This window comes from Porites lutea, chromosome 10 (genome assembly GCF_958299795.1).
Source record: "Porites lutea chromosome 10, jaPorLute2.1, whole genome shotgun sequence".
Taxonomy (NCBI): Eukaryota; Metazoa; Cnidaria; class Anthozoa; order Scleractinia; family Poritidae; genus Porites; species Porites lutea.
In genome coordinates, this window is record NC_133210.1 from 29,444,524 (window position 1) to 29,516,012 (window position 71,489).

The 71,489-nt window shown below is 37.2% G+C and overlaps 3 protein-coding genes across 5 annotated transcripts in view; 1 reads left to right on the forward strand and 2 right to left on the reverse strand.

Annotated features, from left to right (window-relative positions):
• Nucleotides 1-28,585: 28,585 nt before the first annotated feature.
• On the reverse strand, nucleotides 28,586-53,965 carry LOC140950902 (protein sel-1 homolog 3-like). Its single transcript, XM_073400119.1, has 24 exons — nucleotides 53,104-53,965; nucleotides 52,854-52,914; nucleotides 51,619-51,684; nucleotides 50,448-50,563; nucleotides 45,653-45,836; nucleotides 44,797-44,932; nucleotides 44,194-44,233; nucleotides 43,782-43,874; nucleotides 43,140-43,333; nucleotides 42,421-42,555; nucleotides 41,867-41,984; nucleotides 41,246-41,307; nucleotides 40,303-40,422; nucleotides 38,687-38,824; nucleotides 37,700-37,762; nucleotides 37,145-37,318; nucleotides 35,972-36,093; nucleotides 35,614-35,697; nucleotides 34,453-34,543; nucleotides 32,629-32,707; nucleotides 32,019-32,128; nucleotides 31,253-31,377; nucleotides 29,605-29,713; nucleotides 28,586-29,202 (listed from the first exon to the last, which is right to left on the reverse strand). The coding sequence occupies exons 1-24, from the start codon at nucleotides 53,708-53,710 to the stop codon at nucleotides 29,140-29,142; spliced, it is 3,090 nt and encodes a 1,029-aa protein (XP_073256220.1). The 5' UTR covers nucleotides 53,711-53,965; the 3' UTR covers nucleotides 28,586-29,139.
• Nucleotides 53,966-58,866: 4,901 nt separating this feature from the next.
• On the forward strand, nucleotides 58,867-65,050 carry LOC140950522 (beta-2 adrenergic receptor-like). Of its 3 annotated transcripts, none has more exons than XM_073399763.1 (3): nucleotides 58,867-58,982; nucleotides 61,240-61,743; nucleotides 64,150-65,050. In XM_073399763.1, the coding sequence occupies exons 2-3, from the start codon at nucleotides 61,346-61,348 to the stop codon at nucleotides 64,829-64,831; spliced, it is 1,080 nt and encodes a 359-aa protein (XP_073255864.1). In that variant the 5' UTR covers nucleotides 58,867-58,982; nucleotides 61,240-61,345; the 3' UTR covers nucleotides 64,832-65,050. The 3 variants fall into 3 exon arrangements, with proteins under 3 accessions (XP_073255864.1, XP_073255865.1, XP_073255866.1); XM_073399764.1 differs by lacking the exon at nucleotides 58,867-58,982 and adding an exon at nucleotides 60,848-61,055; XM_073399765.1 differs by lacking the exon at nucleotides 58,867-58,982 and adding an exon at nucleotides 61,054-61,139.
• A 1,223-nt stretch (nucleotides 65,051-66,273) lies between these two features.
• The window catches only part of LOC140950461 (hemicentin-2-like), a 15,363-nt gene continuing 10,147 nt past the window's right edge, over nucleotides 66,274-71,489 (reverse strand). Inside the window, exons 12-16 of the mRNA XM_073399692.1 lie at nucleotides 70,713-71,030; nucleotides 70,005-70,075; nucleotides 69,446-69,659; nucleotides 68,441-68,587; nucleotides 66,274-67,898 (exon numbers count right to left, since the gene is read on the reverse strand). Of these exons, the coding sequence (XP_073255793.1) occupies nucleotides 66,865-67,898; nucleotides 68,441-68,587; nucleotides 69,446-69,659; nucleotides 70,005-70,075; nucleotides 70,713-71,030 (1,784 nt within the window). The 3' untranslated portion in view covers nucleotides 66,274-66,864. The remainder of the gene's footprint in view (nucleotides 67,899-68,440; nucleotides 68,588-69,445; nucleotides 69,660-70,004; nucleotides 70,076-70,712; nucleotides 71,031-71,489) is intronic.

The window sequence follows — 71,489 nt, forward strand, 5'->3', positions numbered from 1 at the left end:
CCAAAGGGGTTAGTCCATGGTTTTGGTCAAAAATTGGAAATTTTGTTAACCTTTCCTGTTATGCAAAATAAACCCAGAAAAAGTATTTGGTGACGTTCTCATTAGAAGACAAGCCTTTCTAGACAATATAATCATGGATTTAAAAAGAAGGCAAAATTGACATTTTTGCAAAGGGGATAGTCCATGATTTCGGTCAAAAAGTTAAGTTGTTTCATGTTTTCTGTTTATCAAAAAAAAGCTCGAGAAAAAGTGTTTGCTGACGTTCTAGATAAAAAAGAAGCCTTTAAAGACTATAAAAACAACTGTTGATGAAAAACGCAATATGAGAATTTTTCCAAAGGGGTTAGTCCATGGTTTTGGTCAAACATTGGAAATTTTGTTAACCTTTTGTGGTATGCAAAATAAACTCAGAAAAACTATTTGGTGACGTTCTCGTTAGAACACAAGCCTTTCTAGACAATATAAACATGGATTTAAACAGAAGGCAAAATTGACATTTTTGCAAAGGGGATAGTCCATGATTTCGGTCAAAAAGTTAAGTTTTTTCATGTTTTCTGTTTATCAAAAAAAAGCTCGAGAAAAAGTGTTTGCTGACGTTCTAGATAAAAAAGAAGCCTTTAAAGACTATAAAAACAACTGTTGATGAAAAACGCAATATGAGAATTTTTCCAAATGGGTTAGTCCATCGTTTTGGTCAAAAATTGGAAATTTTTTTAACCTTTCCTGTTATGCAAAATAAACCCAGAAAAAGTATTTGGTGACGTTCTCATTAGAAGACAAGCCTTTCTAGACAATATAAACATGGATTTAAACAGAAGGCAAAATTGACATTTTTGCAAAGGGATAGTCCATGATTTCGGTCAAACAGTTAAGATTTTTCATGTTTTCTGTTTATCAAAAAAAGCTCGAGAAAAAGTGTTTGCTGACGTTCTAGATAAAAAAGGGGCCTTTAAAGACTATAAAAAAAACTGTTGATGAAAAACGCAAAATGAGAATTTTTCCAAAGGGGTTAGTCCATCGTTTTGGTCAAAAATTGAGATTTCTTCAACTTTGATTTTTATGGAAAATAGACCAAAAAAAAAAGTATCTGGGAACGTTCTAGTTAGAAAAAAGTTTTTGTAATCCTTTTAACCCTCTTTCACCCCTTGTCACCCTCTGTCACCCTTTGTAACCCCCTGTAACCCCTTGTAACCCCTTGTAATCCCAAGTAACCTCTGGTAACCCCCTGTATTCCCAGGTCATAGATCGCGAAAATAAATCGTGAAAAAATGATTTTTCACGTTTTATATAGCAAACAAGCCTTTCTGAACAACGAAAACATCGGTTTCAAAAACCCACAAAATTAGCATTTTTCCAAAGGGGTTAGTCCATGGTTTTGGTCAAAAATTGGAAATTTTGTTAACCTTTCGTGTTATGCAAATTAAACCCAGAAAAAGTATTTGGTGACGTTCTCGTTAGTAAACAAGCTTTTCTAGACAATATAAACATGGATTTAAAAAGAAGGCAAAATTGACATTTTTGCAAAAAAGATAGTCCATGATTTTGTCAAAAAGGTAAAGTTTTTTCATCTTTTGTGTTTATCAAAAATAGATCGAGAAAAAGTGTTTGCTGACGTTCTAGATAAACACAAGTCTTTAAAGACTATAAAAACAACTGTTTATGAAAAACGCAATATGAAAATTTTTTAGAAGGGGTTAGTCCATCGTTTTGGTCAAAAATTGGAAATTTTTTAACCTTTCCTGTTATGCAAAATAAACCCAGAAAAAGTATTTGGTGACGTTCTCATTAGAAGACAAGCCTTTCTAGATAATATAAACATGCATTTAAAAAGAAGGCAAAATTGACATTTTTGCAAAGGGGATAGTCCATGATTTCGGTCAAAAAGTTAAGTTTTTTCATGTTTTCTGTTTATCAAAAAAAGCTCGAGAAAAAGTGTTTCCTGACGTTCTAGATAAAAAAGAAGCCTTTAAAGACTATGAAAACAACTGTTGATGAAAAACGCAATATGAGAATTTTTCCAAAGAACTTAGTCCATCGTTTTGGTCAAAAATTTGAGATTTCTTCAACTTTGATTTTTATGCAAAATAGACCAAGAAAAAGTATCTGGGAACGTTCTAGTTAGAAAAACGTGTCCTTAATCCTTTCCCGCCTCTGTCACTTCTTGTCACCCTCTGTCACCCTTTGTAACCCCTTGTAACCCCTTGTAACCCCTTGTAACCCCCTGTAACCCCTTGTAACCCCTTGTAACCCCCAGTAACCCCTGGTAACCCCATGTATTCCCATGTCATAAATCGCGAAAATAAATCGTGAAAAAATGATTTTCGACTTTTTACATAGCAAACAAGCCTTTCTGAACAACGAAAACATCGGTTTCAAAAACCCACAAAATTAGCATTTTTCCAAAGGGGTTAGTCCATGGTTTTGGTCAAAAATTGGAAATTTTTTCAACCTTTCGTGTTATGCAAAGTAAACCCAGAAAAAGTATTTGGTGACATTCTTGTTAGAAAACAAGCTTTTCTAGACAATATAAACATGGATTTAAAAAGAAGGCAAATGTGAAATTTTTGCAAAAGAGATAGTCGATCATTTTGGTCAAAAAGTTGAAGTTTTTTCATCTTTTATTTTTATCAAAAATAGATCGACAAAAAGTGTTTGCTGACGTTCTAGATAAAAAAGAAGCCTTTAAAAATTATAAAAATAACTGTTTATGAAAAACGCAAAATAAGCATTTTTCCAAAGAGGTTAGTCCATGGTTTTGGTCAAAAATTGGAAATTTTTTCAACCTTTCGTGTTATGCAAAGTAAACCCAGAAAAAGTATTTGGTGACATTCTTGTTAGAAAACAAGCTTTTCTAGACAATATAAACATGGATTTAAAAAGAAGGAAAAATTGACATTTTTGCAAAGGGGATAGTCCATGATTTTGGTCAAAAAGTTGAAGTTTTTTCATCTTTTGTGTTTATCAAAAATAGATCGAGAAAAAGTGTTTGCTGACGTTCTAGATAAAAGAGAAGCCTTTAAAGACTATAAAAAGAACTGTTTATGAAAAACGCAAAATGAGAATTTTTCCAAAGGGGTAAGTCCATCGTTTTGGTCAAAAGTTTGAGATTTCTTCCACTTTGATTTTTATCGAAAATAGACCAAGAAAAAGTATCTGGGAACGTTCAAGATAGAAAAAAGTTTCTGTAATCCCCCTAACCATCTGTCAGCCCTTGTCACCCTCTGTCACCCTTTGTAACCCCCTGTAACCCCTTGTAACCCCTTGTAACCCCCTGTATTCCCATGTCATAGATCGCGAAAATAAATCGTGAAAACATGATTTTTGATGTTTTATATAGCAAACAAGCCTTTCTGAACAACCAAAACATCGGTTTCAAAAACCCACAAAATTAGCATTTTACCAAAGGGGTTAGTCCATGGTTTTGGTCAAAAATTGGAAATTTTGTTAACCTTTCGTGTTATGCAAAATAAACCCAGAAAAAGTATTTGGTGACGTTCTCGTTAGAAAACAAGCTTTTCTAGACAATATAAACACGGATTTAAAATGAAGGCAAAATTGACATTTTTGCAAAGGGGATAGTCCATGATTTTGGTCAAAAAGGTGAAGTTTTTTCATGTTTTGTGTTTATCAAAAATAGATCGAGAAAAAGTGTTTGCTGACGTTCTAAATAAAAAAGAAGCCTTTCAAGACTATAAAAAAACTGTTTATAAAAACCGCAACATGAGAATTTTTCCAAAGGGGTAAGTCCATCGTTTTGGTCAAAAATTTGAGATTTCCTTAACTTTAATTTTTATCCAAAATAGACCAAGAAAAAGTATCTGGGAACGTTCTAGATAGAAAAAAGTTTCTGTAATCCTTTTAAGCCTCTGTCACCCCATGTCACCCTCTGTCACCCTTTGTAATCCCCTGTAACCCCTTGTAACCCCTTGTAACCCCAAGTAACCCCTTGTAACCCCCTTTATTCCCATGTCATAGATCGCGAAAATAAATCGTGAAAATACGATTTTTACGTTTTATATAGCAAACAAGCCTTTCTCAACAACGAAAACATCGGTTTTAAAAACCCACAAAATTAGCATTTTTCCAAAGGGGTTAGTCCATGGTTTTGGTCAAAAATTGAAACTTTTGTTAACCTTTCAAGTTATGCAAAATAAACTTAGAAAAAGTATTTGGTGACGTTCTCGTTAGAAAACAAGCTTTTCTAGAGAATAAAAAATGGATTTAAAAAGAAGGCAAAATTGACATTTTTGCAAAGGGGAAAGTCCATGATTTTGGTAAAAAACTTGACGTTTTTTCATATTTTGTGTTTAGAAGAAGAAGAAGAATATAAAGATGAATTTAAAAAGAAGGCAAAATTGACATTTTTGCAAAGGGGATAGTCCATGATTTTGGTCAAAAAGCTAAAGTTTTTTCATATTTTGTGTTTATCAAAAATAGATCGAGAAAAAGTGTTTGCTGACGTTTTGGATAAAAAAAAAAGCCTTTAAAGACTATAAAAAGAACTGTTTATGAAAAACGGAAACTGAGAATTTTTCCAAAGGGGTTAGTCCATGGTTTTGGTCCAAAAAGTCGAAAAATTTGCATTTTTCAAAGTAGCTAACCCATCCTTTTGGTCCAAATATGGCTATTTATCCAAGTTTTTTTTTCGGCAATATAGGCCAAAAAAATGTCTTTTCCGATATTGTAGAACGAAAAAACGCCTTTCTAGGCTTTACAAACAAGAAGTTTAAAAAGTCGAAAAATTGGCATTTTTCCATAGGGGTTAACCCATGGTTTTTGTCCAAAAATGGGCATTTTTCAAACTTTTTTTTTTAGGCAATTTTAGCCAGGAAAATGTCTTTTAGGATATTCTCGAACTAAAAAACACCTTTCGAAGCTATAAAAACAAGAAGTTCAAAAAGTCATAAAATTGACATTTTTCCAAAGGGGTTAACCCATGGTTTTTGTCCAAAATGGGCATTTTTCAAACTTTTTTTTTTAGGCAATTTTAGCCAAGAAAATGTCTTTTACGATATTTTAGAACGAGTAAACGCCTGTCTAGGCTATAAAAACAAGAAGTTCAAAAAGTAGAAAACATGACATTTTTCGAAAGGGGTTAACCCATGCTTTTGGCCCAAAAATGGCCATTTTTCCAACTTTTTTTTCGGCAATATAGGTCAGGAGAATTTCTTTTACGATATTCCAGAACGAAAAAACGGCTTTCTAGGCGATAAAAACAAGAAGTTCAAAAAGTCATAAAATTGACATTTTTCCAAAGGGGTTAAGCCATGGCTTTGGTCCAATAATGTTCCTTTTTCCAAGTCTTTTTTCTTGGCAATATAGGCCGGGAAAATGTCTTTTACGATATTGTAGAACGCAAAAACGCCTCTCTAGGCTATAAAAACAAGAAGTTCAAAAAGTCATAAAATTGACATTTTTCGAAAGGGGTTAACCCATGCTTTTGGTCCAAAAATGGCCATTTTTCCAACTTTTTTTTTTCGGCAATATAGGTCAGAAAAATGTCTTTTACGATATTGTAGAGCAAAAAAACGGCTTTCTAGGCGGTAAAAACAAGAAGTCCAAAAAGTCATAAAATTCACATTTTTCCAAAGGGGTTAACCCATGCTTTTTGTCAAAACATGGCCATTTTTCCAAATTTTTTTGTTCAGGCAATATCGGCCAGGAAAATGTCTTTTACGATATTCTAGAACGCGAAAACGCCTCTCTAGGCTATAAAAACAAGAGCTTCAAAAAGTCATAAAATTGACATTTTTCCAAAGGGGTCAACCCATGCTTTTTGTCAAAAAACTGCCATTTTTTCGACTTTTTTTGTTTAGGCAATATAGGCCAGGAAAATGTGTTTTCTGATATTGTAGAATAAAAAAATGCCTCTCTAGGCTATAAAAACAAGAAGTTCAAAAAGTCATAAAATTGACATGTTTTCAAAGCGGTTAACCCATGCTTTTGGTCCAGAAATGGCCATTGTTTCAAGTTTATTTTGTAGCCAATATAGGCAAGGAAGTCTTTTAGGATATTCTAGAACGAAAAAACACCTTTCTAGGCTATAAAAACAAGAAGTTCAAAAAGTCGAAAAATTGACATTTTTCCAAAGAGGTTAACCCGTGCTTTTGGTCCAGAAATGGCCATTTTCGCAACCTTTTTTTTTGGCAACTTTAGCCAGGAAAGTGCCTTTTACCATAATCTTAAAGGAAAAAAACGCTTTTCTAGGCCATAAAAACAAGAAGTTCAAAAAGTCGAAAAATTGACATTTTTCAAAGTGGTTAACCCATGCTTTTGGTCCAAAAACGAGCATTGTTCAATTTTTGTTTTTTTAGGCAATATAGGCCAGGAAAATTTCTTTTACGATATTCTAGAACGAAAAAACACCTTTCTAGGCCATAAAGACAAAAAGTACAAAAAGTAGAAAAATTGCCATTTTCCCAAAGGGGTTCACCCATGCTTTTGGTTTAAATATGGCCATTTTTCCAAGTTTTTTTTTCGGCAATATAGGCCAGGAAAATGTGTTTTACGATATTTTAGAACGAGTAAACGCCTTTCTAGGCTATAAAAACAAGAAGTTCAAAAAGTAGAAAAAATGACATTTTTCGAAAGGGGTAAACCCATGGTTTGGGTCCAAAAATGGCCATTTTTCCAACTGTTTTTTTCGGCAATATAGGTCAGAAAAATATCTTTTACGATATTCTAGAACGAAAAAACGGCTTTCTAGGCGATAAAAACCAGAAGTTCAAAAAGTAATAAAATTGACATTTTTCTAAAGGGGTTAACCCATGCTTTTGTCAAAAAATGGCCATTTTTCCAACTTTTTTTGTTTAGGCAATGTAGGCCAGGAAAATGTCTTTTACCATATTCTAAGAGAAAAAAACGCCTTTCTGGGCCATAAAAACAAGAAGTTCAAAACGTCGAAAAATTGACATTTTTCCAAAGGGGTTAACCAATGCTTTTGGTCCAAAAATGGCCATTTTTCAAATTTTCTATTTTTTAAGGAATATAGGCCAGGAAAATGTCTTTTACGATATTCTAGAACGAAAAAACACCTTTCTAGGCTATAAAAACAAGAAGTTTAAACAGTCGAAAAATTAACATTTTTCCAAAGGGGTCAACCCATGCTTTTTTTCAAAAAATGGCCATTTTTCCAACTTTTTTTCTTTAGGCAATATGGGCCAGGAAAATGTCTTTTACGATATTCTAGAACAAAACAACACCTTTCTAGACAATAAAAACAACAACTTCAAAAAGTTGAAAAATTGACATTTTTCCAAAGGGGTTAACCCATGGTTTTTTTTTAAAAATGGCCATTTTTCCAACTTTTTTGTTTAGGCAATATAAACCAGGAAAATGTCTTTTACGATATTCTAGAACAGAAAAACTCTTTTCAAGGCTATAAATACAACAAGTTCAAAAAGTCGAAAAATTGGCATTTTTCCAAAGGGGTTAACCCATTGTATTCATCAAAAAATGGCCATTTTTCAACCTTTTTTTTTTCCGGCAATATAAGCCAGGAAAATATCTTTTACGATATTCTAGAACGAAAAAAACGCCTTTCTAGGCTATAAAAACAACAAGTTCAAGAAGTAGAAAAATTGACATTTTTCCAAAGGGGTTAACCCATGGTTTTGGTCCAAAAATGGCTATTTTTCCAACTTTTTTTTTTAGGCAATATAAGCCAGGAAAATGTCTTTTACGATATTCTAGAACGGAAAAACTCTTTTCAAGGCTATAAATACAACAAGTTCAAAAAGTCGAAAAATTGACATTTTTCCAAAGGGGTTAACCCATGGTTTTGCTTCGAAAGCGGCCATTTTTCCAACTCTTTTTTTTTGGCAATATAAGCCAGGAAAATGTGTTTTACGATATTCTAGAACGAAAAAAACGCCTTTCAAGGCCATTAAAACAACAAGTTCAAAAAGTCGAAAAATTGACATTTTTCCAAAGGGGTTAACCCATTGTATTCATCAAAAAATGGCCATTTTTCAACCTTTTTTTTTCGGCAATATAAGCCAGGAAAATATCTTTTACGATATTCTAGAACGAAAAAAACGCCTTTCTAGGCTATAAAAACAACAAGTTCAAGAAGTCGAAAAATTGACATTTTTCCACAGGGGTTAACCCATGGTTTTGGTCCAAAAATGGCTATTTTTCCAACTTTTTTTTTTAGGCAATATAAGCAAGGAAAACGTCTTTTACAATATTCTAGAACGAAAAAACGCCTTTCTAGGCTATAAAAACAACAAGTTCAAAAAGTCCAAAAATTGACATTTTTCCAAAGGGGTTAACCCATGGTTTTGGTCCCAAAATGGCCCTTTTTCCAACTTTTTTTTTAGGCGATATAAGCCAGGAAAATGTCTTTTACGATATTCTAGAGCGAAAAAAACGCCTTTCTACGCTATAAAAACAACAAGTTCAAAAAGTCGAAAAATTGACATTTTTCCAAAGGGGTTAACCCATGGTTTTGGTCCGAAAATGGCCATTTTTCCAATTTTTTTTTTTGCCAATATAACCAGGATAATGTCTTTTACGATATTCTAGAACGAAAAAAACGCCTTTCTTCGCTATAAAAAGAACAAGTTCAAAAATTCGAAAAATTGACATTTCTCCAAAGGGGTTAATCTATGGTTTTGGTCCAAAAATGGCCATTTTTCCAACTTTTTTTTTTTAGGCGATGTAAGTCAGGAAAATGTCTTTTACGATATTCTAGAACGAAAAAACGCCTTTCTAGGCTATAAAAACAACAAGTTCAAAAAGTCGAAAAATTGACATTTTTCCAAAGGGGTTAATCCATGGTTTTGGTCCAAGAATGGCCATTTTTCCAACTTTTTTTTTAGGCAAAATAAGCCAGGAAAATGTCTTTTACGATATTCTAGAACGAAAAAAACGCCTTTCTAGGCTATAAAAACAACAACTTCAAAAAGTCGAAAAATTCACATTTTTCCAAAGGGGTTAACCCATAATTTTGGTCCAAAAATGACCGTTTTTCCAAGTTTTTTTTTTAGGCAATATAAGCGAGGAAAATGTCTTTTACGATATTCTAGAACGAAAAAAACGCCTTTCTAGGCTATAAAAGCAACAAGTTCAAAAAGTCGAAAAATTGACATTTTTCCAAATGGGTTAACCCATGGTATTCATCAAAAAATGGCCATTTTTCAACCTTTTTTTTTTTGGCAATATAAGCCAGGAAAATGTCTTTTATGATATTCTAGAACGAAAAAAACGCCTTTCTAGGCTATAAAAACAAGAAGTTCAAAAAGTCCAAAAATTGACATTTCTCCAAAGGGGTTAATCTATGGTTTTGGTCCAAAAATGGCCATTTTTCCAATTTTTTTTTTTATGCGATGTAAGTCAGGAAAATGTCTTTTGCGATATTCTAGAACGAAAAAACGCCTTTCTAGGCTATAAAAACAAGAAGTTCAAAAAGGCGAAAAATTGACATTTTTCCAAAGGGGTTAATCCATGGTTTTGGTCCAAAAATGGCCATTTTTCCAACTTTTTTTTTTAGGCAATATAAGCGAGGAAAATGTCTTTTACGATATTCGAGAACGAAAAAAACGCCTTTCTAGGCTATAAAAACAACAAGTTCAAAAAGTCGAAAAATTTACATTTTTCCAAACGGGTTAACTCATGGTTTTGGTCCAAAAATGGCCATTTTTCCAACTTTTTTTTTTTAGACGATATAAGTCAGGAGAATGTCTTTTACGATATTCTAGAACGAAAAAAACGCCTTTCTAGGCTATAAAAACAACATGTTCAAAAGGTCGAAAAATTGACATTTTTCCAAAGGGGTTAATCCATGGTTTTGGTCCAAAAATGGCCATTTTTCCAACTTTTTTTTTTTGAGGCAATGGAAGCCAGGAAAATGTCTTTTACGATATTCTAGAACGAAAAAACGCCTTTCTAGGCTATATAAACAACAAGTTCAAAAAGTCGAAAAATTGACATTTTTCCAAAGGGGTTAACCCATGGTTTTGGTCCAAAAATGGCCATTTTTCCGACTTTTTTTTTTAGCCAATATAAGCCAGGAAAATGTCTTTTACGATATTCTAGAACGATAAAAACGCCTTTCTAGGCTATAAAAATAACAAGTTCAAAAAGTCGAAAAATTGACATTTTTCCAAAGGGGTTAACCCATGGTTTTGGTCCAAAAATGGCCATTTTTCCCAATTTTTTTTTTAGGCAAAATAAGCAAGGAAAATGTCTTTTACGATATTCTAGAACGAAAAAACGCCTTTCTAGGCTATAAAAACAACAAGTTCAAAAAGTCGAAAAATTGACATTTCTCCAAAGGGGTTAATCTATGGTTTTGGTCCAAAAATGGCCATTTTCCCAACTTTTTTTTTTTAGGCGATGTAAGTCAGGAAAATGTCTTTTACGATATTCTAGAACGAAAAAACGCCTTTCTAGGCTATAAAAACATCAAGTTCAAAAAGTCGAAAAATTGACATTTTTCCAAAGGGGTTAACCCATGGTTTTCGTCCAAAAATGGCCATTTTTCCAACCTTTTTTTTTTAGGCAATATAAGCCAGGAAAATGTCTTTTACGATATTCTAGAACGAAAAAGACGCCTTTCTAGGCTATAAAAACAACAAGTTCAAAAAGTCGAAAAATTGACATTTCTCCAAAGGGGTTAATCTATGGTTTTGGTCCAAAAATGGCCACTTTTCCAACTTTTTTTTTTAGGCGATGTAAGTCAGGAAAATGTCTTTTACGATATTCTAGAACGAAAAAACGCCTTTCTAGGTTATAAAAACAACAAGTTCAAAAAGTCGAAAAATTGACATTTTTCCAAAGGGGTTAAACCATAATTTTGGTCCAAAAATGGCCATTTTTCCAACTTTTTTTTTTAGGCAATATAAACCAGGAAAATGTCTTTTACGATATTCTAGAACGAAAAAAACGCCATTCTAGGCAATAAAAACAACAAGTTCAAAAAGTCGAAAAATTGACATTTTTCCAAAGGGGTTAACCCATGGTTTTGGTCCAAAAATGGCCATTTTTCCGACTTTGTTTTTTAGGCAATGTAAGCCAGGAAAATGTCTTTTACGATATTCTAGAACGAAAAAAACGCCTTTCTAGGCTATAAAAACAACAAGTTCAAAAAGTCGAAAAATTGAGATTTTTCCAGAGGGGTTAACCCATGGTTTTGGTCCAAAAATGGCCATTTTTCCAATTTTTTTTTTAGGCAATATAAGCCAGGAAAATGTCTTTTGCGATATTCTAGAACGAAAAAAACGCCTTTCTAGGCTATAAAAACAACAATTTCAAAAAGTCGAAAAATTGACATTTCTCCAAAGGGGTTAATCTATGGTTTTGGTCCAAAAATGGCCATTTTTCCAACTTTTTTTTTTAGGCGATGTAAGACAGGAAAATGTCTTTTACGATATTCCAGAACGAAAAAACGCCTTTCTAGGCTATAAAAACAACAAGTTCAAAAAGTCGAAAAATTGACATTTTTCCAAAGGGGTTAACCCATGGTTTTGGTCCAAAAATGGCCATTTTTCCAACTTTTTTTTTTAGCCAATATAAGCCAGGAAAATGTCTTTTACGATATTCTAGAACGAAAAAAACGCCTTTCTAGGCTATAAAAACAACAAGTTCAAAAAGTCCAAAAATTGACATTTTTCCAAAGGGGTTAACCCATGGTTTTGGTCCAAAAATGGCCATTTTTCCAACTTTTCTTTTTAGGCAAAATAAGCCAGGAAAAGGTCTTTTACGATATTCTAGAACGAAAAAAAACGCCTTTCTAGGCTATAAAAACAACAAGTTCAAAAAGTCGAAAAATTGACATTTTTTCAAAGGTGTTAACCCATGGTTTTGGTCCAAAACTGGCCATTTTTCCAACTTTTTTTTTTAGGCAATATAAGCCAGAAAATTGTCTTTTACGATATTCTAGAACGAAAAAAACGCCTTTCTAGGCTATAAAAACAACAAGTTCAAAAAGTCGAAAAATTGACATTTTTCCAAACGGGTTAACCCATGGTTTTCGTCCAAAAATGGCCATTTTTCCAACTTTTTTTTTTAGGCAAAATAAGCCAGGAAAATGTCTTTTACGATATTCTAGAACGAAAAAAACGCCTTTCTAGGCTATAAAAACAACAAGTTCAAAAAGTCGAAAAATTGACATTTTTCCAAACGGGTTAAACCATGGTTTTCGTCCAAAAATGGCCATTTTTCCAACTTTTCTTTTTAGGCAAAATAAGCCAGGAAAAGGTCTTTTACGATATTCTAGAACGAAAAAAAACGCCTTTCTAGGCTATAAAAACAACAAGTTCAAAAAGTCGAAAAATTGACATTTTTTCAAAGGTGTTAACCCATGGTTTTGGTCCAAAACTGGCCATTTTTCCAACTTTTTTTTTTAGGCAATATAAGCCAGAAAATTGTCTTTTACGATATTCTAGAACGAAAAAAACGCCTTTCTAGGCTATAAAAACAACAAGTTCAAAAAGTCGAAAAATTGACATTTTTCCAAACGGGTTAACCCATGGTTTTCGTCCAAAAATGGCCATTTTTCCAAGTTTTTTTTTTAGGCAAAATAAGCCAGGAAAATGTCTTTTACGATATTCTAGAACGAAAAAAACGCCTTTCTAGGCTATAAAAACAACAAGTTCAAAAAGTCGAAAAATTGACATTTCTCCAAAGGGGTTAATCTATGGTTTTGGTCCAAAAATGGCCATTTTTCCAACTTTTTTTTTTGAGGCAATGGAAGCCAGGAAAATGTCTTTTACGATATTCTAGAACGAAAAAACGCCTTTCTAGGCTATATAAACAACAAGTTCAAAAAGTCGAAAAATTGACATTTTTCCAAAGGGGTTAACCCATGGTTTTGGTCCAAAAATGGCCATTTTTCCGACTTTTTTTTTTAGCCAATATAAGCCAGGAAAATGTCTTTTACAATATTCTAGAACGATAAAAACGCCTTTCTAGGCTATAAAAATAACAAGTTCAAAAAGTCGAAAAATTGACATTTTTCCAAAGGGGTTAACCCATGGTTTTCGTCCAAAAATGGCCATTTTTCCAACCTTTTTTTTTTAGGCAATATAAGCCAGGAAAATGTCTTTTACGATATTCTAGAACGAAAAAGACGCCTTTCTAGGCTATAAAAACAACAAGTTCAAAAAGTCGAAAAATTGACATTTCTCCAAAGGGGTTAATCTATGGTTTTGGTCCAAAAATGGCCACTTTTCCAACTTTTTTTTTTACGCGATGTAAGTCAGGAAAATGTCTTTTACGATATTCTAGAACGAAAAAACGCCTTTCTAGGTTATAAAAACAACAAGTTCAAAAAGTCGAAAAATTGACATTTTTCCAAAGGGGTTAACCCATGGTTTTGGTCCAAAAATGGCCATTTTTCCGACTTTGTTTTTTAGGCAATGTAAGCCAGGAAAATGTCTTTTACGATATTCTAGAACGAAAAAAACGCCTTTCTAGGCTATAAAAACAACAAGTTCAAAAAGGCGAAAAATTCACATTTTTCCAAACGGGTTAACCCATGGTTTTTGGTCCAAAAATGGCCATTTTTCCAACTTTGTTTTTTTAGGCAAAATAAGCCAGGAAAAGGTCTTTTACGATATTCTAGAACGAAAAAAACGCCTTTCTAGGCTATAAAAACAACAAGTTCAAAAAGTCGAAAAATTGACATTTCTCCAAAGGGGTTAATCTATGGTTTTGGTCCAAAAATGGCCATTTTTCGAACTTTTTTTTTTAGGCGATGTAAGTGAGGAAAATGTCTTTTACGATATTCTAGAACGAAAAAACGCCTTTCTAGGCTATAAAAACAACAACTTCAAAAAGTCGAATAATTGACATTTCTCCAAAGGGGTTAATCCATGGTTTTGGTCCAAAAATGGCCATTTTTCCAACTTTTTTTTTTAGGCGATATAAGTCAGGAGAATGTCTTTTACGATATTCTAGAACGAAAAAACGCCTTTCTAGCCTATAAAAACAACAAGTTCAAAAAGTCCAAAAATTGACATTTTTCCAAAGGGGTTAACCCATGGTTTTGGTCCAAAAATGGCCATTTTTTTCAACTTTTCTTTTTAGGCAAAATAAGCAAGGAAAAGGTCTTTTACGATATTCTAGAACGAAAAAAACGCCTTTCCAGGCTATAAAAACAACAAGTTCAAAAAGTCGAAAAATTGACATTTTTTCACAGGGGTTAACCCATGGTTTTGGTCCAAAAATGGCCATTTTTCCAACTTTTTTTTTTTAGGCGATGTAAGTCAGGAAAATGTCTTTTACGATATTCTAGAACGAAAAAACGCCTTTCTAGGCTATAAAAACATCAAGTTCAAAAAGTCGAAAAATTGACATTTTTCCAAAGGGGTTAACCCATGGTTTTCGTCCAAAAATGGCCATTTTTCCAACCTTTTTTTTTTAGGCAATATAAGCCAGGAAAATGTCTTTTACGATATTCTAGAACGAAAAAGACGCCTTTCTAGGCTATAAAAACAACAAGTTCAATAAGTCGAAAAATTGACATTTCTCCAAAGGGGTTAATCTATGGTTTTGGTCCAAAAATGGCCACTTTTCCAACTTTTTTTTTTAGGCGATGTAAGTCAGGAAAATGTCTTTTACGATATTCTAGAACGAAAAAACGCCTTTCTAGGTTATAAAAACAACAAGTTCAAAAAGTCGAAAAATTGACATTTTTCCAAAGGGGTTAACCCATAATTTTGGTCCAAAAATGGCCATTTTTCCAACTTTTTTTTTTAGGCGATGTAAGACAGGAAAATGTCTTTTACGATATTCTAGAACGAAAAAACGCCTTTCTAGGCTATAAAAACAACAAGTTCAAAAAGTCGAAAAATTGACATTTTTCCAAAGGGGTTAACCCATGGTTTTGGTCCAAAAATGGCCATTTTTCCAACTTTTTTTTTTAGCCAATATAAGCCAGGAAAATGTCTTTTACAATATTCTAGAACGAAAAAAACGCCTTTCTAGGCTATAAAAACAACAAGTTCAAAAAGTCGAAAAATTGACATTTTTCCAAAGGGGTTGACCCATGGTTTTGGTCCAAAAATGGCCATTTTTCCAACTTTTCTTTTTAGGCAAAATAAGCCAGGAAAAGGTCTTTTACGATATTCTAGAACGAAAAAAAACGCCTTTCTAGGCTATAAAAACAACAAGTTCAAAAAGTCGAAAAATTGACATTTTTTCAAAGGGGTTAACCCATGGTTTTGGTCCAAAAATGGCCATTTTTCCAACTTTTTTTTTTAGGCAATATAAGCCAGAAAATTGTCTTTTACGATATTCTAGAACGAAAAAAACGCCTTTCTAGGCTATAAAAACAACAAGTTCAAAAAGTCGAAAAATTGACATTTTTCCAAACGGGTTAACCCATGGTTTTGGTCCAAAAATGGCCATTTTTCCAACTTTTTTTTTTTAGGCGATGTAAGTCAGGAAAATGTCTTTTACGATATTCTAGAACGAAAAAACGCCTTTCTAGGCTATAAAAACAACAAGTTCAAAAAGTCGAATAATTGACATTTCTCCAAAGGGGTTAATCCATGGTTTTGGTCCAAAAATGGCCATTTTTCCAACTTTTTTTTTTAGGCGATATAAGTCAGGAGAATGTCTTTTACGATATTCTAGAACGAAAAAACGCCTTTCTAGCCTATAAAAACAAGAAGTTCAAAAAGTCCAAAAATTGACATTTTTCCAAAGGGGTTAACCCATGGTTTTGGTCCAAAAATGGCCATTTTTCCAACTTTTCTTTTTAGGCAAAATAAGCAAGGAAAAGGTCTTTTACGATATTCTAGAACAAAAAACGCCTTTCTAGGCTATAAAAACAACAAGTTCAAAAAGTCGAAAAATTGACATTTTTCCAAAGGGGTTAACCCATGGTTTTGGTCCAAAAATGGCCATTTTTCCAACTTTTCTTTTTAGGCAAAATAAGCCAGGAAAAGGTCTTTTACGATATTCTAGAACGAAAAAAAAACGCCTTTCTAGGCTATAAAAACAACAAGTTCAAAAAGTCGAAAAATTGACATTTTTTCAAAGGGGTTAACCCATGGTTTTGGTCCAAAAATGGCCATTTTTCCAACTTTTTTTTTTAGGCAATATAAGCCAGAAAATTGTCTTTTACGATATTCTAGAACGAAAAAAACGCCTTTCTAGGCTATAAAAACAACAAGTTCAAAAAGTCGAAAAATTGACATTTTTCCAAACGGGTTAACCCATGGTTTTCGTCCAAAAATGGCCATTTTTCCAACTTTTTTTTTTAGGCAAAATAAGCCAGGAAAATGTCTTTTACGATATTCTAGAACGAAAAAAACGCCTTTCTAGGCTATAAAAACAACAAGTTCAAAAAGTCGAAAAATTGACATTTCTCCAAAGGGGTTAATCTATGGTTTTCGTCCAAAAATGGCCATTTTTCCAACTTTTTTTTTTAGGCGATGTAAGTCAGGAAAATTTCTTTTACGATATTCTAGAACGAAAAAACACCTTTCTAGGCCATAAAGACAAAAAGTACAAAAAGTAGAAAAATTGCCATTTTTCCAAAGGGGTTCACCCATGCTTTTGGTTTAAATATGGCCATTTTTTCAAGTTTTTTTTTCGGCAATATAGGCCAGGAAAATGTGTTTTACGATATTTTAGAACGAGTAAACGCCTTTCTAGGCTATAAAAACAAGAAGTTCAAAAAGTAGAAAAAATGACATTTTTCGAAAGGGGTAAACCCATGGTTTGGGTCCAAAAATGGCCATTTTTCCAACTGTTTTTTTCGGCAATATAGGTCAGAAAAATATCTTTTACGATATTCTAGAACGAAAAAACGGCTTTCTAGGCGATAAAAACCAGAAGTTCAAAAAGTAATAAAATTGACATTTTTCTAAAGGGGTTAACCCATGCTTTTGTCAAAAAGTGGCCATTTTTCCAACTTTTTTTGTTTAGGCAATGTAGGCCAGGAAAATGTCTTTTACCATATTCTAAGAGAAAAAAACGCCTTTCTGGGCCATAAAAACAAGAAGTTCAAAACGTCGAAAAATTGACATTTTTCCAAAGGGGTTAACCAATGCTTTTGGTCCAAAAATGGCCATTTTTCAAATTTTCTATTTTTTAACGAATATAGGCCAGGAAAATGTCTTTTACGATATTCTAGAACGAAAAAACACCTTTCTAGGCTATAAAAACAAGAAGTTTAAACAGTCGAAAAATTAACATTTTTCCAAAGGGGTCAACCCATGCTTTTTTTCAAAAAATGGCCATTTTTCCAACTTTTTTTCTTTAGGCAATATGGGCCAGGAAAATGTCTTTTACGATATTCTAGAACAAAACAACACCTTTCTAGACTATAAAAACAACAACTTCAAAAAGTTGAAAAATTGACATTTTTCCAAAGGGGTTAACCCATGGTTTTTTTTTAAAAATGGCCATTTTTCCAACTTTTTTGTTTAGGCAATATAAACCAGGAAAATGTCTTTTACGATATTCTAGAACAGAAAAACTCTTTTCAAGGCTATAAATACAACAAGTTCAAAAAGTCGAAAAATTGGCATTTTTCCAAAGGGGTTAACCCATTGTATTCATCAAAAAATGGCCATTTTTCAACCTTTTTTTTTTCCGGCAATATAAGCCAGGAAAATATCTTTTACGATATTCTAGAACGAAAAAAACGCCTTTCTAGGCTATAAAAACAACAAGTTCAAGAAGTAGAAAAATTGACATTTTTCCAAAGGGGTTAACCCATGGTTTTGGTCCAAAAATGGCTATTTTTCCAACTTTTTTTTTTAGGCAATATAAGCCAGGAAAATGTCTTTTACGATATTCTAGAACGGAAAAACTCTTTTCAAGGCTATAAATACAACAAGTTCAAAAAGTCGAAAAATTGACATTTTTCCAAAGGGGTTAACCCATGGTTTTGCTTCGAAAGCGGCCATTTTTCCAACTCTTTTTTTTTGGCAATATAAGCCAGGAAAATGTGTTTTACGATATTCTAGAACGAAAAAAACGCCTTTCAAGGCCATTAAAACAACAAGTTCAAAAAGTCGAAAAATTGACATTTTTCCAAAGGGGTTAACCCATTGTATTCATCAAAAAATGGCCATTTTTCAACCTTTTTTTTTCGGCAATATAAGCCAGGAAAATATCTTTTACGATATTCTAGAACGAAAAAAACGCCTTTCTAGGCTATAAAAACAACAAGTTCAAGAAGTCGAAAAATTGACATTTTTCCAAAGGGGTTAACCCATGGTTTTGGTCCAAAAATGGCTATTTTTCCAACTTTTTTTTTTAGGCAATATAAGCAAGGAAAACGTCTTTTACAATATTCTAGAACGAAAAAACGCCTTTCTAGGCTATAAAAACAACAAGTTCAAAAAGTCCAAAAATTGACATTTTTCCAAAGGGGTTAACCCATGGTTTTGGTCCCAAAATGGCCCTTTTTCCAACTTTTTTTTTAGGCGATATAAGCCAGGAAAATGTCTTTTACGATATTCTAGAGCGAAAAAAACGCCTTTCTACGCTATAAAAACAACAAGTTCAAAAAGTCGAAAAATTGACATTTTTCCAAAGGGGTTAACCCATGGTTTTGGTCCGAAAATAGCCATTTTTCCAATTTTTTTTTTTGCCAATATAACCAGGATAATGTCTTTTACGATATTCTAGAACGAAAAAAACGCCTTTCTTGGCTATAAAAAGAAAAAGTTCAAAAATTCGAAAAATTGACATTTCTCCAAAGGGGTTAATCTATGGTTTTGGTCCAAAAATGGCCATTTTTTCAACCTTTTTTTTTTAGGCAATATAAGGCAGAAAAATGTCTTTTACGATATTCTAGAACGAAAAAAACGCCTTTCTAGGCTATAAAAACAACAAGTTCAAAAAGTCGAAAAATTGACATTTCTCCAAAGGGGTTAATCTATGGTTTTGGTCCAAAAATGGCCATTTTTTCAACCTTTTTTTTTTAGGCAATATAAGGCAGGAAAATGTCTTTTACGATATTCTAGAACGAAAAAAACGCCTTTCTAGGCTATAAAAACAACAAGTTCAAAAAGTCGAAAAATTGACATTTTTCCAAAGGGGTTAACCCATGGTTTTGGTCCAAAAATGGCCATTTTTCCGACTTTGTTTTTTAGGCAATGTAAGCCAGGAAAATGTCTTTTACGATATTCTAGAACGAAAAAAACGCCTTTCTAGGCTATAAAAACAACAAGTTCAAAAAGTCGAAAAATTGACATTTCTCCAAAGGGGTTAATCTATGGTTTTGGTCCAAAAATGGCCATTTTTCGAACTTTTTTTTTTAGGCGATGTAAGTGAGGAAAATGTCTTTTACGATATTCTAGAACGAAAAAACGCCTTTCTAGGCTATAAAAACAACAAGTTCAAAAAGTCGAATAATTGACATTTCTCCAAAGGGGTTAATCCATGGTTTTGGTCCAAAAATGGCCATTTTTCCAACTTTTTTTTTTAGGCGATATAAGTCAGGAGAATGTCTTTTACGATATTCTAGAACGAAAAAACGCCTTTCTAGCCTATAAAAACAACAACTTCAAAAAGTCCAAAAATTGACATTTTTCCAAAGGGGTTAACCCATGGTTTTGGTCCAAAAATGGCCATTTTTCCAACTTTTCTTTTTAGGCAAAATAAGCAAGGAAAAGGTCTTTTACGATATTCTAGAACGAAAAAAACACCTTTCCAGGCTATAAAAACAACAAGTTCAAAAAGTCAAAAAATTGACATTTTTTCAAATGGGTTAACCCATGGTTTTGGTCCAAAAATGGCCATTTTTCCAACTTTTTTTTTTAGGCAATATAAGCCAGAAAATTGTCTTTTACGATATTCTAGAACGAAAAAAACGCCTTTCTAGGCTATAAAAACAACAAGTTCAAAAAGTCGAAAAATTGACATTTTTCCAAACGGGTTAACCCATGGTTTTCGTCCAAAAATGGCCATTTTTCCAACTTTTTTTTTTAGGCAAAATAAGCCAGGAAAATGTCTTTTACGATATTCTAGAACGAAAAAAACGCCTTTCTAGGCTATAAAAACAACAAGTTCAAAAAGTCGAAAAATTGACATTTCTCCAAAGGGGTTAATCTATGGTTTTGGTCCAAAAATGGCCATTTTTCGAACTTTTTTTTTTAGGCGATGTAAGTCAGGAAAATGTCTTTTACGATATTCTAGAACGAAAAAACGCCTTTCTAGGCTATAAAAACAACAAGTTCAAAAAGTCGAATAATTGACATTTCTCCAAAGGGGTTAATCCATGGTTTTGGTCCAAAAATGGCCATTTTTCCAACTTTTTTTTTTAGGCGATATAAGTCAGGAGAATGTCTTTTACGATATTCTAGAACGAAAAAACGCCTTTCTAGCCTATAAAAACAACAAGTTCAAAAAGTCCAAAAATTGACATTTTTCCAAAGGGGTTAACCCATGGTTTTGGTCCAAAAATGGCCATTTTTCCAACTTTTTTTTTTTAGGCGATGTAAGTCAGGAAAATGTCTTTTACGATATTCTAGAACGAAAAAACGCCTTTCTAGGCTATAAAAATATCAAGTTCAAAAAGTCGAAAAATTGACATTTTTCCAAAGGGGTTAACCCATGGTTTTGGTCCAAAAATGGCCATTTTTCCAACTTTTTTTTTTAGGCAATATAAGCCAGGAAAATGTCTTTTACGATATTCTAGAACGAAAAAAACGCCTTTCTAGGCTATAAAAACAACAAGTTCAAAAAGGCGAAAATTTCACATTTTTCCAAACGGGTTAACCCATGGTATTTATCAAAAAATGGCCATTTTTCCAACTTTTTTTTTTTAGGCGATGTAAGTCAGGAAAATGTCTTTTACGATATTCTAGAACGAAAAAACGCCTTTCTAGGCTATAAAAACAAGAAGTTCAAAAAGTCGAAAAATTCACATTTTTCCAAAGGGGTTAACCGATAATTTTGGTCCAAAAATGACCATTTTTCCAACTTTTTTTTTTAGGCAATATAAGCCAGGAAAATGTCTTTTACGATATTCTAGAACGAAAAAAACGCCTTTCTAGGCTATAAAAACAACAAGTTCAAAAAGTCGAAAAATTCACATTTTTCCAAAGGGGTTAACCCATGGTTTTGGTCCAAAAATGGCCATTTTTCCAACTTTTTTTTTTTGGCAATATCAGCCAGGAAAATGTCCTTTACAATATTGTAGAACGAAAAAAACGCCTTTCTAGGCTATAAAAACAACAAGTTCAAAAAGTCGAAAAATTGACATTTTTCCAACGGGGTTAACCCATGGTTTTGGTCCAAAAATGGCCATTTTTCCAACCTTTTTTTTGTAGGAAATATAAGCCAGGAAAATGTCTTTTACGATATTCGAGAACGAAAAAAACGCCTTTCTAGGCTATAAAAACAACAAGTTCAAAAAGTCGAAAAATTGACATTTCTCAAAAGGGGATAATCTATGGTTTTGGTCCAAAAATGGCCATTTTTCCAACTTTTTTTTTTTAGGCGATGTAAATCAGGAAAATGTCATTTACGATATTCTAGAACGAAAAAAAGCCTTTCTAGGCTATAAAAACAACAAGTTCAAAAAGTCGAAAAATTGACATTTTTCCAAAGGGGATAATCCATGGTTTTGGTCCAAAAATGGCCATTTTTCCAATTGTTTTTTTTTTAGGCAATGGAAGCCAGGAAAATGTGTTTTACGATATTCTAGAACGAAAAAACGCCTTTCTAGGCTATAAAAACAACAAGTTCAAAAAGTCGAAAAATTGATATTTTTCCAAAGGGGTTAACCCATGGTTTTAGTCAAAAAATGGCCATTTTTCGAACTTTTTTTTTTAGGCAACATAAGCCAGGAAAATGTCCTTTACGATGTTGTAGAACAAAAAAAACGCCTTTCTAGGCTATAAAAACAACAAGTTCGAAAAGTCGAAAAATTGACATTTTTCCAAACGGGTTAACCCATGGCTTTGGTCCAAAAATGGCCATTTTTCCAACTTTTTTTTTTGGCAATATAAGCCAGGAAAATGTCTTTTACGATATTCTAGAACGAAAAAAATGCCTTTCTAGGCTATAAAAACAAGACGATGAAAAACTCGAAAAATTGACATTTTTTCCAAAGGGGTTAACGCATGGTTTGGTCCAAAAATGGCCATTTTTCCAACTTTTTTTTTTAGGTAATATAAGCCAGGAAAATGTCTTTTACGATATTCTAGAACGAAAAAAACGCCTTTCTAAGCTATAAAACAACAAGTTCAAAAAGTCGAAAAATTGGCCTTTCTCCAAAGGGGTTAACCCATGGTTTTGGTCCAAAAATGGCCATTTTCCAACTTTTCTTTTTAGGCAAGATAAGCAAGGAAAATGTCTTTTACGGTATTCTAGAACGAAAAAAACGCGTTTCTAGGTTATAAAAACAACAAGTTCAAAAAGTCGAAAAATTGACATTTTTCCAAAGGGCTTAACCCTGGTTTTGGTCCAAAAATTGCCATTTTTCCAACTTTTTTTTTTCGGCAATATAGGTCACGAAAATGCCTTTTGCGATATTCTAGAACGAAAAAACAGCTTTCTAGCCTACAAAAACAAGAGGTTCAAAAAGTCATAAAATTGACATTTTTCCAAAGGGGTTAGCCCATGGTTTTGGTCCAAAAATGGCCAATTTTCCAACTTTTTTTTCTAGGCAATTTTAGCCAGGAAAATGTCTTTTACGATATTCTAGAACGAGTAAACGCCTTTCTAGGCTTTAAAAACAAGAAGTTCAAAAAGTAGAAAAATTGTCATTTTTCCAAAGGGGTTAACCCATGCTTTTGGTCCAAAAATAGCCATTTTTCAAATTTTCTATTTTCTAGCGAATATAGGCCAGGAAAATGTCTTTTAGGATATTCTAAAACATAAAAACACCTTTCTAGGCTTTAAAAACAAGAAGTTTAAACAGTCATAAAATTGACATTTTTCCAAAGGGGTTAACCCATGGTTTTGGTCCAAAAATGGCCATTTTTCGAACTTTTTTTTTTTAGGCGATTTAAGCCAGAAAAATGTCTATTACGATATTATAGAACTAAAAAACGCCTTTCTAGGCTGTAAAAAACAACAAGTTCAAAAAGTCGAAAAATTGACATTTTTCGAAAGGGGTTAACCCATGGTTTTGGTCCAAAAATGGCCATTTTTCCAACTTTTTTTTTTAGGCAATATAAGCCAGGAAAATGTCTTTTACGATATTCTAGAACGAAAAAAACGCCTTTCTAGGCTATAAAAACAAGAAGTTCAAAAAGTGGAAAAATTGATATTTTTCCAAAGGGGTTAACCCATGGTTTTGGTCCAAAAATGGCCATTTTTCCAACTTTTTTTTTTTGGCAATATAAGCCAGGAAAATGTCTTTTACGATATTCTAGAACGAAAAAAATGCCTTTCTAGGCTATAAAAACAACAAGTTCAAAAATTCGAAAAATTGGCCTTTTTCCAAAGGGGTTAACCCATGGTTTTGGTCCAAAAATGGCCATTTTTCCAACTTTTTTTTTTTTGGCAATATAAGCCAGGAAAATGTCTTTTACGATATTCTAGAACGAAAAAAACGCCTTTCTAAGCTATAAAAACAACAAGTTCAAAAAGTCGAAAAATTGACATTTTTCCAAAGGTGTTAAGCCATGGTTTTGCTCAAAAATTGCCATTTTTCCAACTTTTTTTTTTCGGCAATATAGGTCACGAAAATGCCTTTTGCGATATTCTAGAACGAAAAAACAGCTTTCTAGCCTACAAAAACAAGAAGTTCAAAAAGTCATAAAATTGACATTTTTCCAAAGGGGTTAGCCCATGGTTTTGGTCCAAAAATGGCCAATTTTCCAACTTTTTTTTCTAGGCAATTTTAGCCAGGAAAATGTCTTTTACGATATTCTAGAACGAGTAAACGTCTTTCTAGGCTTTAAAAACAAGAAGTTCAAAAAGTAGAAAAAATGACATTTTTCCAAAGGGGTTAACCCATGCTTTTGGTCCAAAAATGGCCATTTTTCCAACTTTTTCTTTTGGGCAATATAAGTCAGGAAAATGTCGTTTACGATATTTTAGAACGAAAAAACGGCTTTCTAGGCGATAAAAAAAGGAACTTCAAAAAGTCATAGAATTGAAATTTTTCCAAAGGGGTTAGCCCATGCTTATGGTCAAAAACTGGCCATTTTTCCAACTTTTTTTGTTTAGCCAATATAGGCCAGGAAAATGTCTTTACCATATTCTAGAAGAAAAAAACACCTTTCCAGGCCATAAAAACAAGAAGTTCAAAATGTCGAAAAATTGACATTTTTCCAAAGGGGTTAACCTATGCTTTTGGTCCAAAAATAGCCATTTTTCAAATTTTCTATTTTCTAGCGAATATAGGCCAGGAAAATGTCTTTTAGGATATTCTAAAACATAAAAACACCTTTCTAGGCTTTAAAAACAAGAAGTTTAAACAGTCATAAAATTGACATTTTTCCAAACGGGTTAACCCATCCTTTTGGTCCAAAAAGGGCCATTTTTCCAATTTTTTTTGTTTCGGCAATATAGGCCACGAAAATGCCTTTTACGATATTCTAGAAGAAAAAAAAGCCTGTCTAGGCCATAGAAACAAGAACTTCAAAAAGTCGAAAAATTGACATTTTTTCAAAGGGGTTAACCCATGGTTTTGGTTCAAACAGGGCCATTTTTCGAATTTTTTTTTTTTAGGCAATATAGCCTGGGAAAATGTCTTTTACGAGATTCTAGAACGAAAAAGCGCCTTTCGAGGCTATAAAAACAACAAGTTAAAAAAGTCATAAAATTGACCTTTTTCAAAAGGAGTTAACCCATGGTTTTGGTCCAAAAATGGCCATTTCTCCAACTTTTCTTTGTTTAGGTAATATACGCCCTGAAAATGTCTGTTACGATATTCTAGAACGAAAAAACGCCTTTCTAGGCTATAAAAAAAAGAAGGTTAAAAAGTCGAAAAATTGCCATTTTTATAAAGGTTTAAACCATGGTTTTCGTCCAAAAATGCCCATTTTGCTAAATTTTTTTTAAGGCAACTTTGGCCAGGAAAGTGTCTTTTAAGATATTCTAGAACAAAAAAACCGCTTTCTAGGCGATAAAAACAAGAACTGTAAAAAGTCATAAAATTGACTTTTTTCCAAAGGGGTTAACCCATGCTTTTCGTCCAAGAATGGCCATTTTTCCAACTTTTTTTTTTCGGCAATATAGGTCAGGAAAATGTCTTTTACGATATTCTAGAACGAAAAAACGGCTTTCTAGGCGATAAAAACAAGAACTTCAAAAAGTCATAAAATTGACTTTTTTCCAAAGGGGTTAACCCATGCTTTTGGTCCAAAAATGGCCATTTTTCCAACTTTTTTTTTTCGGCAATATAGGTCAGGAAAATGTCTTTTACGATATTCTAGAACGAAAAAACGGCTTTCTAGGCGATAAAAACAAGAACTTCAAAAATTCATAAAATTGACTTTTTTCCAAACGGGTTAACCCTTGGTTTTGGTCCAAAAATGGCCATTTTTCCAACTTTTTTTTTTCGGCAATATAGGTCAGAAAAATGTGTTTTACGATATTCTTGAACGAAAAAACGGCTTTCTAAGCGATAAAAACAACAAGTTCAAAAAGTCGAAAAATTGACATTTTTCCAAAGGGGTTAACCCATGGTTTTGGTCCAAAAATGGCCATTTTTCCAACTTTTTTTTGTTTAGGCAATATAGGCCAGGAAAACGTTTCTTGCGATATTCTAGAAGAAAAAAACGCCTTTCTAGGCCATAAAAACAAGAAGTTCAAAATGTCGAAAAATTGACATTTTCCAAAGGGTTGAACCCATGCTTTTGGTCCAAAAATGGCCATTTTTCAAATTTTCTATTTTTTAGGTAATATAGGCCATTAAAATGTCTTTTACGATAATCTAGAGCGAAAAAACACCTTTCTAGAATATAAAAACAAGAAGTTTAAAAAGTCGAAAAATTGACATTTTTCCAAAGGGGTTAACCCATGCTTTTGGTCCAAAAGTGGCCATTTTTCAAATTTTTTATTTTTAGGTAATATAGGCCAGGAAAATGTCTTTAACGATATTCTAGAACGAAAAAACAGCTTTCTAGGCTACAAAAACAAGAAGTTCAAAGAGTGTAAAAATGGACATTTTTCCAAAGGGATTAACCCATGCTTTGGTCCAAAAATGGCCATTTTTCCAACTTTTTTTGTTCAGGCAATATAGGCCAGGAAAATGTCTTTTACGATATTGTAGAAGAGTAAAACGCCTTTCTAGGCCATAAAAACAAGAAGTTCAAAATGTCGAAAAATTAACATTTTTCCAAAGGGGTTAACCTATGCTTTTGGTCCAAAAGTGGTCATTTTTCAAATTTTTTATTTTTTACGCAATATAGGCCAGGAAAATGTCTTTTACGATATTCTAGAACGAGTAAACGCCTTTCTAGGCTTTAAAAACAAGAAGTTTAAAAAGGCGAAAAATTGACATTTTTCCAAAGGGGTTAACCCATGCTTTTCGTCCAGAAATGGCCGTTTTTCCAACTTTTTTTTTTGCAATAAAGGCCAGGAAAATGTCTTTTACGGTATTCGAGAACGAAAAAACGCCTTTCTAGGCTATAAAAACAACAAGTTCAAAAAGTCGAAAAATTGAGATTTTTCCAATGGGGTTAACCCATGCTTTTGGTCCAAAAATGGCCATTTTTCCAACTTTTTTTTTTAGGCAACTTTGGTCAGGAAAGTGCCATTTACGATATTCTAGAACGAAAAAACGCCTTCCTAGGCTATAAAAACAAGAAGTTTAAAAAGTCGAAAAATTGCCATTTTTCCATGGTTTTGGTCCAAAAATGGCCATTTTTCCAACTGTTTTTGTTTAGGCAATATAGGCCAGGAAAATGTCTTTTACGATATTTTAGAACGAAAAAACGCCTTTCTAGGCTATAAAAAGAAGAAGTTCAAAAAGTCGAAAAATTGACATTTTTCCAAAGGGGTTAACCCATGGTTTTGGTCCAAAAATGGCCATTTTTCCAACTGTATTTTTTTTTGCAATATAGGCTAGGAAAATGTCTTTTACGATATTCTAGAACGAGAAAACACCTTTCTAGACTAGAAAAGCAAGAGTTCAAAAAGTCATAAGATTGACATTTTTCCAAAGGGGTTAGCCGATGGTTTTTGTCCAAAAATGGCCGTTTTTCCAAGTTTTTTTTTTAGGCAATTTTAGCCTGGAAACTGTCGCTTTTTTTCCAACTTTTTTTTTTTAGCCAACTTTAGCCAGGAAAATGCCTTTTACGATATTCTAGAACGAAAAAATACCTTTCTAGGCTATGAAAACGAGAAGATCAAAAAGTCCAAAAAGTGACATTTTTCCAAACGGGTTATCCCATGGTTTTGGTCCCAAAAGAGCCATTTTTCAAACTTTTTTTTTTAGGCAATATAGCCTAGGAAAATGTCTTTTGCGATATTGTAGAACGAAAAAACGCCTTTCTAGGCTATAAAAACAAGAAGTTTAAAAAGTCGAAAAATTGCCATTTTTCCAAAGGGATTAACCCATGGTTTTGGTCCAAAAATGGCCATTTTTCCAACTTTTTTTTTTAGGCAATATAGGCCAGGAAAATGTCTTTTACGATATTCTAGAACGAAAAAACGCCTTTCTAGGCTATAAAAACAAGAAGTTCAAAAAGTCATAAAATTGACATTTTTCCAAAGTGGTTAACGCATGGTTTTGGTCCAAAAATGGCCATTTTTCCAATTTTTTTTTAGGCAATTTCAGCCAGGAAAATGTCTTTTACGATATTCTAGTTTGAAAAAACGCTTTTCTAGGCTATTAAAAAAAGAAATTCAAAAAGTCATAAAATTGACATTTTTCCAAAGGGGTTAACCCATGGTTTTGGTCCAAAAATGGCCATTTTTCCAACTTTTTTTTTTAGGCAATTTTAGCCAGGAAAATGTCTTTTACGATATTCTAGAACGAAAAAACGCTTTTCTAGGCTATGAAAGCAAGAAGTTAAAAAAGTCATAAAATTGATATTTTTCCAAAGGGGTTAACCCATGGTTTTGGTCCAAAAATGGCCATTTTTCCAACTTTTTTTAAGCAATTTTAGCCAGGAAAATGTCTTTTACGATATTCTAGAAGGATAAAACGCCTTTCTATGCTATAAAAACAAGAAGTTCAAAAAGTTGAAAATTTGAGATTTTTCCAATGTGGTTCACTCATTTTTTTTTCTCTAATTGGCAATTTTTCAATTTTTTTTTTAGGCAGAATAGACCATTAAAATGTGTTTCGTGATATTTTAGAAAGAAAAAATGTCTTTCTAGACCATAAAAACATCAAGTTGAAACAGTCAAAAATTGGGATTTTTTCAAAGAGGTTATTCCATAGTTTGGGTCCAAAATTTTGAATTTTTTTCAGGTTTTTATTTTGGCAAAATAGGCTCTTCTAGAAAGAGAAAAGTCTTTTCTACGCTATAAAAACAACAAATTAAAAAAGTCGAAGAATTAGGATTTTTCCAAAGGGGCTAGTCCTTGGTTTTAGTCAAAAATTGGCAATTTTTCCTTTTTTTCTTTCAGGCAGAATAGGCCAGGATAATGTGTTTGGCCACACTGTGGAAAGAAAAAAAGGCTTTCTCGACTTAAAAAACAAGAAGTCAAAGAGGTCGAAAAAATGGGATTTCTCCAAAGGGGTTAGTCTATGCTTGTGGTCAAAAACCTTTAATTTGTTTTATTATTTTATTTTCGTCAAAGTAGGTCCAAGAAAAGGTGTTGGACGATGTTGCTGAAAGAAGCCTCTCTAGAGTATAAAATCAAGGAATTTTGTAGTCTTGAAAGCTTTGTTTTCTATCTAGAACATTATCAAGGAATACGGCTCGGGAAATAAAAACAACTGATTTCAATAGACCTTTTCACGGTTTTTTTTTTCAACTTTTCTTATGGACAAGTTAAGGTAATTTCCACATCGCTGGAAAGGTTGCTTTGAAAAGTCATTTAATGACAACTATCCAAGATATAGCTCCTGAAATTCGCGAACATTTACAGACTTGTTTATAGAGGGAGGGGAAGTGGGATGCCTCCACCGTAAAAAAGTCTGCAAATTCTCGCATCTTTTTGGGGCTATATCTATGCTCGCTTAAGACGTATTACCTTCAACGTGGTAATATTATTAATTTTAGGGCGCTCTTTCCAGTGGTGTTGAGAGATTTCCCCTAACTTGTTCGAAAGTTGAAAAAGTCGTGAAGGTGTCTGTTGGCTTAGTTTTCTGTCCTAGGAGAAAAAGAGCCAGCACGAGAAGATGCCAAGCGCTATTGTCAACGTTAGTGCCCCAGCCTGAAATTAAAAATGAACAAAATAAAAAGGAATCAAAATGACGATTAAAATCGTTCTTTTTCTGTCTTAATATTACAGATCATTGTCGCAGGTCAAACTCTCAAAGTACAATAAAATATATGAAAACACATTTCAATGTGAGGCCCATAAAATACGCTTAGCCTTAAAAAAGTGAGCTATTTACAAGACTTAAAATATAATATATTGAAAAAGTAAAATCAAAACGTTTTCAACACTTGGTCAATATTCTGATGATGACCTTTAAACCGTTAAGATTTTTTTCAAATATATATTTTCAGCCTTGTAAATAGTTCATGTTTCACTGTATTTCAAACAATTTAACGTTAGTTTATTTATTCTATCACTGGAAAAAGCTAAGACAAAAGCATATCAAAATTTTACCTGAGCAAAACCTGGGTCGTTCTGCCACAAACGTTTTAACTTTACTTTCACGACACCGAAAGAACACGGCAGAAATGATTCATTGTTATTTTCCTGAGCATCTCGGCATCTACCATAGAAAAGAGATCATAGTAAATATGACAAACATTTATCACAAAACAGAGGGCTGAAATTCTGTGGTAGAAAACATTTATATCAATTAAGGTGTCTGAACACAGTTTTGGCAGTTTGTGAGTATATGTCGTTTGCCAAATCATGGCAAGAGAAAGGTTGCAGGTCAAAAGCTGAAACTTGGCAAGTGAAAAATATACTAACGAAAAATTTTCATTGGCAGGTAAAATATGACGTTTTCGTAGTTTTCATGGCAACATGAACGATTGAATACAACCTTAAAATTTCACTTTTGCTCATTTCAAATAAAATTCGCTCATTAGAGTTTCCTATAAACTTGCACACAGCTTGTTAATGATATTTAAAATAAATCATACACAGCTTATTATAATTAATCATTACCATTTGAAACTTATTTGACCAAATTTTAACAGGCGGGATTTTAGATAATCAATAATATAATGGAACTGTAATTATTAAATGTGCCACAAAATTCGTCTGTTCAACTTCCATTTTAAAGTTCTCATTATTTAAGATATTCTGCCAAATATCACAAAATTTTAATGAGTAGATTTTGAGAAATCGTTTTCTGTGTACCATTGAGTTTGTTTGTCTAATTTAAAACACGCGCCGTCACGCGAGTTACCGCTGACCGCTGGACCAGTCGGTTCGAATAATGAAATAGGCTTTTTACTGAAAAACCATCTCCTTGGTGCATACTACTTAGGATTTGACTGATCTGGCTGGAGAGATTTGATTAAAATGGAAATTATCATTGCGTTGGGAATGGTTTGGCGGGTCAGGTCTGGCAAATGGAAAGCGCCCTAAGACTGTCCACACGAATCCGAAAATTTCTGAAACCGTATATTTCTTAAAGGAATCGCCCTTACGTCCACACGAAACCAGTGAGTCCGCTCACCAAAACCACATCTTGTTTGAAACCACTTTTAAGAGTGTTCGAAGACCCTGTCCACAAGGATTCAAAAATACTTGGAAGAGTGCGGAAAGGGCCTAAAGTTCTCTTTTCTTCATGCCCCTCGTCCCCATTACACCCGCCCCCCTCACCCGTTTAAGGCAAACTTCAAGAAATGTATATTTATTATATAGACACCGATGAGATACCAGGAATTTTCCACTGACGAAAATTTGGTATCCAGTGAAAATACAATTTTTTTTTCACTTGTGAAGTTATCACGGTTTTCATGGCTACTTCAGTCTTAGCCAATAGGAAAAGAGCATCACAGCATCTCGCCATCGGTGTCTGTATATTAAACAGAAAGCCCGCTTGTGGTTAAAATTCGTATCCACGCGCGGGCATGTAATATCCGCAAAATATTTAATAATCGGCAGTGAATACAGAAAGCCATCTTTACATTACAGTTTTTTCAGATCCTTTTAATGCATTAAGCAGGGAGATTACCTTACATTCAGCGTTAGACTTGTTACACAATCTTTTTTCTTGTTTTTTTTTTTAATCATTTTTATTGATTAACGCGCAAACTATGAAAAATTACGTAAGGTTTAAACAAGCACTTACTTCTCGTAGAGCAAAGCGGCAAACGTAAGGTTTCCCTGTACGATGTCGTTTTTGGCCACATTCGTCCAGTGGATTCCATTTAGAGAGTAGTTGTATTCGACCATGTAAGCTAAGTTATATATCGCCTGTAAGTCAAAGTAAGATTCAATAATTGACCTTTTTAAAGTTCGATTGATATTTGGCCTAAGTTGTTCAAATACGATGGTCACATTTGTGACCGTGTCAATGGCAGTGTTGACATTTAACCAGGAATTAGATATCCCTCGTTATCGCTTTCCTTGTATAAAGAAACGTCTGTGCATTGGCTAGTTATATCTGCTATGCTCCTCAAAATATATGTGACAGGACCAGTTAGATTTCAGGCAAACCTTAGTTGATTCTGAAGAACAGCTTCAGTTATAGCGGAGCAGTTCTCTGGAACAGCCTGGCCTGTGATATGAGAGAGGCTAAATCTTTAAGTAAATTTAAACGATTGACTCATCTGAATTTCTGATTTTTAAAGTACTGTGTACACGGCATTCATGAAAAACAGGTCTTAGTTTGGTTAGTTGTAGATAATTTTGCATACCGTTTAGGGTAGTTAGGTTCATTTAAAATTGTTTTTGCTCCTGATGAATTTCTCCGTGTTTAAATACAGAATTATTCTATTCTCTTCTTTTCAATTTCCTTTGTCTTCTAGGTTAAATCAAAATTAACGTGAAATCAAACTGAGCCTGCAACTTCTACAATACGAAAGAAAAATCCCGCCGCTTGACTATATTGTTACCTGAGGTAAATCATTTTTAGCCGCGGCCTCTGCATACATTTCACCAGCGAATGTAATGTTCTGAGGGACTGTTTTTCCATACCAATGATTATCCCCAACCTTCAACATAGCTAAAAAATAAATAAACGAATAAATGAATAAATAAAGGGCAAGGATAGTGGAAAGAACTTTTATAGTTTAAACTTCTCTGAATCAAATCTTCCTGGAGTTTACAAAATAGTTTTAACATGGTGAAATATATTTTAAAAACAGTCTCGTCGTTATTTCGATGCGGCATCTCATAACTTGAAAACAATGGCCGATTTTAAAGAGGATATTTTTTCAGTCGATTTCCACAGTAACACAACAAAGTAAACAGTTGTAACATAATGTTTTTTGGTAACAAAACGAGCTAAAACGTGACAGTTATTTTGCGGAGAGGTCCATTGATGTGACAATATCCATAAAGTTTAAAAAGCGATACTAAATCAGTTAAAATTGTCTTTTATAATATATTTTATGAGGACGTTGTTAATTTGTGCGGGGATATACTTTTTACCTCTACTGCCTTGGGGCTATTCATCTTATGATCTTTGTGACGGAAACCATTTTCAATCATTTCTTAACTTACCAAATACCCAGCCCATGGCAGCGGAACGATTGTAGTAATTCCAGATACAGTCTACCGCAGTCACGCTGCTTAAATCCCCCTGGAAGAAAAATAAACTTACTTACTTATTCAAAATGGCGACTAGTAAGTCGACAAAATGGCTTACTCAGGGAAAATTTAATGTCTCGTCATTTGTGTTTTCGACTTCTTTTTAACCTAAATATACAAAAGTGAAAATAGATCTTACAACGGAAAATCAAGGTACCGGTATTTCTTCAGTTGTACTATGCGGTTATCTTTGGCTTATAAGATATGAGAGAGCTTTAGATTCTAAGACGAGAACGACTACGAGTACGACCTTTATTCAATACTGAGTAGTGCTCACGCGTGAACCAGCGTCAACTTGGCGTGAAAACGTGATAGCCGTCGTCATTCCATTACGAGAATTATCGAAGTGACGAGAACAATTAATCAAATGTAAAACTTTTTATCATTCTGCTATCGTGAGAGGGCTTAACTTCCTTCAGAATAAAAAACAGTACTCACTTTTTTTGTTGAAAAAACGTAAATTGAACCTGGAGCTTTCAGGGTTTTCTTTTTAGAACACGCACAAAAACTTTAAGTTAAATCTCGTACACGTACGTAGAGATCCATCGTTCTACCGATCAAGCGATCTAGCAATCCAGCGATCTACTGATCCATGGATCTAGCGATCCATCGATCTACTGATCCATCGATCTACTGATCCATCCCATGATCTAGAAATCCATCGTTCTAGAAATCCATCGTTTTAGCGATCCATAGTTCTAGCAATCCACCGATCTAGCAATCCAGCGCTCTACTGATCAAACGATCTACTGATACATCGTTCTAGGGATCCATCGCTCTACTGATCCTTCGACCTAGCGATCTATCGATCTAGCGATCCCGGGGGTGGGGGGGGGACTCCCATATGAAACAGACGGGGATGCTCGTCGTCTCGCTTGGGGGGGTAAATTTTGGATTTTGGATTTTGGTCTCGCTTAGGGTGTTCCGGGCAAAGTGCCAATATTTTAAGCCGCCAAGGTCTCGTTTAGGGTTCCGCGAAGAACTTGAGATTTATGACAATGCTTTTATAAACTACTTTTAGATAAAAGCATTCGATGATTATGTCTTTATATCATTAAAACTCATTGCATGTCGTATTTGTGTGTTTTTAAGCGGTCTCTTTTAGGGGTCAAAATTTGCTTAAGCCACGTCCAGATGGTCTCCTTTAGGGGTTAAATTCAAAATTTCCGACGAGCATCCCCGTCTGTTTCATATGGGAGTCCCCCCCCGGGCTAGCGATCCAGCGATCTACTGATGCATCGGTCTAGCGATCTATCGATCTACTGATAAATCGATCCATCGATCTAGCGTTTGATCGATGTAGCGATCCGGCGATCTAGCGATCTACTGATCCATCGATCTACTGATTCATCGATCTACTGATCCAGCGATCTACTGATCTATCGATCTAGCGATTCATCGATCTCCTGATCCATCGATCTTGAGAACCATCGATCTAGCGATCAGTCGATCTACTGATCCATCCATCTAGGGATCCACCTATCAAGCGATCTACTGATCCATCGATCTACTGATTCATTGATTTAGCGATCCATCGTTCTCGTCCTTAAATCTAAAGCTCTCTATTACTGTTGGGCTACCAAGGAAAGAAATTCCACAGTGTCACGTTATATTCCTTATATTGATCGTATTTGACTCTCACGTTTGCAGATAATAACAACTTAACCAAAAGTATCTGCAAGTGTCTCCCTTGACTTTAGATTTCAATCAACACTGAATAATTTAGTCTAATCTAACCTGGTTTTCTTCGCATAACATGGCTGTATTGTACAGGGGAACTTCCATTCCGACCTCGGCAGCGAATAGAAAATCAACAAACGATTTATACCTAAAACGAAAGGATAACAACGATTATTATTCATTCAAAATATTTTCCCGATTCTGATTGGCTAAAAGCACAAGTTTAATTCACCATAACCAGTTACTGATGACCGATTTGGAAGAAATTTGAGTTTAACGAGGAAATGACGTCAAAAATGCAGCGTTTTCGCAGGTTAAGGCACCGTTATCCGAGAAGACCTGGGGACGGGGTTGAGTTGTCTTGGTTGTGAACTTGAAAAAATGGCGGACATTTCACTCGTTTCAAGAGTAAGAACTAGGCGAAAAAATGGCTAAAAACATGGTAAGAACAACAAGAAGACAACTCGAAGGGCGACATTTGCTATTTGGAGAATATTTGCGGAGCTGGACAAACGTAAACGTACTCTATCGAAGATGAACTGAATATCGATGGATCGATGGAGGTAAGCATGTTTTAGCTATGTTTTTAATCTAGGAATTATTTTGAAATGAATAATAAATCAGTCATTGAATTCGGCTTTCGTATCATATGAAGAATTATGGCGATCTCGGAGGGTGTTATCCGCCTCGGCCTACGGCCTCGACGGATAACACCCTCCTTAATCTCCATAGTTCTTCATAAGATACTCAGCCTCATTCATTAACTGTTAATTATAAATAGGGCAGATAAGCCTAGACTGTTCAAGGTCTTCTATTTTTCGTAAAATGGTCCCCAGGCCAGGAGCGTTACATTTGCCTGCAGCGCTCAGGGCTCGATCCCTACGGTCTTACCGAAAAACAGGAGACTACATCAGTCTATACCAAGCTTCTTTTTAAAAACAAGGGTACGTAGGAGGTCTTCCATGTGAAAACGATGTTTTATTCCCACATAAAAAAGGGAAACCCTATTAACCATGGGTTCGTCTCCACATAAAGTAGCACATTGTAAAGAAACAATACTTATGGGTATCTTAACTTAGGATGCCTCCGTAAATTAGGGCCCAGCTTTTCAAACTTACGGCTACACGAGAAAACGTTTTGTTCTAACTTTTGATCTTTGGTTTTTTTTTTTAAGGAAAACAAAAAAATTAAAGACAAATCAGCCTCGTCTTCTCTTACATATTTCCGGTGTAGTACGCTTCTAAGCCCTTACGCATCAACCATCCTACTTCGGGATTCTGTTCTGCGACAAAACGAAGGTATCTGTATACAGAAACAGGAAAAAGGTTACAAAAAGGCTTTAGAGCGGTTTTCATTTGAGTGTCGAAAAGTAATTGGTTTTGCACTTTCTACACGATGCGATTGGCTTAAAAGATTCGCGCCACCTTTTCATCCAATCAGAAGTAAAACCAAAGCCAATTGTGACGCGCCCTCATGCATTGGCCAGAGTAATCACTTTGGTTTTGGTTTTACGACACTCAAACGAAAACCACTCTAAATAAGGTAAGGAAGAAATCAGTACATCATTGATACTTACACCACCCCTAAGGGGCAGTTCTTTTCCACGTACTGACCACTACTGACGCCTTCCCCCACAGTAAGACATGAGCCAGGATGGCCCTTGGTTGCAGCCTCAAACCAGTATTTAAACGCTTCTTTCTGTAAATAAAAGAAGAAACGAAATAAAAAACAGCATTACTGTTACACAACACCAAAGTCCAGCGGGGTTTCTGTTCCCAAAAGGAAAAATCTATGCGAAACTTTTACTGGACGATTGAATGGAGAAGAGCGAACATCGTGGAATATTTTAACTCTTATCTTCCTTATCTCTCCTTTACAACTCGAGCGCCCCGCATTTTAACTAAGACGGCCACATTCTTTATAACAAAAACGTTAGCGTAATAGTGCCCAGCACGATGTTACAGAGCCCTGGTATGGCAGTTGTTCGCTATAGGTTACGAGCTTCTGTAAAAACAATATTATTTGTGATGTGGTCAAAAACAACTGGGCATTGTTATATTCCTAGACTTTCAATAAACTAAACAGGGACTGCCATTGGTTGATTCTTGGTCACGTGGCCTTGACTAAGATCAAATGCATCTCGATCGTGATACATTAAGCAATGTACCCCGCTCAGGCTACATTGCAGCACGTGATCAAAGCATGGTGGAAAGTGGCGTGACAAAAGGCGGGAAAAATACTGCCAGGTCCTGCCAGTTTTCTTTTTCGTGAATGAACACAACAACACAAACACGAAGCCTCAAGCTAAAAAGCAACGATTTTTAAAGTTATCCAAGAAGTTTCCAGAAGAAAAACAGCAGCTAGTGGAGGAAAAAATGATGCAGATAATGTAAGGAAGGTACTTTGTAAATCCAGTTCATTCAGTGGTTTTGAGAATTAAATTTGTGTTGCTATAAGTACCTAGTCGACTGTTTTGGTTCGCCCCGGTTATTCTCTTGTTGCTGTTGAAGTGAAAGTCTAAAAATATAACAAAACACTTAATGTCAGGTCCCTCGGAAAGCCAGTTAGTTTTGTTTTCCCTCGAGTCCTGATGTTAGACGAACATCAGGACTCTCGGGAAAACAAAACTAACTGTTTCCTTCGGGATCTGACATTAAGTGTATATTATTGATCGGTGGAGAGTCTTTCTACCACTGTAGCACTCATGCCCCCCGCTCCCCCTTAGTACAATGCGAGTCAATATGAATACCTTGTCAGGGGGGTGTCCAGCCACCCAACCGTTATCGTAGGAAACGGCCAGGTTACTAAGGCCGTCTCGGTCGCCCTTGTCAGCGGCTCTTTTGAAGTAAATGGCGCCTCCACTAAAGTTATGGCGCATGTTGACTTCATAAAAACCCAAAGCGTTAAGGGCGGGTGGAAAATCCTACAAGTAAGAAAAACAAAAGGACGAAATGATCCTGCGAATACAAGAGTGGAAATTTTTGCGACTTATTAAATCAGACAGGTGTTTATGTTATATGAACAATCCAGTGCCACTAAATCAAAACTCCCCCCGGTAGTAAAGGGCAGAAACGTTAGGTTTCTTCAGATCTACAATCATGGACAAACGTCTTGGCGTAAAGTTGCATTAATTTGCGTGATATTTTTTAAGTCACACATGCGCAACCCCGCCCCTACCCCACAAACAACATTGAACGCTTGTATCCAGAATTTTTCTTAAATTTAACCCATCTCTCATACATTCCCTTACGCTACGGACTTTCTCATGGAATTAATTTACTGAGCGAATTACACAGAAGCGTACCTGCTCTGCAGAGAGTTTGAATAGATTGATAGCTTCCGTTTCGTTTTGCTGAACTCCATGACCCTGTTTCAGAAAAAGAAAATTTTGTTAGAAATGTTTCCTCCCTTTAAAGTTGATATTGGGCCTTCCATTGGTATCGGATCAAAATTCGTGGCAGGGACATAATTAGAACTTTAAATTTCCTAAGCAAAGAGCTTGTTTTTGTATTAACCCACTATAGATAGGGCATACTTTTTGTTGTTCCAGGATTTTTATTATTACTAACGAGATCAAATATACAATTTAAAATCGGGTTAGGTGTACAAGGCCTTCACTTTCTCATTTTGTTTAAGTTTGCCAATTACTCGCCCTTAATCGCTATGGAACTTAAAGTAAGCAAAGAAATTTAAGGTGAATGACAAAATCAGAGATCTGAGACAAACAAATATGTCTCTTGAGCATTATTTTTGAAGCTGCAAGCAGCAGGGATCAACTTTAAAAAACTGTTAGGCTGAACAGTTTTCAAAAACCCTAGTTTCAATCCGTTTCAATCTTCTTCAAGTTTGGCCATCCGTATTTTAACCTTCCTTTAAAGTTTTAAGCGATTATTTTTATGTTTCTCTTAATTTAACGGGCATGTTGTAATTTCATAATTTGGCTGAATTTCGTGACACAGCTCCTTTAAGGATGCTTACTAAGAGTCCGAACTGCCCAACCGTAAGAGTCCTTCTCAAAATAAAAACCCACAACGTTTCGTTCACGCTCCTTAGGCATAGAATGATTTGACTGGACAGTTCTGATTAATAGTCGAAGTAGTATTACAAATCACTGGTCTGGTATGGTAGTTTTGGTAAGTGAGCGACTATATTCTGCCATACAAACTCACGAATTTGCCATGCACACTTCATTAACAAACTTCGTAAGGTGGAAAAATTCCTCCAAAGTAACATCGTGCGCGCGACTGCATCCTGCCATATTTGCCATGCGCATGTCACCCTTGTTTCTTACCTTTAACATGGAAATCCCAAGATTATAAAGTCCCTCTGGGTCTCCCTTGTCTGCCCCCATCTGATAGTATTTCACCGCCCTGTTCAAATCTCGCTGCAAGCCGCGCTTACCGTAATAGTACATCTCTGCAAGTAGACTCTAAAGAAGAAAACATAACACGAGAGTAACGTAATCAGTATTAGATGCTGTACAAACGCTCTAAAAAGGACTTATTGTGTTTTAAAAACGTTTGTCCTACATTCTGTGCCTGCTCCCTTCCATTACCGTGTGATTTTAACAGAGCAAAGACGCATTGTCGTAATTGTGTACACAACTTGAGCAGTTGTGGCCTGGAAAAAGGAAAAAGGAAGAAAGAAAAAAAAGAACGGGATTCTTTTCTGTGACGCTGCGACACGACTGCAGCACTCTTAGCATCTGGGCTATCAAGCCAACTGGGCCAACTGGACCTCTTTTAAGAACTCAGTGGTTACGGCTGGTTCGATGTCCTTGCTCTTGCCCAGCCCAGATTTCCTTCGTAAAAGGTCAATGAGTTCTTCCTAGAAGGTGAGCTGAAACAATCCTTGAATGATCGCTGGAATTCCTCTGAAAACAATCTCTAACACGGACTCCTGTTCTGTAATAAGGCTGGTTTCTGGTTGTGATAAGGAAACGATCGTTTTAGTCTGCGAAGACAGCCGCCTTTCACCGTTCCTTGCGGCTCGGCCGTTTGGCTGGAACCATTGAGAGGGGGCTGTATTTGCGGGCTCAGCCTGAATATCAGGGATTCGTTAGGAGATGCTACAAAACAAAGGGGGAGGGACAGGAGGGGTTTCTCTGCTCGCTCTCTCCTTCCTCCTTTCTCTCTTCTTCTTTTCCTAAAACTGACTGATACTCAGCATATCGCAGCCGGGGATCGTTTCAATCACGACAAATTTTTCATCCAGTGATCGTACCGATCGGGAGAAAACAAGTTTTGAGTCGCTGCTTAAGGGCCTGTTTAAATACAGGTGGAGGGCTCCATTTAGGTGAGGTAACCCGCCTGTCTATATAATCTCTTATTTAAATTTCATCACGTTTACATAATAGGTGGAGTGAAAATACGAGAGATTATACCCCACTTATCATGTAAACGTGATGAAATTTAAATAGGAGATTATATGGACAGGTGGGTTACCCCACTTAAGCGGGATGCCTCACCTACCCGGGGTCCCCCACCTCCACGTAAACAGGCCCTAAGTGCTTTCAGTTAAGCCAGGTCAAGCGCACCGCCCAAGATGCCATTACTGAATTTCTTATTCAAAAGTTGAATCCGCTGGTAGTTGTAGATTTTAGATTCATCTCTACATTCCTGTATGCGCATTGAGGTAGTTATGGAATATCCAACAGCCCAGCAGTCTTGAATTTGATGTAAATGTCTTTAAAGCAGTTTGCTCCAACCAAAGATTTTTCAACATGACCGAATACAGAGAAGTTATCGTAAGATATTCACTACTCATTACGCGTGCAGGAATGCAGATGTGAATTTGATATGTTTGCAGCAACGACTAACGGATTCATTTTTTCAAATGATCGATTCATTAATGGAATCTATGGGAGTACGCTTGACCTGGCTTGACTGTAATCTGCCGATCACCTACTTGAGCATCAGACAATCCATGCCATGCTTGATGTGTAAGCCATTGGAACACATCTGACTCGTTCCCTTTGTGTTTGGCCAGTTCGTCATAATCATCCAAACGCACTGCTTCCGAGTGAGTCTGAAAATAAAGCATGCGGCTTCCTAAACTATCAAGTTATTCTTCAATATTTTTGATGATGACTCAACGCAATGTGTAGAGATGATGAAGCAAAACTCTGTCTGCCTCAGATTCAGATTTATTTTTTGCGCTATTACCGAACGTTACTGGGGTATACACATTATTAGGGTATACTAGGAGCCGATTACTCGACTCCTGGGTGTACACATTACAATTTATTACAAGATGATGGAAAAAAGAAAAGAGAAAATTACTTAAATGGCCTGCTGTGTGTGTACAATGGAAGCTCTCTGTCTTTTGTGGGCTCTTACTCATGACAAACTCGATTTGCTCGCGGATTGAGTGATACCTTTTGGAGACTTTACCAGTAAATATCAATGCGAATTATTGACCTTTTGAGAAGCTTCATCAAACCCTCCACACTGTGTTTTATCTGACAACCCAAAAAAACCCTCAAATTTGGTCCAGAAGAACTCGGCGGGGTATCGTTTTTTAATCCACCTCCGGATGTTTGGCTATCACATGAAACACTCCTTAACGTGATTCACTTCTCGGTGTTTGAAAACAAATAAAACACTCGTTAACGTGTTTGATATATCACTTCTCAGTGTTTGGAAAACAGATGAGATACTCGTTAACGTGTGTGATGTATCACTTCACGGCGTTTGGTAATTGTATAGAACCACGAAATATCCAATATCTGAGCAGTCAATTGGCGTGGGGTATTATTGCTTCGCTATAGAGAGAAACTATCCTTATCGTGGAACTCTTTGGACTGTAAATTGATACGTGAAAGGGAAATGTCTCTTAGCTTAGAACTCACATTTACTTCTTGATGTTCTTGCAGCATCTTGTCTGTTGTTAAGGCGGCTGCTTTATAATACCCTATAATAAATGAAATTGCTTTGTTAGGATTCATAATTTTACTTGTTCCAGGGTCCCAGTTATTAAATCGCGCCCGTTGCTATTTATTATCCTTTTTCTTTTTTCGTGGGGGGGGGGGGGGGGGGGGAGGGGAGGCGAAGAGGTAGAAGCTTTATTTTCTCTCGTCCTTGAGTCTAACTTAGAAACTACAATCATGGACAGAAAACTTGGTTCAGTTGTACAGTTTCAAAGCTTTTAAACATGTCCTAAATTAACATTCGCGCACGACTAGCAGTCCACCTGTCCGGAATAGCTTTTTAAAAGGCACAAAGCCTGGCGTAAAACTCTCGCATTAGCCTCACAAGGCGCTGCTCTCTCCTCAACCTAACTCCTTTTTTACCTTCGATCCAGACCTTTCGGGCGGAACTTTTGCATTTTAGAACGACGCAAAAATACGACCTTTTTTGCAAACTAGAGGCATTTCGTCATTTCAACTATCTGTTAAACAGTTTTCATTGGAAAAATGGTGTCAGAAAAGATGTCAACGAACATCTGAATGCTAAAAATAGTAGTGTCCTACCAATAGCCACATCACAATCCTGGTGAAGCCCATCGGATCCTATGAGATGTCGGTACGCTAACGCCATCTGACATAAAGGACTATCATTGGCTGCTCCTAACAATAAATATTTCCAGCCCTGCAAAAACATTACGAGCGGCCCTGTTAACAACACAGCGAAAAAGTGAAACACGATTTTATGAAGACCGAGCATTAAAACTCACAAGAAGCCATGGGCTTCTAATAAATAGTCTAGCTTTAGTTTGTATAAATGAAATGCTTCGGTGTGACCATTCACATGAAAGCTACTGAGCAGTACTTTCCTGTGGTGCTGTTTACTATTCTGTACAAGTTGACTCTAACTTCTGAGTCTGTGGATGAAATCCAAAAGTGTGACTATTCAAATGAAAGCTACTGAGCAGTACTTTCCCGTGGTAATGCTTTAGCTTTCGGGTCTGCGGACAGAATCCTGCGAACGACTGATACTCCCCAGTAGTCTTTACTTTTCTCTTTTACAAAAAGTAGTCTTCTTTACGGAAAAACACGAGGGTGAACAATTTAACAGACTAAAATACCTGGATCAAGTCTTGTGGAACCCCTAAACCGATCATATTCATAATCCCTGCCATGTAATGTGACTTGAGGTGTCCCATACAGCTGGAGACTCGGACGATTCCCACTGCTACACTCGCCTGTCTTAAGCTGTTGGACTTAAATACAGAAAATATGGAAAACTAAGGGCTGCTGTCACATAATGAGACAAACTTTTCTTATTTCAAGCGCAAGGGGAAAAGAGCAGTTGAGTGATGTAATAATGGCACATAAGTAGAGTTATATATATGATCAAGAACCACAAAAAAGCTATTAGCTAACTACAGTTCTAGGACATCCTACGATACGAATGAATTAACTGCCAATACGAATTGGATTCCGAAGAGTTAGTTTGACCTTGTTCCATCTAACTCGCTTTTCGCGAGGAATCTGGCGAGGAATGTGGCGCCGAAAGTGGAATTCGTGCGTGGAAAAGCGTGCGAGCCTTTTACGTCTGGTATGGTGTCGGAGGTGAAGCATCTCTCCCTTTTTCCTAGTCTAGTAAACCTGGGAATGAGTTCAGCTTAGTCCTGCACTCACAAAAAAAGTAAAAAGGTAAACAGACGAATGTGAAGATCACAGGAGGAGAAAAGAAAAGTTACAATTCGCCTCTAATACACAACCTTTAAGTTGTCAAACTTTTTTTTCCTTCTTTTACGATGGCCTAAAATAGCACTTAACCAACTGAATAAAATTAACCTACCAGTTTTTCACTGGCCTCTTGATACAAAGAAGCCGCCACAGACATCAAATGATTAGGGTCAGAGATTATGGCGTCTTGTGCAATAACATCAACCTCAGGGGACTCCCCTGATAATGGTACATCAGACTGAAGGTCAATACCTTCAGGGGTAGAGATGAGATCCTTAAGGGATTTGCGCTTGTTAACGCAGTGATCTAAAAAAATCATAGTTATTAGAGGAGACTGGTTATGAAAGACAACAAACATCAAATATAAAAACAACAGTGCTGCTGTTTATGTTAGAAGCTCCCTGAAGGTGTACAATCCTTTGTTTTCTGTTGAAAAATTGTGACGGAATAAATTAATGGGACGTGTTTATTGGTAAAAAATATCAAAATGCTAGGAATGCTGTTGAACGTTGTGCACCGTCAGGTCCACAAAAAACATAAAACAGAGGAGTCTGACAGGATAACCCATAAAAATTAAGGAAATAAGTAAACGAAGAAACAAATAGATCCCAGTTGTGGGAGAGGGGAGGGGAGGGGGAGGAAGGGTATGGGTAGAATTTCCCTTCAACGTTTTGGGATGAGAAACCTTAAATTGGTTATCAGTCATCGCAGACACTGTACACGTTATTAGCTCTGTTATTCTACACAGCCATACCTCTCTCCTCTAACTCTTTCTCTATTTTCTCCAGTGTAGCCTCGTGCAGGTTAACAATCTTTTCACTGCAACTTATTGAGTGATCATCCAGAGCTGTCAATTAAATGAGTAAACAAAAGTGCCCTGTGAATTCATGTATTACAGTAATCAGGTTGAAGCTTATTTCAACCTTTTTACAAGTTCACAAGTTAAATACATGAAAAGGCCCTGCGCTCTGCGTTTAAACAAGGAAAAATACGACGGAATAAATCGAATCACCATAATTCATAATTTTCTTCTGATTTCTTGCAATCGACTCTAGATAAAACAGAAAGCGTTTCCTTAGAAAAATTGTCACACTACACCAACAACAAAAAAAATCGACTCAATACCGCATGCAAAGTAAAAAAATGAAAAAAGATAATTTATTTACCCATGCTGAACATCAAGTGATCTTTAGGAGGCGAGAAGACCTAAAAACAAAGGAAATCGATTTTACAATGACGAAATGATCACCGGAACAAGTTAGGAACTGCGAAAAGACGGCTCAAAATACAGTCACAACTGCAACAAGTAAAGAGAGCAGTTGTTCAAAGGCTGACCAACGCAACTTCTTAACAGGGTGCCATGACAACCCAAGAAAACTCAGCCCAGGGCTCCAACGATTCTAACCTGTGACTTCCCCCTTATCGATGCGATGCTCTGTTAACGTTGCCTGCTTAGAAAGGGTTAGGAAATAAGGAGAGCAAGAGAAAACAGGTGTGCGCGAGGGGGACACTCGCGTTTTTCCCTCGCCTGCGCCCGATTTTTCTTGCGCCTATTATTTCTTTGTGCTTTTTGACTCGCTGACGCCACGGAAAGTTTGAGTATGGGTTCACATGTTCCCATCAACGAAAAGAATGTATTTTTTATTCATTTTTTGTAAATCTCCCATAGGTAAGGCAGTTATGCAGGAAATTTAAGCAACTTGCAAATGAAAAATGATTAAAAAAAATAATAATGTTAACAAATTCAGATGCACAGCACTTTCTTTTACCTGGTCTGCAAATAACAAGTGTCGTCTGTAGATACGAGTATGTCCAATGATTCCTTTGAATGTCTGTGAACCCTCGGTACCACCAAGCACCCAGAATCCTTCAGTGTCATGGTACGTAAATGATCCTTTTGGGAAACTGCAGAGATTGTCAAGAATGAATTAAAATATTTGGGGCACCATAAAACACTCATTTTAAAAGGAGGAAACGAAAATGTTGTGTGCCTTAAGTACCCGGGTGGTACTGTTAGCGATTAAAAAATCCGAGGGATTCCAAATCCTGACCCTGTTTCGGACCAAAACACGCCAATTTCTACACCCCTCTGGTCCCGCTTTCTCACCAAAACGGCACAAAGAAACGATACCCTATGGGGCGGCACATAGTAAAGGGCGGGGTCGATGATCGCAAGTGAGCGCTCTCGCCTGGGGTAAGGCCATGCTGACGAGTCTTAATGAGGTCGAAACAGCTGCCCAAGGCTGCCACTGCCCGGGTATTCTGTTTGTGCGTATGCGTAAGGTACTGATCTTACCACGGAGCTGGTACGTGTGCTTCAGTGCTGACATTGGTATTATTTACATAGTTATATAGCCAACATAGGGGAGTACCCCTACCTCCTACGTGCGTTCAGGGTCGAATCGGAAGTTGGAAGTGTTGGTTTTGAGGAGAGGAGAAAACCGGAATGCCGGTGAAAAACCACTGGGAGCAAGGAAGAGAAACAACAACAAACCGACAAATGGAGTCGACACCGAGATTTGAAACCGCGCCACGTTTGTGGAAGGCGACTGCTCTGAAAACTTCGCCATCCTTACTCCCCAACAATGACCAATCACTAGTAGAACTAATAAAGTTCAGACTTACTCTGTGTGGACAGCATTTGCCTCCCTTTCTAGCACGTGACCATTAAACTGCCTCGTTGTCACGTACACAGTGGTATCATCCACGGAGATCACAATCTGTACCCATTTCTTGAGAGGAAGTCGACTGTTAATAACAAAGGCGTGTCCAACTTCTGCGCTGTACTGTACTTGTATATGAAGAACGCCTGTAATACATTTCAAAACCAATGAGTAGGAACATGCATGCTTTTAAGTCTGGAAAAATAGGTTTCTATATTTTTGGGTAGTCATTTGCAATTTAGGCTAAGTAGGTTCTTTTTATGAAGGAGGTGTAGTTGTTGATCACCAGCGGAAAACTTGGTCCTTAAATATGAGTATTTATTCACAGGTGTATCATGGTAAATCTAAGAATACTGATAACAGAATGTATATATGCAATGTTATCTATCAGTGATTTTCTTGTAATGTTAATTTGCCATCTCGAAGTCAAGCTCTGTGGTTAAAATGTTTATCACAGTTTAACTATAACCCGCATAGAAGAGCCTGCTTGATTCTTTTTGCTTAGCTAAACGGGTTCTTATTTTTTGGGTCATTAAAATGGCAAATTTCTGTTAACAGGTTCTTCAACCACTAGGTTCTTACACGCGGGTTTTTATTGTATATCAAACATGGTGCATGTAAGCGGGTGCCTCGTAAGAAGCGTGAAAACGCAGGCGAGAGAACGTTTTGAGACCGTAGAAAAGACCAGAAAACACAACTGGGCGCACCGAGGCTCATACAAGTTCACAGATGGGAATTTTACCTCATATAAGGTTAAGCCTTACTTTAAAGATATTTCATAATGCGAACACCCAAACCGGGACACTTGAAAGAAGATTGTCCAATTGTCCAATCATAACGATTTCTGAAAACAAAAGATTCTTTCAAACGGGCCAATAAAATTCAAGATTTAACTATGCAACCGTCGAAATCTATTTTAAAAAACCGTTTAAACTTACCAGACCTCTCTGGAAACAATTATAAAAAAAGATATTGGTCCATTTGCAGAAAAAAAAAACTTGAGAATCCTTATTTTTTTTCCCGAAACCGTCGTGATTGGACAATCTTCTTCCAACTGTCCCGGTTTCAGTGTCCGCACTGTAAAAATCTCATATTATTTTTTCCAAATGCAGCCGTCATTGTTAAATGGCACAAATTATTATGCAGAGGAAAAATAACAACAGCAAGAAAGAACGTCCTAATGGACTGAAAACATGGCCGAATTCATGCACAAAAAGATATACGCGACTGACAATGGCCTCTTCTCGAAATGACAAAATCACGGACTTAACAACGATCAAAGGGTGAACAAGAAACGAAAATGGCCTAAGACGGCTTTGACAAACAATCTTAGTTTTTGATACGTAACAAAGATTTTACATTTCTCCCATCTAAAGTTTTACTAGTTAATCTGCATGTGATCTTCTTTTGCAAACAGAATTTGTTGAAGATAAGATCAATGCTACTTAACCCTTGTCATGTCAAGTTCGTACTCCGTCCCCTCTCTAACAGGTTACTAAAATGGAAACAATTAAAACAACCACATTTTATTTTTTAAAACACCAACAAACAAGTAGAAACACCTGAAAGCACTGTTGAAGATGTCTTATGTCGGTGAATCCTTACACCATAGCAATTTGTCAACAAGCCCCAAAGTTTTTAATTCTGTACGAAAAGAGGATCAGGATTATCAGTTGACTCGGTGACCTAAAAAAATCGCTATCGACAGAAAGGCTAGGCTTCCTGTTTTACAGTCACAAAATCACCGCGCACATTTCCGACCAAACTAACGCGTGCTACCGGCTTAACAAAGACAAAAGTCAGGGCTCAACATGAGGGAAGAAATAACCACAAAAGACATTTTGATCTTGTTTCTACTCAGCTGTTTGAGTTTCGCTGAGTCCGTTACAAACCTTCTTACACTGCTTCAATATTACGACGATGGAACAAAGAACTGGTTTTACATGAGTTTGACTTTCTTAATCTTTCCTTGTTTTCTGTTCACGGTTGCCTACATTATCTTTCATGGAACTAGATGGAGAGATATAACATGCATATACAGTGCCTTATGTCTCTTCGGCTGTCATCCGTTCGCCGCCGCATTCTTAACCTTAGAGGCTGTATTCGTCTGTGTATGGAAGAAAATATGGCACGACGAAGCAATTACAGAAGGGACTCACGAACACAACATTGTGACATTTGCTAACATATGTGCTTTCTTTGCTGCAAACTGTGGGTCGGCTCCTCAATTTATAATCCAGCTTTACGTCATGAGCGTTCAAAACAAGTCAATGAGCAACATTCAAATTACTTCCTTAGTGATTTCGTTTCTCTTTGTACTTTGGACTTTCCACGTTATGGAGGAAGACGACACGCATACAGCATCTACCAAAACTGAGATTTCAATCTTCATAGCACGCTTATTTTTACTGAGTTCGCGAATGTTTGCAGTTACTTACTTTGTGGTAGCATTTAAGTGGTGGACTATAGTTGGTTTGGTCGCTCATTTTTTTGTGGTGAAAATTTTACACCATGTCTGGCGATGCGGAAGAGGCAATTCACAAAGTGACGAGTTTTCTATAATAGCATTCGAATGGCTTTGGCAGTTCGTCTTGGACTGGCTGGGTTACAAAACTTTTAGTTGGAAGTTTGACGACGAAATGAGTGGAACAGGAAACACCACGAAACCTACTAAAATATTAGAACTACTTTCTACTATTCTTACGGTGTTTGAAAACATCACTATGATCTTGCTGTACTGTTTCATATTTCAACGATTCGACAACTGGTATTCTTTACTAGTAACAGTGTCTGTCTGTTCTTTTAGCGTAGTTGGAACCATTTTAAAATCACTTCAGTTAAAATTTTCTTTACATAATCAGAATGCTGTTGAACCTCAGTCATCGAATAATATACCGTAAAATGTTTGCTCGTAAGATAAGTAGAGTTTATCTTCATTTAGCGCGCCTAGAATTATAAGGCGGAGACACAGTGAACACTAATGTACACTTAAACCGCATTTAATTCAACCAGAGTTCTGAAGGGTCTCAAGCAGTGATTTTGTTACCTCTGCGTCCTGCTTCCCTGACGCATAAAAATCCCCAAAGACGCGAAATAATTCATGGCATGCGTCCCGTAGAACGCAAAGATCGATCGATCGATCGATCGATCTGAAGATGTTTTCGTAGAATATCCTGTTCATGTGATTTCTGTGGCTGTTATCGTAGCTGTTGTTCAACGATGCATATTTATTCAAGACTTTTTTGTGCTTGATATAGAATGACTGTATTTTAATTTCAGTAAACTGTGCTAAAGAGTTTTAGAGTCTGACTTTAGATTCCCTGTCTGGTTACATAAAGGCCCAATCATTTTCAATGTAGGACTCGTTGTTTTTTAACTTTGACTCATTGGCAGAGTTCTACCTAGGATTTATCGTTTGTAAGGAGAAGTCCCGAATGGCCAAAGGCAACGAGCTTCCTAGGGAGGTCCGGGGCATGTTCCCTCGGAAATTTTTTGAAATAAGTCATGATGCGTTGAGATGCAATCTGGTGTATTTTGAGACCCAATTTTGAGAAAAATTACAGTGTGTGCACTGACCTCGTCGCGTCTGGATGATTTTTCCGATATACTTACTTATATACTGTAATAATAACAATTTTTTTTGGGTGGGGGGGGGAAGCTGGGAATTTTGGGGGGGAAGCTTCTACCCCTTAGATACCCTAGATAGAACCTAACTATTTGTAACAAAATCATTGCTTATGTGAAGCCACCTACACTGTATTAAGTCAAGGTTGACCTCGAATGAAATGGAGGCGCCAGGTCCTAGGCCTTATGGGAAAATAAAATCTACATAAAAAACTATACAGACACCATCCCTTTAATTAGCCTGCAAGCAAGCTGTCAAGAGCACTCTGGTGGCGGGGAGGGAAAAGGAAGGAGAGCTTGCTACTGCACCCCTGGAATTTGAATATCTGCATCCAAAAAGTTGATGCAAAATTCCCATGTGGCTCTCTGTCAACTGAGCTGTCAGACTTCAGCCAATCAGCGCGAAGCGGAAACGAGCATGAATGAAAACAAATATTGAAAAATATGTGTCAAGGGTAATGACGTCATTACTAATGTCATCTATACCCTTCAGTATTTTGCATCGACTTTTTCAATGCAGATATTCAAATTCCAGACAAGAAGTTGCAAACTCTCCTTCCTTTTCCTGCCCTGCCACCAAAGCACCCTGGAGAGCTTGTTCCCCTGCTACCCTTTAATAGAATCATTTGATATCTTCCCTTTAGAGCTCTAGGCCAAGACAAAAGATGACTGTAAGTACTGGAAACTTTAGCTTATAAGCCCCTCAGTTATAGGCCCATCTACTGTACCTGTAAACAAAAAATACATCCCGTTATAAACCCACCCACCCAGATAGCCCCACTCTAGCTTGTATTGAAATGAATTCGATTTTCTATGATGTTTTGAAGCTTAAAAAAGCCAGTAAATTTACAAATTGATCAGCACTGTTGTGCAGTTTGTTTTGAAACACTTTCTAAGTCTGGTTATGGGTCCCTCCCTCCCCCCCCCCCCCCCAATATAACTAAGCCCCTCCATATATAAGCCCCCCTAAATTCCGTTACAAAGTTCTATAAGCCTGGGGTTTAAAAGCGAAAAATAATGGCAGTCAGAAACAAATTTTAGCTACATGTAGCTTTATCCCAAAAATCTAAAACTCACCATTACACAGCCCTTTCAACCAAATAAACAGAGTTGTACAATGTACGTTAACTCACCAGTTGATGTGATGCTCAGCAAAGGTGTTAAAAGCTCTGTGCTTCTGTGATTTAGAATTCCACAAAGACCATCAAAACAAGGTTCCACCATAAAAATCCAAGTAGAAATTGTGAACCTGAAGAGACAAACCAAACATTTTGAAATCTACCGAATGGCAATCTTTATTTTTAATTTTAACATTTCGTTTCAGTTCTGCTTTATATTTTACCACTCCTAAGTTTAACTCAGTGTTTTTTCTTCAACCGATAAGTTATGCTGTGCAATGTATGGTTTCCAGCCTGACTCATCCCCCGTCCCCCAGAAGAGTACATGTAGCGTTTTCCTTTCCACTTGAACCCTCCCTTTGTCCTCTATGCACCAGGCCCCAGTTGTTGGAATGGTGAATAGTGCCACTGGATAAATCACTACCCAATGGATAGTGCAAATTGTTTTTGTTATACTTATCCTCCTCCTCTTTGGACCATTGGGAATTAGTGCTCCATAAATATTGTATATTATTATTACTCTATATTATAGCGATTCATCTGGTGGAGAGCGCCATCCAACATTTGAACAATCAGAGCTAGATGTGGTTATAGTCTCCTCTAACTGTTTCATGACCCATTTTAAAATTTTGTTATTGTTATAATTATTATTATTATTATTATTATTATTATTATTATTATTATTAATTGTGATAACAACATCAAAATACAGTACTACAAAGAAGAAAAGGGGAGAGAGAAAAAAACTATTTACACCACAGTACTTGCACTAATCTTCAAAAATTATGTTTCTTACAACTTGTATGATAAGCCTAACTGAGTTTTTAACAACACTTTTACCAGTGCAGACCATGTGTGGAGGTTGTTAAAGCAAAAATAATAACAGCCTGTGTGGAAGCTCACTTGTGCTAGTTTGGGGAAAACTTCAGTGGTGGAGCAGGCATCGCCTAAGGAAAAGCTTACAAATAATAAGAGATGTCGATTGACTGGGGGTGAGTCAAGTTTCCAGAGAATCTTAGGCAGCTTAGAAAAAATAATTTTTGTCAAGAAGAATCAGGGTCCTACTGCAGATTTGATTCATGTACTGTCCTAATATTTATTCAAAGTTAGTTTAATTAAAGAAGTGACAACTGACTAGCAACTGCAATCTCATGCTTTCAGACAGCAACAAGGAAGAAACCATTACCGTGGTTTTGACCGGCTGTGTTCCTCTGCTAACTCCATTGTTGGCCACACTAGGGAAGGCAATGTCCTAAGAAAATCAGGTCATTTAAAATTAGAACTAAAATTTAAAAAAATAAAAATAAAAATTGTCTAATGAAGTTAACAGTCAATACTCTATTTGAAAGTGGATTCTTGATTCCAATCATACCACCTGTTTCCCAACAAGACTCTTATAATGGGAGTAGATTGGGCTGTCAGCTACACGATACAGTGGTTTTTGGAAAGTGTGATGATAATTACAATTTTTCTGGCTTAAATATATAGCTCCAATCCCACAAGAAGGATCTAAGCTTTTATTGGAATGTGACATTAAAAAATGGACACTTGTAAACACTACCATGTTATCCGCCATTTTGTATTTTTTTATTGGAGATGACTTGCTACCGAAACGTTGATAGTCCTCTTTTGATGTATGGGCCCAGGGGAAAGGGGGGGGGGGGGGGGTAATTTAGGAATTTTTGGATGGGGATGTGCTACTGGGATCCTGGAACCCTTAGCCTATGCCAGAGCTAGTTCAAGTGAATTTTGCTACCCTATACTAGATTATACTTCCCAATCCCCCTCCCCCCTATCTTAGAGTAGCTGTTTTCCAGAAATGACTGAGCTCACTAGCACAGTCCAGCCAAAAAAAGCCAATTTGATTTTTTTATATTTTTGAGTGGCAATTCCCGGTTTCCCTAGTCTAGACTAAAATCTTCAACCAATTGATCAGTTTCCTGGAAAATGATACCCTATTCTAGACCCTAACTCTCTGATTGTGTACCCTATCCCAGAGTAAAGCGCTTTAAAACAATACCCTTCACAGCGGCACATACCTATATAGCCCTTATATGGCAGTAACGGACACCCCACATGGGCACAGCTGATGCTAGACTAAAACTCAATGTTCAATTTTCGGGGATTCCCATTTTAGTCCTGCTCCATATTTGTGTCTAGGTCACTTGGTTGGGGGAAGTTTTTCTGGAGAAATGTGATCAATTTTATTGTTGGGACAATGTTGTTCTATTTTTTTGGTTGGTATGGCATGATAGAAAACTATCCCATAAACACAATTATATGTATTACTGTCCAGGTATAACAAACATTACATTTTATACTTGCTGAAAGCTGGTATTTGAAACTTTCAGTCCTTGATGTTGTTTTTTCTTTTAAAAAATGTCATGAATCTAACAGGGCTCCCAAAAAAGTCAAAGTTACCTTTTCACTCCAGTTTCTTTACCAGTCAAAGCCACAGGAAATGTTATCAAGTCAACAATATCTGGAAAGGAACCAAAATATATTTACTACCAGGTCAGATAAATTAGATAAATCTGAGATCTGCATGTTTTCAGTCTATGCATCAATGTCACAGGCTCACATAGAGAGAAGGATGGTTGTAGGGGTATTTTTATTTGGCCAACCCTGCAACAATTTTAAAAGAGTCGACTATATATTGCTTCAAACTCACCTCTGAGATTCTGACACTTCTCAATCTTTGGCTGATTGATTTTCAATAACTGTTCCCAAGGCCACAAAAAACTGAATCCGGGTTTTTTTGGCCTGCTCCAAGGCGGAACTAACGGCAGTCGTAGAAAGTCTCCAGCTAATACAGGCTTTGAATCTAATCCACCAGGAAGATCATCAAGCAACAAAACAGTAACTTGAATTTCATCTGTGTAAAGGTCTGGCTGCACATCAATAATTTTGTTCTCGAGATACGCCAGCGAGTCTCGCAGGTGAATTTTAACTTTTATTTTCTGTGTTACTTCGGTGCGATGAGCGACGATAGCATCGTACTTGAATTCTCTAAACTTTTTACTTTGTGCTCCAGTTGAAGTGACTTCAAGAGACAATCGTCGTTTACTTTTGGTTCGGAATGAGAGTTCTATGTCAAACACCGCTCCAGCATAAAACGGAGATTGTATCACCTTGATAAACTCGTCGTAGACTTTGTTGCGTTGATTAAAATCCAGTGGAAAATCAAGTACGACAATCGGTAATGTTTGTTTAGCTTTACTTCCCACGGAAACGAGTAATAGTAAAGAAGAAATGAAAAAGAGAATGTATTTCTCCATACCGTACAAGTAGTTTTCTGCTGCGACATCTGCAAGATTTTCGAAGGCGATACCTTGCTACTTGGATACAAGAAATCGGTTAGAAGAATTTGGAATATAATTTGTCCAAGAGACATATCGGGACATTTACAGCCAATGCAATAAGAGAAGATGTAGCTCAGCATCCAGTGCTAAGTAAATCTGTCCAATCTGTGCGATATTTTTAAAAGAAATTCCACAATAAAGAACGCAAGTGTGATAGAGGACAACCAAAGATGCAATAAAGAACAGGCGTTCCTATCCACTCCCCTAGGAGAATGGGTTCTAGTGAACTTTCGCGCCCTGCCATCGTTTGGTTGCTGTTGTTGTTGTTGTTGTTGCTTGTTTGTTTTTTCGTTGATACCACTTAAAGCCTTGCACTGACTCTTGCCTTAGCTTGTAGCAGTGTTCGTGCAAAGAAAGGATATGCACCAAAAAGAAAAAAAAAATGATGTTCCAGGAACCAGTCAGTTATATTTACGCGTTTCGTGGACCTCTGCATTCAGACAGTTTTTCCTATGATGTTTCAACCACCTCACACTGTCTTCTCAAAGCATGATTTTCAAGAGAAATATCAAATCAAATCGGTTCTGTACGACGGTGTGTTTGATTTTTCCGGAAATCACAAACCCCTCATCAAGTAATTGTTTAGCATTAGTTGATTAGTGGGTTTCAGGGACGGATCTAGGGGAAGGGTGCAGGGGGGGCGCAGCCCACCCCCCCCCCCCCCCTTAGATGACCTGCGGTTTTCTAATACAACTGGTATTCTGCAAGATAAAAAAAAAGACTATGTAGTTTATTGGTGTTGAAGTAGAGCAAGAGACGAGTGCACCCCCTCCTAAAAAAAATCCTGGATCCGCCCCTGGGTTTATTGACGCAGGGCAGGTACGCGGTTTTTTGGTGTGCTTTTCGATTTCGATTGTGGTTCGTAATTAAGCCCGGGCGTAAAGTAAGAGACGAAGCCGCGCTAGCCTGCGTAACAAGCGTTTCCGTGTGGTTTCGGAGCAAAATAAGACCGAGAAATGGGATTTTTGGTTTTGGCTGCACTTTTTTTAGCACCATTTCTGATTTTTTACGCGGTCTTTGACTGTTGTTCCTCGTTCTTTGCTCGGAAACCGCACGGAAACGCTTGCTACGCAGGCTACAGCCGCGCAAAAGCTAAATAGATCTAAAAAGAGGTCAAAGGAAAAAACGATGTGTGAGGGGCAAGGGAAATGGTAAAGAGAATAACCTCTTCCTTCATTCTTCTTGCCCCTCCACTATCGTTCTCGCGTTATCGTTCTCTCATTTGACCTCTTACTTTACGAAACACAAGCGAAAGTCACACCGAAAAAGTCGCCGGCTACGAACGCTAAAAGCCCATCATGCAGCGCGGTCAGACTAGTTAATCAAAATGACTGAAAACTAGGTTCACGGGGTCGTCAGGCAACGCTCCTGCTAGCGGACTACACCTGATTCCCAGCGTGACTCAAGTTATCATGGGACAAGCAAGTTATAACGGCGACAGCAAAGAAAGGGTCTTAGTTAGGTTAGTTGTAGATAGTTTTGCATATTGTTTAGGGTAGTTACGTTTATTTAAAATTTTTTATGCTCCTGATGAATTTTACCGTGTTTAAATAAAGAATTATTCTGTCCTATTCTATTCAATTTCCTTTGTCTCCTAGTCCTAATAGACAAAGGAAACTGAGAATTAACCTAGGTTAAATAAAAATTAACATGAAATCAAACTGAGCCTGCAACTCCTACGATACGAAAGAAAAACCCAACCGCTTAAGTATATTGTTACCTGAGGTAAATCATTTTTGGCCGCGGTCTCTGCATACTACGATGTACTCACAAAGTGTAATTATCCCTCTCTGCTTCAGCTCATATGGCCTACAAACGAATGGTGGAGTGCAAATGAATTGATTGCAAGTCATAACACTATTTTGAACCGTCAAACCAAATAAATTCAGCAATAAATTGTGAATAATTCACCGCCATTCGACGGCCTTATGTCATGGTTGTCAACTTTGATGACCTTTGTTAACGTAATACCAGTTGACAGAAACTGACACGTTTTTCTTAGTCCGATCAAAGCCGGGGATCAAAGCTATTTGATCTGGGCATGGAGATTGTATGCATGTGTTAAACTTAACGCTCGTTTCTCGAAAGTTCCGCGGGAACTAGGCAACAAAACAGTCCAGTTTGGTTTGTTGATAGCCAACGTCAGGCAGGGGATCGAAAGGACAGGAGAAGGGGATTTCGGGCAACGGCAAGAAGGGCGAGGAAGGAGGGCCCTCCCCTGCCACGCAGGCTAGTTATTATCTATATTATCTGAAAAACTGTTAAAACCCCGATCTTGAACTCATAAACAACAACAGTTTCGAGAAATGTGCCCCTTATTTATGTAGACCCGATCTCCGCTGCTCTCTCGGTTTTCTCGGGGGAGGATCGTGAGCTCATCTCCCGAACAGCGGCTTGTTATAGAGCCTTCCCCTCTGATGACGTTTTCTTGGGTGAACATAATGATTTCTATTATGATATAAGGTCTCTTTTCTGTGAAGGAGCCCGATTTTCTTCTTCAGTTTAACGAAAGACTTGACACTATTTTCCACATTGTTATTGGCGGGATCTGCGAGATTCAAAGATCTAATGACTGAAAATTTAACTTTAGTATCCGGTATGGGGAGGGTGGAGCCGGGAGCAGGTTATTGTTCGACTTTTCCACATACACCTGTATCTTTTCCGGCCATTCTTTTACGTTTTAGTGTAGGCTATTTTCACACTGTACTGAATAGCCTTTCGTGGTGCCACGGAAGGCTATATTTTGTGACTCTCCACTTTAGAGATCGGCACAGCGTAGCCTATTCCAGGTTCTCAGATAGTGGGGATGACGCGTTACTGAAAAGTACGCGAAAATATGAGTGCGTGATATGTGAAAAAAATTCCTTCCGTTTTCTTTCCGTGTTCGTGCTTTCTCAATTTCGCGGACCCCACTGTCTCGGAGTCTGGAGCAGGCCAGGCGCAGCGCAGCTTCGCTCCGTCACAGAAATCGCGCCGGCACAACCGAACCAGTGTGTGAATAGACCTTTTTACCGATACGACGGCCATATTGAATTAATTCGATTTAAGGAGTAGTATAGGATGCCCAGGGGGCATGAGCACATTTCGTTTGTATTTTCGAGCGCCTTCCGGGACCCCATTATAGTCATCCAGTCGTGAAAGTTTGACCCAATCCAGCGGCTCATCCCCATTAGCCTCTTATAAGGAAATACCCTCTCGCCACCGTCGTACAATTGTGACGGAAGAGGAAAAAATCATGAACTAAAAACGATCACGATCCATTCATTCGGTCTATCCGAGTCGTGGTTGCCACGAGATCATCATTGGATGCACACGGTAGGTTTCTGGGCACGAAAAAAGCAGAATAGTCGCTCGAGGAGTAGACGGGTACTAAATGTCTTGCTTAATCCTCCAGAATTAAGGGAAATTATTTTAGCTTCGCTTGTTTAATTTCGGAGATTTTCAATAAAAAGTAACACTGAAGACTCTTCAGTGAAAAATTTCTTGAAGCTCTCTCACGCCATCACCCAACAATTAGTTTCAGGATGTATTTGCATTGGCTACAATGCGTCAATGACCGCGCGAATTTCCATTGACTTTAACCTTCGAATAGGATCTGAATAATTTCTTGTGTTTGCACATTTCTGTGCTAGTATATTGCCGACAAAGGTGAGGTTAGAAGTTGGGAATATTAGTCTTTGCACGGGTTATGCTCATATATGCCAAGCGGAAAAATTAGTTGTGTAATAAGTAACAGGTGAAAAGTAACCAACACTCGAAAGCCATGAGATAAAAATCGACCAAAGTAGATGTAAGTCTGTATCTTCGCAAAGTGGCGCTTCAAAATCTTAACAAGGGTATGCAAAACGCCAGGAAAGGCATTTAATCTTGAACTTACATTGGTAAGAGTTTGTCAAGATGCTAAGACAGATGAAAGTACGCTAAGAAACATGTCATTAAGCAACATTCTTTTTAAATTTGACACATTTGAGAAGAGCATGATATGCTCGACCAAACGAAACCTCTTCTTTTCTTTTTGCTGAGTCTAATTCTAAAAACCCACCGAGTTTAGTATAGACGAACATCAAACTAGAACAGAACCGCAACGAAAAAAGCAGATAGGTTTAAAATTTGCAGATAATCAAAGAGAATTTTATGAATCAAATTAACATTCATCCCTTGAATTTAAAAGGCACTTTTTTTGACATCTCCAATGAAAAATTGGTGCGATGATAATTAACTAATATGAACCGCCAGAAACAGGCAATTTTGAAGGCTGCAGTAATTTTTTGATTCTACAACGCTTCGAATATCTTTTTATTGAGCTGACTAAACTTTCTTACAGATGCGGGCAAATCCGTAAGGTGTTGTTAACTACAGAAACCTAAAAATGTGTTTCCTCCTATTGCTGTAGTTTTAATGACGCTAAAATTAAGTGAGAAAACTTTATTGAATAACATGCAGGAGGCAACCTTATAAATAGCAGTGAATTTTTAATTAGAGTATTCAGTGTTTCAATTCAAAGACTATAATTTTTAAGGAAGGCAATGAAGTTCTGCAAAACAAAAGTAGAATCAACATTCCAAGTTAAGCTAGAATGTTTTTTTGGTTCTATCAAGAAAACCGATCTTCTTCAACAAAGACCATGGGATACGAGATAAGTATAGTCGCTTTAAAAAATACACACTGTACAAACTTCCTGATAGTTCAGATTCTGTGCCTGTCGCCTCCCCAGCGGCGAGGCAATTTCGAATATGTCATTCTTGTGCTTAAAAACAACACAACAGTCACCGCGAGAGGTCATCAAATGAAATGACTTCAATGGATCTTTATTAGTTATACAGCCTTCTGGCCCGTTTCGGTGCAGGCCTGAAAACTGCGTTTAATTGTTTTCAAATTAAAAAAAAAATTGTTTATTTTTATTTCTAGTGTATTGTGCCAGGAGCCCTGGTTTCACTTAATATATTTCCCATGATTTTTATCCAAAATAGTCTTGCCTCTTTCCATTTTGACACTGTTTTCTTTTGTTATTTATATCTCATCTTTTCAGCAAATAACATATGGTTAAATTGTTGACAGGCCGACACGCAACCACCTCCGTGAAATAATTTCTTTCTGGTATCAATAGCTACACCAATAACCAACTGCCTTTGGATTAAACGGTGATAGACCTAAGGACATCAAAACCAAGAACGATCAACGAACACAGGTACAACATCGCTATATTATAAAAAAAGTATTGCATTATTCACAGGAAAGCGTTAGTGAGATTGCTTCATTCAAGGGTCTCCAAAATTCATTTGGAAAAAATAATTCGATTCAATATTCGTTTGACATTTGTTGAAACAACTGCCTTTTCGGGATGAAACAACTGTCTTTTCTGGAGCTCGTTCACTTTCTTAACTACCTAATTAGTGCATTTTACCATCGTGTTAGAGATATTTAAAGACCTTTGAAGACCGTGAGCATTCGAGTCACAAAATAACAATTAAAATAAGTTGTTGAAATGGTGAAAAGCATTCTCGTACCCAGCCCCCACGTCGCCTGACACTCCATACACAACATATACAATCGTTAAAGCCTTGTATTTATGGTGTAGTGTATTTTAAAGCGGCTTTTCTCTACACCGTATTATTTTGTAATACTGAGTCCGTATTATTAAAAACTGAATCATTGGATAATGAAATTCTAGAGCTCTGATTGGCTTCGCCATCATGGTAAATGAGCCATTATACCATGCTCTCCAAATATGGTAAATGTACGCGTCTTCTCAAAATTAAAAACAAGCTGAAAATCGATTGTTTTTTAACATAAAGTCGGGAAAAATTCTCGATATTTTGTGGAAGCTTTTAATAAAACAATTATTACACTCACTCTTGTGGGATATGAGATGATTATGGCCAGCTCGGCGCTAGGTGCCTCGTTGGCCATCTATCATCTCATATCCAACGCGCACTAGAGGAATAATTGTTAATTATTTTCCAGACGTTATACCCTTATATATACGATTGTACACTCCCGAGGCTTTCGCTCTTAGTATCAAGTGTCACATGATAATGATAATTTTACATCATCGGCGAAATTCGCTGTTTTCTTGGGGAGGGGAGGGGAAGGGGGAGAAACTATTTCACTTTTCAACCGCAACGTAGAGGGGTTTGGTGAACAGATATAATTTGGGTTAGAATTATTGTTCCAACGTTGCTACTTTAATCGATTTTTTTGCTACTCTGATTGCCGGAGAGGTTTTTTTGACGCTAAGGAGGCTAGGTGTTTTGCCTAACCATAATCTAACTTAGAGCGAGTTATTGCGAAGTCTGACGCCCAAAATTCCGGCATTAAACGGTATGGCAAAATTTATCGAATATTTTTTTAGTTGCTAACTTTTATTAGGACGGGTGTGTTCCGTGCTTCTTTCACAAATTTCAAAAAAAAAATTTAAGGCTGCCTTTAGTTGGGAACTTGGAAAGGGTTTCAGTTTCAAAATCCAAATTCACACTTCTAATCGAACGCGAGATCTCGAGGACGGATTTCCCTACACGAAAATCCTTTTGCAAACCTGATGGTGATGGATGGGACTGAGTGCAAGCGCGAAATCCATCAGCTCTTGATTTTGGATAGGAATATGCAAACTTTACGATCCAAAGTTCCCAAGGCTGATAATTTTATAAGAGATTTTAAGATACTGCCACTTGAAATCCATTTATCGGAGGGGATCAATGTTTTCTCGAAACACTTGCGTGCGAAAATTCTTAACGTTTGTCATTGCGTTTTAGCACACTCGATGGAGCCCAAATTACACGACTTCGCAACAAATGGAGGCACTTGAAGAAAACCTGAAGCCTTTTGCTTTTAAAATGTTCTTCCACTTGAAAGTAATTAACATCGAAAATGTATTTTGCCCCTTCGGAGTCATTTTCATGGCCGGATACATTAGTAAAACAAATGATATGATCGTCAAAGTAAACTTCTTAACATAAAATCCATTCATATTAACGATGATCCGTAGACGGTGTTAATTGTAAAATTCAAAACCTGATATCTTACCAAGGGCATATCAATGATATTTAGAGATATAAAGGACCCGCTAGAGTCAAGCTATTTAGTCGAAAGAACCTTTAATTAGAAAAAGACATCTCTTGTCTTTCCTACTGAAACCGTTGATCTTTTACTATACATACAGTCACCGCTTTAGTAAGTCAGTCACCTTTTGAAGAAAACAACACAGGTGTATTTTCCATTTCAAGTGGGCTTCTTGTGTTCAAATACTCCGCGTTTGCCCAAGGTTTGTTTATAGGAAAAAAACTTGTCTTTACAAACGTACTCACTCATAGATGGGTAATATTTTAAGAGGACAGGACATTTGTTCGTGAGTAAACTTACCGTGCCTATTGCTGTTTAATTTGCTTGTTGGCTGGCGAACTGAAATGCTAATTCTGAGCAAATATTGACTAAAAATTTCTTTTCAGCTTCGTGGTGTCGGGCAGATGGTAAGCAGTGAGTTAATTGAGCTCTTCTGTGGCGTTGACCTGGCGCAAATCAAGACGCAAAAATTTTGAGCGCATATCTGCCAACATGAGCTCGACACAAGAATGTACGCTAAACGCTACTTCGCCGCCAACCATCTTTTCGCCAAGAAGTGACGCCGAAATCTTTACACAAGTTACAGTGCTTGTTATTATTTGCGTCGGCAGCGTTTTTGGAAACGCTTTCGTCGTAGGAATTATCATCTCCAACTACAAACTACACAAGCCGACCTACTACTTCATAAGCAGCCTAGCCGTTGCCGATTTTCTCGTTGGGGCCCTTTACATTCCGTTTTACATCGCATCTTCAGTCGCCCGTCACTGGCAGCTTTCTTTCGCTTGGTGTAAGTGGCACGCGGCCTTTATTTCACTGAGTGTGAACGCCTCGCTCATGACTCTGTGTTTGGTAAGCGTGGATCGGTTTCTCGCGATAACAGATCCTTTGAGGTAAGCTTGTCCAAACCCAATTAATTTGGGAGCTTAAGCAACGACGAAGGCGACGGCAACGAGAACAGCAAAAAAGCAATAGGTTTGTATTAGCAAAACAACTTTGCACGTTTATCGCGCTTTTTTGTGCATTTCTTTGCCCTCGTTGCACTACAACAACGTCAGTGAAATTGCCCGTTGTCCCGTTTTGTCGAGGGCGGGAACACAAGACAACAACTTTCTTTTTCTTCTCCTAAAATTTGATACAGTCCTTTAGAATTCAACTCGAAAAAAATTGGCCAGCATTTGACGATTTAAACTAGATGGAATAGGCGCGATAAAGTTTGAGGTAGCGCGAAGTCACCCAAATGACGTTTTCGTGGCCTCCGCCATCGTTGTTGCAGCATCGAAGGAACGAATTCATTCAAACCAAGCAAAAATATAATAAACACACAGTTAAAGCTATATGACTGTAAACTAAGTCTACTCAAAAGCAATTAAACACAATACATATATTTTTAACCATATAAAGGTGCAACACGCAAGCAATATTTCTTTAGCCTGCTTATCGGCTGCAGTTGTGTGGGATCGAACAAAATGTTTCTATGACATATTGTCGTTAAAATACTCTGTTATATTTTGTTGTGGAAACGACAAGCATAAGTTTGATTCAGATCACAAAAGTACAACAAAAAAGAGAACTGAACAAGACTGAAATTTAACGTACATTATTAACTTTTGAACACTTTCTAATAAAGTCACTGACCGACCCTTAAGGTTGATTTCAATTTCAGAAAAACCGACTTTCTTCCAGATTCGATGTGCTCTAGCTAGATAGCGAGACCAACCAGAGCCATTCTTCCGATCAAATACCAATGATTGGTTTACACATACGATCATGTAGCGCGTGTAAGAACAAACAGAACAAGAAATACTCACAGAGACACAGGAACGTTCTAATAGGGAACCTTTTGCAACAAAAAATTACAACAAAAGGATCTCATCTTAAGCGTGTTGTCGAGTTTTTATGAGGCTTCCGACTAATTTCAGTAAGCCAGGACTAAAAAAAGACACCCAGAAAGGCAAAAAGAAAGGGCATTTCTACATTCGCCCAAGCGAAAAAGGGAAGTTGTTACTAGCCTTAATCACATCCGTGCAAAAAAAAGACAATCTCATGTTTTTATTTGTTGTCACCTGTATTTCCTTCATCCTGAAGAAGTTACCGGGCTTATTTACTCAAGTTTTGTTATCACTTCTTTGAAACATTTCAAAGGTAATGATAAAACGAGGGTTTTGCTATCGTCTTTGCAACTTAATTACCAATTCAGATGTAAATTAACCTTCCAATAGGTGTCATTATTTTAGAAATATATTACACGTTCGACCATAGATACGGTCTTTGGAAGGGAGTTTTTAAGTGTTAGCAGATAGCCTGGTGCAAATTAAATCCGTCTCAGTAATTTCAGTAACTCTTGGCTTTTTGATCAAAGCAGATAAAGGTATTAATGAAAACGGAAAGAGGGGCTTAAGGATACAAGCAGTATTTAAACTCCTCGGAAAATTAATATTGTCCCTAGCTTCCGCTAGCTTCTAGCTTCGCAATACTTCCAAATGGTATTAACTGTTTGCCGCTCAGTATTTTGCAAGATGTCCCACTTTTCACGACTTTTTACAAAGGAGGATATTTTACTATGACTTTCCACGAAGTTTGAGGCACGATAAAGTTAGAAAATGCGGTTTAAAGAAAAAAAATGAAAACTAAGATAGGAAAAGAATGATGTTCAACAAGACAATCTGGTTTAAAGCAAAGTCTGTCGAGAGTTGTGGATTTATTTTGCAGCTGACTATAAGGAAATGACTATAAAAAAAAATTCGCAGCGAAACGTAAACTTCCAATTATAAGCACTCGGCTTAAACTGCGTAAGGAGTCTTAGGACGGGTTATAAACGGGGGAGCTTATATCTGGGAGGGCACGAGACTAAAAAAAAGCGCGTTTCAAAACAAGCTACATAGCAGCGCTGATCCAAATACTTTTTGAATTTACTCGCTTTTTTAAGCTTCAAAACAGTATAAAAATCGAATTCATTTCAATACAGGCTAGAGGGAGAGGGGGGCGTATACCCGAGAGGCTTATAACCGGATGGTTTTTTTCTTTGTTTGCAGGTAAACAATAACTGGTGCGGGGGGGGGGGGGGGGGGTATAAGCGGCAGTTTACGGTATCATATCAACAGAACAAAAAAAAAATTCAGATTTTAATTGCAATCGTAATTCAAAAAACAAGCAACAGACGAATTAGAACTGATTTTGATTCCCAGGCAGAGGAGTTGCAGAGTGATAAACTAAAAATTAATGGAAATTAAGAAAATAAACGGACATATTCCATACAAGTTAATTTCTTATTAACAAAGTATTTCTTATCCTCCTAGATACCAGACCACACTTACCACTCGTCGTTCAGCGCTGTTACTGCTGGGGGGCTGGATCCACTCTATCCTCTGGGCTGTTTCACCGCAGTTGGGCTGGGGCGAGGTCGTGTATGATTCCAAGACCTCCACTTGTCGTCCAAACTGGGGTGCACGAGGACTGGGTAATAGGTTGTATGCTCTTGGCCTTGCTCTGTTTCCCTTTGCTGTTCCAGTGGTTTGCATGGTGTATTGCTACTGCAGAATATTCTGTGTTGCCAGGCAACATATCAAGAGCATTAAAAAGAATTCGGTGCAGAGCTCGGGCTCTAATACGTCTTACCAAAGAGCTATGGAAACAAAAGCTATGAAGACACTGCTGCTAGTATTGGGGGCGTTTGTTGTGGCATGGCTCCCTTACACCGTGTCTTCTATTGTTACCATGACGACCAAAGGAACATGGGATATCTCCATAAGTGGTCTGAACGCAGTGCTCACGATCACTACTTTGAATGGCTGCGTGAATCCGGTGATCTACGGCATCAGAGACCAGCGGTTTCGCTCGGGAGCGAGGAGGGTGCTATGTCCGCAGTCATCAAGGGGTGCGAGCGATTTCAACAGCTACGCATCAACAAAGAGACCCACGAACACAGAAATACAAGAGAATGTTGAGCTAGGAAACATCAACTTCGCTCAAGAGCATTGATCAACAGGTCTTGAACTCTGCCGATAGCTGTCTCCATATGTCATACATGGTGCGAAGAGACCTTGCTCTCTTGAACAGATTTCTTAGTAAAGCCTTTACTAATTATAAAAGGGCACAGGGCAAGAAAGCCAAAGAGGTACAGATTATCAGCTACCATTCATAGCGATAAGGTTACCTCAAGACTGCCACAAGTTGACTTTCTCTTTTATTCACGTGCACAGAGCGTCTTTTTCCACTTGACGAAACCGTACTTAACGCGTGCAAGACTTCGCAGAACACTATCGAATTCACGTGATTCGGCCGAAAACGTATACTAAATACGTGCAGTGAACATGTACCATAGTGATCTTAAGTTTTTTCCTCGAAGATGTTAGCTATATATCGTAGCTTCTCTAAAAATCCAGATGAAATAATGGCAATGTATGAAATGAACACCTCAACTGATTTACCAGAGTTCCAAGAACAGCAGTTTTCTCTCCTAATTGCAGGCCCTCGAGGTATTTTATCGGAAGACAAACAGAACTGATCGAAAAAGGAAATGCTCCATCTCTTTCATGTCCACATCTATTTAGCTCCGGTTATTTGTTTGCGTTGGTGTTGCTTTCCCTCCGTTTTTAATTCCGTTTCCACCCGGCTTGTATAAACATTCCTTATGACCCGAGGGTGACTTAAATTTGAAAGAGGCGGGGATTTTCGTCCAAACATGGAGATTTAATCCCTAGATGAGACTGACGTCACTAACTTAGGCATATCTAAACTTTTTCTTGACTCCAAGAAGATACAATTCCTTAATAAACAGCCAACAAATAAAAGTATGGTGATTTTTAATTCCGATAAAGACGTTATCGTTGAATACTTTTCATTGTTTTTTTTTTCTTCACCGAAAGCTCTAACTAGTACACGTACGGGTCAAAATGTTGGCGGTTCTGAATGGCCTAAGTGATTCTTTAAATATGTAAATTACATCGGTGAATGAGGAGAAGCACATCCCCTTCTCCCCCCCCCCCCGGAATTTACATTTCAAACTTAAGTACCATAAACACAGATCACACCTATCACTCTGGTGGGTATTCATTTATTATTTACAAACCGGTCAACTGTACAAACGCTAATATTTCAGTAATTTAAAAATTTAAATTTAAAGTAACTTGAAAAGTTACCAGAATTTTTGTATAATTGAGATTAAAATGTTCCACTGTCCATAACATGATGTCACGACCGCCATGTTGTTGTCCCAAAACAATGAAACGGATGCCATGTTGGTGTCCGAAATCAGTCCCGTGAGAACTGAACTCGTTTCTTATGTAAACGTTTTCTTTTGTCCTATAAATTTGCATAGCTGCTAGTCACGTGTGAAAACGCTCTATGGGGGAAATTTATATGGATCAATTTAGGTCTCTGGGAAACTGCCCACCTACCCCTCTCCTAAGTCAACATTAACACTTACTTCTCACTTAGGGCAAGATGTTGGGTTAGGGGAGGGGTAGGTGGGCAGTTTCACAGAAATCTAAATTGTTCCAATTATATTTTGGTCACCTCTAAGGGCTATCGGGCGAGCCCGAGCATGCGAAATGTAGGTTCTTAGATCAAATATGCGCGTGAAGAAAAACTACTTGCGTGCGACCTTCTTTCTCTTGTTTTTGCTCTATTCATGCAGACTACATAATCGACTCCAGAGCTCACGCTTGTGACTCGGCGCTTTCCCTGGCGGCGGCACGCAGAAGAGCTCCGGGATTGAGACTAGGTGCCTCGGCGTAAAGGGTTAAAAATTGTGACTACATATGCTGGTTGTGTCTAAAAATTAATTTCACAATATAAAAAATACTTAGTCAATTTCATAATATCTTACTAGTACTAGTAATAACTTAATTCGCTTGAGATTTAATATGACGTAGAAATATAACCACTCTCAGAAGACATTTTGTACACACTAAATGCTTCCGAATAAAAATTGCAATTAATGACAAAAATGCCTTGCTTTGTTTTGAGGCTACCAATTAAATTTTAGCAGACTTTCATATCCATCCACGATGTCAAGACTCGTCGTCCGCCCAAGCCGCAAAACGGTTCCTCTTGCCCGGTAAAGCCATGATATCAGGGGGGAGGGGTCGTTCCCAGTCAGAATCATCAGGTAGGTTTGATAATCTCTGTGGGGGAGGGGGTGGTGGGGGCCAGTTCACACTGTCATCTTCTGATGTTTCTGAATCAGAACTGGAGCCGTTGGTGGATATTCCATTTTCAGTTCTATCACATGACTCACTAGCACCTTCTCTAGTTTTCTTCTTCTTCTTTTTCGATGGATCAACTTGCGAGTATAATGGACGTTCATTTCCATGTACCGCTAGACGACTTTTGGAATCGTCGTCGTCGTCAGATGAACTCGATTCATTTGTTGTAAGTCCGTTTGCTGCGCTACCACTGGTGGATTTATCGGCAGCTCCCTTAACTAAACTGTCCGGAACAGCTATCCGGTCCTTATGGTCTTTATCTTCCTGGGAATTCTCTAAAGGATCGTATTTTGTTACCGGAGGGGGTGGGGGAATCCAGTTGGGAGGAGTATCGTCTTCATCACTGGAAGATAACTCGGTAGAATCCTTGGGTACATTCGTTAAATATTGATTTTGTCCCTTCAGGTTTTCTAAATCTCGTTCCGCTGCGTTGGTTCCCATTTGCGCATTATGGCTAACATCTACACTAGCATAGACAGTATTCCCGTTCCTCCGAGGGGCTACAGGACTGCGCGTGGGTTGGTAGTTTTTCAGGCGAATATAATCTCCGTCATCCCCCGAGGATAAAGAGACCTCGTGGCTTAGCGTCGATGGATCCAAGTACCGCAGTCGTGGATCATGCGCGCGCGCGAGACTAGCTGAGTTCCTGTCTCCTACGAACATTTGCTCGTCGATATCATCATCTTCGACCGCGAAGTTGTATGTGCCCTCCACGCTTCCATCGCTATCGTTACTCGTAGAACCGCGCGAGGTGTTACTTTCGGCTCGTCGACCTCTGTTTCGAACGGTGTAGTTTAGCGATGGATCTCCCTGCGCGTTTTCAATACGGAAACTTTGACCTCAAAAAAAAAATGAATCATTTTCTCAAGGTGCCGTTGCCCATTATGAGACCGAATCCAGACCTTGTGGTAAGAGTACCCATTTATACATTTATAACCAGATGTACTTTTTACAGGTAGATGGGCGTATAACTGGGGGAGGGAAGGAGGGCATATAAACGAAAGTTTACGATATACCACGTTCTAAAGGCATCTGCACGAGGCTTTCAAATTTGAAAAACAAAAAAAAAACAAATGAAATTTATTTGTGTGTCAATGTATTTAGCACGAAAGTACTAATTGGAGACACTATTTTTACGTCTCCTGCGGGAGACGGGACCGCCATTTTATGTGGTCATCCGAGCCACGCGAAGGTCTAGCCATTTGCAGGGCAAAGGCAGTACTTTCATTTCTCAGTCATTCTAAGACCCTGAGTGTTGGTCCGGCCCCGGGAAGAGAACCTGCGACCTCCCGCTCTGCAGTCAAGCGCTCTACCGACTGAGCTAATCCTACCGCGGTTAATGCTGAGCAGGGATAGATCTGGGTACAAGATTATGACTTACGTGCTCGTTTGGTCTGTCTCCGTTTGAAGCAAACAAAAGCAATGATAATAAGTAAGAGAAGAAAACCAGCTAAGAAACAAATGATTGCCACTTGTAATCCAGACGTTTCTTCTTCACCACTTGATTTTGAAGATACGACCAGAGCATCTACAAAAAACGGCGTCAAAAACGTTTGGTAAGAGGTGATGTTTAGGCGAACGTCCCGCCCTCCCACACTAAACTGATACTTCGATACGGGCAGATAGTGAAAGTGGCTGTATTTTAGAGGCATGTGCTGTACTTTGAAAACAAAGGAGTTGTAAGTAACAGCAGAGAGAGGTGCTCATATCATTATCATCATCGTTGTCGTCATCATCATCATTATTACCATCACTAACATCATCATTTCGTCATCATTAGTATTATTATCACCACCACCACTACCACCACTACCATCGTCATCATCACCACCACCGCCACCACCACTATCATCATCATCATCATCATCATCACCACCACCACCACCACCACCACCACCACCTTCAGCACCACCACTGATCATGATAATCATAATTATCATCATCATTATCATAACTATCACCATTAATCACCATCGTCCCTTGAGTGCCCTTGCGATCAATGCAACTAAGCACGCCAGAGGGACTTTCCCAAGTTACTCAAACATGACCCCTTATATCTTGAGATTATGTCTTAATTAAAAGTGAGGTTTTTCTACTTTTGTAGATCAAATACCAGACTACCATTTCAAAGCTAAAGATATGCCAAAGAACTTAAACCCGGAATTTAAAGTCAATTTCATGCAGGCTCACGCATTTCTGGCTTGTCTCACTAAAATGGAGCCGTCCATCAGTAACTCTTTATGGTCAATTGATACGTGTTTAATTTACCTCACCAAAATATACGATTAAGCCAAAGTTTCCCAGCGATAAAGCGCCACATTTCTTCCTTTGAAATCATACATCATATCTTTTAGGTGCTCGCCTAAATTTCATAAGGAAAACTTACCTGTACCGGTCTTGACGACTTGTGGTTCTGAGAAAGGACCAATCCCTGCATTGCTATACATCCGGGCTTTTATTTCGTATTTGGTGTCGGGTTTAAGATCAAGGATGAGGTGCACCGTGTGCATCATGTTAGGTAACCGCACCTGCTTATAAGCAACCGCACTCTGGTATTCTTTGTGCCACACATCGTAACCCGCAACTGAAAAAGGAGGAATCTACAAAAAGGAATTAAAGAAAAAATTATAGCACTGAAGAAAGACTACACTGTGAGCAGTTTCTCTTCCTTTTTTCCTCAGATTTTGTGAGGGAAGTGCACGCGCGCACCGGCACCGCCGCAAGACGCGGCAAACGAGGGTGCAAGTCATGCTCATGGTTATCGCTCGACGGACTACTGAGAAAAAAGAAAGACACACTTATTATCTTCCAAGCTCTCTTTTCCTGCAAAGCATTTACGAGATATTTATGAAATTTTGCTCATTGGGTTCTCAAAAAGATAAATACAAACGAGACAAATCAAAAAGGCGTGCTGACTTAAGGCTTTGCTTTGAATGATACTGCACCTTCCATTTAACCATGATCTGATAAGCTCCATTAGACAGCACTGTTAAATCCACAGGCGGCGTCAGGGGAACTAGAAAATGAATAAGAACTTGTCAGCAAGAGATTTCTTCTCGATTGCTGCATAATGCAAAACAAGTTTGCTTTCCTAGCCTAGTAAAGGTTAAATGCACGTTTGTAATGCTTCACGTTCCAACCTCGTTCCCAGGTTTCTCTCCTACTCGTCCCAACGAAGCAAGAGGGACGAGGGGACGTGGGACGAGTAGGAGAGAAACCTGGCAGCGAGTTTGCTTAGAGTTCACGTTTGCTGATTTTTCTGACTGCCTGTCTGCTATAGGGCGTTTTCACTCACGTGGATAGCAGCCATGCAAATTTATTGCGACAAAAGAAAGAGTTTACATAAGAAAAGAGTTCAATTCCCACAGGACTGGTGTAAGACACCAAGATGGCGGACGTGACGTCACGGGCAAAGGCTCTATTTGATGCTCCACACACAACAGAAGAATAGGCATAACTGTTAACCGCAAGGTTTCTGGGAACATATGCGTGCACAAGAGTTAGTTTTTCTTGATCGATGGTATCTAACCATAAACCAGTAATTACTTGTTTACCATCCAAACGATCTAAAAAATCGATGGCCCATTCTTCCCACAGAGTGGAGAAACACTTGTATGAAACGTTCAGTCGAACACGCTCCACGTTTCACTCACCTATCTGCCATGTTTTTACAGCTTCTGAAACATGTCTACTCCATCTTTCCACACCATCATTCCTTTTTCTTCCAGCAAACACCATAATAGTGTAAACAGTGTCAGGTAACAGGCCTACCAACGTGAAATTTTGCGGGCTTCCAGATGGAGAATGCCGAATAAACAAATCGTCCGAGACATTGCCACCCTGTGGTATGTAATTGACTCGGTAGAGGATATTGCTGAGGTAGCCATTTAACATAGCCGGTTTGATCCAAGACATCACGATGACGCTATCATTCTTGGCCGTTAATTTTAGCTCCCTCGGGGTTGACGGTGCTGTTAGGAGAAGACAACAAATGCAACTTACAAGCTCAATCCCATAAAATATGAACAAAATTAAAAAAACCCTGAAAAAAAAAGAACGAGAAAAAGAAAAAAAACTGACACATGAGTCCTAAAAGGTCTATTGTTTCATTCTCTTTGCTCTTCGCTTTGTTTTTTTTTTTTTTTTCATTGGCATAAGATACCCACGGAGTACGAATTCGCCACAAAACGAAAAAAAACCTTGGGCCGATTTAACTTTCGCTAAGACTTTTGGGATCGTTACTGGGGACGTGCTCGTCAGCTATTGGTCAATTTTTTCCTTGTCCTCATTAACAGTCCCTGAAGTCTTCGCGAAAGTAAATCGGCCCCAGTTTCCTTCTCGTTTGTTATCCATTTCAGAGCAAAAAAAAAATTTCGTCAGGATGGACAATTTCTTGTGACTAGAAAACGTTCTTAGCTTTCTGTTTCCAA

Coding starts and splice junctions, on each gene's coding strand:
- LOC140950522 (XM_073399763.1), top strand. CDS start 61,346: ATGAGCTCGACACAAGAATGTACGCTAAACGCTACTTCGCCGCCAACC. Junction 61,744..64,149: donor GCGATAACAGATCCTTTGAG/GTAAGCTTGTCC, acceptor TTATCCTCCTAG/ATACCAGACCACACTTACCA.
- LOC140950902 (XM_073400119.1), bottom strand. CDS start 53,710: ATGGAGAAATACATTCTCTTTTTCATTTCTTCTTTACTATTACTCGTT. Junction 44,234..44,796: donor ACTTGTTATTTGCAGACCAG/GTAAAAGAAAGT, acceptor CTTTGTTTTTAG/GTCTTCTCGCCTCCTAAAGA. Junction 29,714..31,252: donor GCCGCTTTGCTCTACGAGAA/GTAAGTGCTTGT, acceptor TTTCTATGGTAG/ATGCCGAGATGCTCAGGAAA.